We start from the raw sequence: 72,089 nt of genomic DNA, 5'->3' as shown, positions 1-72,089 counted from the left end.
AGCCATGCAGGCCAGAAGGAGACCTTATACACCTACAGTGGAGAAAGCTTCATCATCACCGCAAGAGACATCAACTCTTCTTAAAAACTCTGTTTTGAAGAACAGTCAAACAAGGTCAAATATTACAAAATTTTCCAAAAATCGACAGTTGAAATTTTCAGATGCAGTCATGGATTTCAAAGCCAGAGGCCCAGCCACACAGTCCTCGCAAAGAAATTCTGAAAAATCTCATCAAGAGAGCCACAATTTCAAAGAAAAAATGGAAAAGTAGAGTGTTTTAAAGTCAATAAAAAGTGCATAACTCAAACATTAGAAAGAGGGTTTCAAAGAAGAAAAAATTAAACCCAACTCTCCCAAAGCCTATATATACATGTTTTAGCCCAAAACAAAAATCATTTGTGCTTTGGCAAGCTTGGAAAGAAATTACAGAGGTAAAGGAGCAAATTCATGAGGGTTTGAGTCAGTTGGGAGGCGATTACAGAGAGTGTAGCGCATACACCAGGGAGCGCAGCACACATAGAGCGCGCAGTGCACTGGCAGCCAGCCCGCAGTGGAAAATTTGCAAGGGGACGATGCATATAAGGTGCGTGGTGCACTCGGAATTGCGCGTGGTGCACACAGTTCAGCGGCCCAAAATAGTGTCAAACCATTTCAAATCTTTGCGAAAGATATCAAATCACGAGGTAGGCTTTATAACACCTCTCCTCCAATCAATTTGGTCAATGTTTAGATGTTTCTAAGACATCAAGTGAGATCCAAAACATATTGGCCATCCATGCCAATCATCCTCAAAGCAAAAATGATAATGGGGGTTTGTAAATTTGAAGAATCCACCAAGGTTTTGTTTCCCCTCTCCTTTTCCTCTCACTCCTCATCGTTTTCACCTCCATATCCCCCATATCTCCTAAGAAAACCCCTTAAAAACGTCCACTAAGACCCATCCCCTGTTTTTCCAAGAAAATTGTGTCGTTTGACCGTGCGCGACACACACACAATGTGGCGCGGTGCACTTAGGGTGCACGGCGCACTGGGAGCCTGGCCACAGTGTTAGCTTTACACTGGTCTGTGCATGCCCAGCGCACAACACACTGGGCAAAGCACACGGCGCACATGCCTGTGAGCCAAAAAAGGCACCAAATCTCTCAATTTTTTGTAAATTGGCTCTCAACATTGAAAAATTGCCCATAAACCTTTTCATCATTGATCCTTAACTCAAGGAAAAATATATCTTGGTGGCCATGAAATCAAAGGAAAACTTCTATCAAGCAGACAAAAAATGGAAAAAAGAATGGAAAAATAGCTAGGGTTTTGCTATAGTAACTTAATTATCAATTATGCTCCTACCCTACCTCTATCAGCTAATTCCTCTGGAGCATTTTTGCCTAATGTTTACGCTAGCTACAGTGTAATCCTATCCCTTTGTCCCCTTCACTCATATAGCTCAAAAGTGCCTTAACCCTACCCCATCAAAACCACACCCCAAACACTCCCAAATCCCTGATAAATTTCCCCTTTAAACCCCTATCCCCCTTTTCATCATTCCCCTCCTAACACTCCCCTCTTTTATTGTCCCCTTGGTAACAGATTTCCAGAGCATTCATCAGTGTCATTGGATTTGGAGGGCAACAAAGAAATTCAAGGTATAAACAGCAGTAATGGCGTCAGAAGTTTCATCAGATTATGAGGGGGAAACTCATAGTGATACAACTTCAGGAGAACAGTCTCCCCGGAGACCTAAGAGTGGCAGATATGTCAGGGATGAACCAAACACCCTTACTAAGTTGTAGGCATGCCCCCTCGCTATGTCTTGTTTCCAACACTTAGCATTTTTCGAATTTTGTTAGAGGGTGGCAAATGTCAGGATTCATCATGAGTTGGCCCGTCTTTTTGCACTTCACCTGCATGCAGGATAGTCTATCTTGGCAGGGGTCAATTTCACATTGACACTCGAAACCATATAAGTGGCAACAGGCATACCAAATGTTGGAGAATGGTGGCACAAGAAGATGAAGGCGGAGAGGGAACTTTATGAGCCTTACATTAAGGCCAGTTGTTTGAGTCATCTCAGTAGAGTTTTCCCACTCAGGTTTCTAAGAGATGAGTATGCTCCACTCATGAAATTGATCACGAAATACTTCAGTTGTGAGGGGAGGTTTTCTCACCTTTATGCATATCACATCAGGTTGCTCATGCACTTTACCAGGGTGCAGATGATGAACCTCCCACTTTTCATTTGTGGGAACATAGAGAGGATGAAAAAATTCATGCAACACAAGACCCCTTGGCAGTAGCTCAACAGCGTATATCACTTTGCTCTTATCCAGATTTTGGTGGACCATGAGTTGGGATTACAGGGCATTGCTTAGGAGGACTTCATCTCCCATGACTTCTTCAGCGCCCATAGGTAGTATCAGATGAAAAACATGAGACAGGTGGTCCTTCTCATCAGCATGAGTGCTGTGAGACCACTGTGGTGCCATTTTCCATCACATATTAGAGAGGCTATTCGAAAGGCACCAGGGCTTTGTTTGCAGCAGCAAAGCGAGTGTTATCTCCACCCGGGGTGGAAGGGCCTCACTTCCTACATCGGTAATATAGGTATAGGACAAGGGAAAGAAGCCCAAGCATGAGGAGGGGCCTTCAGGTGTGCCACCAGGTGAACGAAAGACCAGAATCATTCTCATTCGTGATGATGATGATACAGATACACATCCACAAAGTGCACAGCTGAAAGAGATCTTCCAGGAGCAAGAGACAGAGATTCACTCCTTTACACTCAATTTGGAGATGGCCAAATGGAACATCAGGTATTTGGAGCAGAGGAACAAAAAGCTGGAAGACTAGCATGTGATCATGGAGCTGCAGAACATCCATGAGGATCGCCTAATTGCTCAACAGAGGAGGATTGAATTCACTTCATTAGAGCGACAGGTTATTGACGATCGTGAGTCTGTTCTCGAGAGAGTCAACATGCACCTAGACAACATGTCGAACAAGGCCGACAAAGACAACACACTGCTGAGACACATGGCTCGTGATTACAGGGCACGGAACTTGAGTTTGAGAGCCCGAATAAGGAGTTTGAAAGCAAAATTGAGGGAGGCACAAGAATGGAAAAAAGGGAAAAAGAGCAAGATAGGCTCAGAATCTTGGCTGCGGCTTCCTTGGCTTAGCAAGGCACCCCATAGAGAACTTCCAACCAAATCTCAAAAAGTTTGGGCAAATTTTGGTCACAGGGAAATTTTTTGGGCGAAAAACATGGATTTTCTCCCTGTTTGTCACGCACCCTGCGCGGCGCTAAAATTATAGAACTCAGATCAAGGAATGGCTTGCCTTTTTTGATTCAACATCGAAAAATACGTCTACTGGTGTCCAGGAAAGAAATTTTGACAAGTTTTGGGTCTCCTAAAGGTCAAAAAATACCCAAAAATGGCGTGTCTGCCACTTTTTGGACACGCAGAAAGCAGTCTTGGGAGAATGAAGTTTTGGAGGGGCAAGTGAGCTTCAAATTCAGAAATTCTAGTTGGGTTGGAAAGTAGATAGGTCGGATTTTCCAACAAGCCCACTTGGGCACATTTTGGACACCTACAAGTGCCCCAAAACATGCCCAAAGTAGCGTGATGCACAGAGAAAAGCGCGCGGCGCACAGAGGAAATTTTGCCCAGTTGGCTCCCATTTCGCGAAATTTCGTTTCCCGACTTCTCCAAGTGGGCCCGATCATCCACTGTTCATTTTTTTTGGCTTGAAAGGCGACTTTTAAAGAGTTTTCTCTCCAAGTGGGCATCTATCCAAGTGGCAAAGAATGCAAAGGGTCACCACAGCCAAATGTCATGCTTGGGAGCGCTGCACCTGTAGCTGATGGTTGGATCTCCATCTCATTTTCGAAATGATTTGTGTAACTTCCCAACCCCTGGGCATTCCATCTCTTCTCTACACTTTCTGTATATTGTAAGAAAGTTATTTGCAAAGGGTTGTCTGGCTTGTAACTTCTGAGAGACTGTGGGAAATAAACTCTATTTCTGCACTGTGTATTTTTGACAGAGAGTTTAATGAAAGGCAGCGGCTCTATTTCATGAGATTCTTGTGGTTGTGAGTGTAGAAAATGTGTTCTTGTGTCCCATATGTATCTTGTTATGTTTCATAATTCATTCCATGTTTCATTTTAGTGAAATTTTCTAAGTGAGATTAGGTAGAATTCAATTTATATTGATCTACCTGTGGGACAATTTCATGTGCAGTGTTACTCTTCTGTTGAAAAGGATTCATGCGACCATGCCCTTTTCACTATCTTCTCTGATCTTTCCATTCCACATCACCTTAAGTTAAAATTGCTGCACTTCCCACCTACCTTGCCTCACGGAATAATCCGTGCCTTCATTCTCAATTCTCTGTTCTTTGCTAAGCGCCAGTCCCATATACATCTCAGAAGTTCAGTCACTTTCAAAAATATTTTCCAAACCCTTTTTCACTTACTAGCCTAAGGTAAACATCGTATTGTAAGTCATCTCAGACTAATTTTCTTATCCATTCGCTGAGTGTGACTCGGAGAGAGCCCTCTCCTGCTCTCATAGGGCTATCTACGAGACTGAGTGTGGTTTGTGGTTACCATAATTTTTTGCCTTCTTCAGCCTAAGGCAGATTTAGGTGCTAACATAGTGGCGACCATACTGGGGACGTAATTTGAAAACCAAATCCCCTTGTTTCATAAGAATTCTAGGCTCCCGGATGATGGACTTAGGATTGGAAAGGCTGAGTAAGTTTTTGGGTCCCGTAATTCCTCTCAATAGCACGATGGCTTCAAGATGATATACCAGAGCGAATCTGGACCCGAATCCTCCTCAAATTTACGAAAATCCCAATTTGATCCCAAGACTCCTTTGTTAAGAAAGCACCATAAATCCCTTGTTCAAATCCCCTTCATGTCCCAATATTTTTGAGTATCTTGAAGAGCTTGACTTTGACGAATGATTTAAGATATCACTGTTTGAATCTAAATCCAGAAATGTTGTTGATTACACCGTCCCCGATCCAAAATTTCTTGTAGACCTTGAGAGGGAAAGAGCTAATATATTAATTGATAATTACATTGCCACACAACCCCAAACTCCAAGTGCAAGCCCCTTGCAGACTGTGCACACTCCTCCAACACCTCCGAGGCCAAATCCACCTAGAATGATGGCTGCCCGTTTTGCTCCTCTTGTTCTGCCCCAAGTCCTAGATGACATGCCAAATGATTATCAAAGTAAAATTCCGTTTTTTGATGGCACTCCTAATGGTATTATAGCTCAACAACATGTGGATAAAATGGCAGATTTCTATGAAATTCACGAGATCGATGCAGGGAACGTGGCAATGAGGCTCTTTGTACAAACATTTGTAGGTGATGTGAGAAAATGGTTCAAAGGTTTGACGGTTGCAAGTTTCACCACCTTGGCTGAGCTACAAAGACAATTTTTGAACAGGTGGGAAGTGAAAAGGAATCCCCTTCAAATTCTGGCCGAGTATGAGCAAATCAAAAGAAATGCAGGTGTGTCAGTGCAAGATTATTGTGTTAGATTTAATGCAGTCTACAACGACATCCCAGACCATCTAAAGCCACCTGTGGGACTGGTAATGATGAAGTTTCCGGATGGTTTCGATGCTGACATGACGTACCAATTTAGAGAGAGAGAACCGTCTACAATGGAAGATATGCATAAAATTGCAGTCAGCATTGAGGCGAACCTGCTGTCCAAAAGAGCAAGAGCAAAAGCAGAGAAGAAAACCACAGTGAAAGAAGAATCTTCTTCCATGGATTAGCTGCTCAAGAAGGTAGAACAGATGCTTGAAAGAGTGAAAATTGACAAGCCTGAGCCACAAGTTAGGAATCCTAACTTTCGTGGCTAGCAATAGCAGCCACAATATAGGATAAGGCAAAGAGATCAGCGAAACCAAGAGCAGGCAGCGCAGCAACCCATACAGACACCTTTGCAGTAGAATTTTGTGCATGGATCGGAATCAGATGAGGAAGGGAATGTAATAGGCGAGGAAAATCACCTCTTCACTCCAGATGAGCTGCCTACTTACATCACCGAAGAAGAAGAATGTGCAGTAAATTCAGCTACACACCGAGACACTGATTTTATTCTAGCTAATGAAACCGTGTTGGAAGAAGAGTCAGAAGAATACCAAAGAGGCTATATGAATGCTCTATCCACCCAGCAGCAGCAATATTCACTGAGGAATAGAGATGTGCCAGCCAAATCAATTCAGAAAAAGAAGGAGGATGAAACAACAAAGAAAGATCCATCAGCTACACAAAGAAAGGGAAAGGAGGCGGTTGTCCCGGAGAGCAGAAAATCGAAATTAGCAGAACAATCACAGCCATTAGCCACATCAAAAGAGAAGGAAAGAAAAGAGATCTCGGTCAAAGAGGTAGAAAAAACTCCCGCTTCCAGCCTAGAGAATGAGATTTCTAAGCTAAAGGTTTCCATCCCTTTGACTGAAATCATGAAAAACAGTAGTTATAGAGGACAGATTTCCAAAATGTTGAACTTGGACCCAACGTCCGACATGGTAAATGTGGAAGATGATAAGCCTGAAATGATTTTTGGGCCAGCAACGAATGGCGAGTCTCTCGAGAGCGAGGTGCCACCCTTCTACATCAGTTTACGATTACATGACTTTGTGCTACACAACGCCATGTTCGATTCGAGAGCCTCTCACAATCTCATGCCCAAGTCTATCTTGTATAAGCTTGGTCTGGACATCACCCGGCAATATCATGATCTCTATTCATTCGATTCCAGCAGAGTAAGGTGTATAGGGCTCATCAAAGACTTAGTTGTGAGTTTAGATCAGCTTCCTATGAAAAATTTTCTGATGGATGTAGTGGTAGCAGACATTCCTCCAAGGTTTGGCATGCTTCTTTCCAGGTCTTGGGTGGAAAAATTGAAGGGGAAACTATAGCTAGATTTCTCCGATGCAACAATCCTGGTGTTTGGGCAAATGAGGAAACTATATTGGGAACAAAAGATGAAGTATATGATCACAAGCAAGGAGAAACCGATCAATCATCCTGTAAACTATGTACATATAGATTTAGAGTCTTTTGTTTTGTTTTCAGATAGTTTAAATGAAATAGATAGTCAGATAGTAGAAGCAGACGACATTCCAGAGATAACAGAAAATTTTAGAGAGATTTTGAAGAAAGAAAGACAAGAAAAGCAACAAAAGATTGGGCAATCAGTTGAAAACAATGGACAACAAACAGGCAATGGACAGCAAAAAGAGTTTCAGCACTTGCAAGAAGAAGAAGAAGGTTTATGGACCATGGATTTTGATGGAGCGGTAGGGAATGATGGAGCTGGTATTGGTATTTGGATACATAGTCCTTTCTCCACCCCAAACAATGTACCCCGCAGTGTGAGAGTTTTCTCCTACAGGCTGGCCTTCGAATGTTCCAATAATGAAGCTGAATATGAAGCTCTGATTGCTGGCCTGAAAATCCTTAGAAAGCTTAATGCAAAGAGGATTTCAATATATGGTGACTCCGAGTTGGTAATAAAACAGGTCAGAGGTGAATATCAAGCGAAACATCCTAGGATGTGGGCCTATCGAAATGTAGTTTTGGACATCTTGAAGCTATTTTCTGAATACACCTTGACATGTGTGCCACGAATACAAAACAGTATTGCTGATGCTCTTGCCAAGGCAGCAAGCAGCTTGAAGATCGCCATGAACTCCAGCAACAAATTTGAAATCCATGTCAAGCACCTTCCAACCATTCCAGACAATCAACGACATTGGCAAGTGTTCCAAGATGATGAAGAGATTAAGGATTTTCTGCTCAACCAAGACAAGTTCAAAGAAACCTTAATTTACGTAGAAAATGATGAGAACAAAGGGAATGGTACAAAAGAAGTGTAGATCAATCAAATGGACGTATTATAGTTGAAGAATAACATCATTCCTAAAGGCTTGATACCCCTAGAAGAAATTTTTGATCAGGATGATGTAGCCCGCAAGCCAACATTGCAGCCAACAGAAAAGGGTGTGGAAGAAGTCAACATCAGTACAGCTGCAAATCCAAAATTGGTGAAATTTTCCAAAGCATTACCACCAAAAATCAAGGACAAATATATTAGTTTGATGGCTTCATTTACAGATGTATTTTCTTGGGATTACTCTGATTTGAAGACCTATGATACAAATATCATTTAGCACACCATACCTATCAAGCCCAATCAAAAACCATTTAGACAAAAGCTGAGAAGGATCAATACAAAGTTGCTGCCATCCATTGAAAAAGAGGTAAATAGGTTGTACAAGTCAGATATAATTGTGCCCATCAGATTTTCATATTGGATTTCTAATTTGGTACCCGTAAGAAAGAAGACAGGTGAGATCCACCTATGCATCGATTTCAGAAATCTAAAACAGGTCCCATTGAAGGAAAACTATCCGCTGCCCAAGATGGACCATATACTTCAGTGAGTAGTGGGGGCATCTCGTATGTCACTGCTTGATGGTTATTCTAGATATAACCAAATTTCTGTCCATGAAGATGATAGAGATAAGACAGTGTTCACAACTCCATGGGGGACATTTCACTATGCCAAAATGCCATTCGGTTTGAAGAATGCAGGTGCCACATTTCAGCGTGCTATGGACTTGGCATTTGCAAATGAGAAGGATTTGTTTTTGGTGGTGTACTTGGATGACTTGACGGTGTTTTCAAAATCAGATGAAGAGCACATGCATCACCTAAAAATTTTCTTTCAAAAATGTAGGAAATATGGTTTATCATTGAATCCTAAGAAGAGCTTGCTCACCATGGAGGAAGGAAAATTACTTGGGCATATCATTTCAAAAGATGGCATCCGCATAGATCCAGCACGTGTGCAAGCCATTCAGCAAATTGATCTGCCTAGGAACAAAAAGGAGATACAGTCATTCAACGGTAAGATGGATTTTTTGCGTCGCTTTGTACCTAATCTTGCGGAACACTTGAAAGAAATGACCAACATGCTTAAGCAGTACAGCCAGGTGAAATGGACGGATGAGGCTGTAAAATCTTTCAACTTGGTCAAATTGGCCCTTTCTTCAGCTCCAGTTCTAGTCAGCCCGGATTACACTCAAGATTTCATCTTGTTTTCATTTGCTTCTGAACACACTATGGAAACAGTATTATTGCAGAAAAGGGATGATCATGAAAGACCCATTGCATTCTTCAGCAGAGCTATAAGAGGTGCAGCGTTAAAGTACAACATCATTGAGAAGCAACCTCTAGCATTGGTGAAAGCATTGAAGGATTTCCGGGTATACATTCTACACTCTCACATTCTGGCCTATGTTCCTAATACTACTGTAAAAGATGTTTTGGTGCAGACTGATCCGGAAGGGAGAAGAGACAAACGGATAGCAGCCTTGCTAGAATACGATGTGGAGATAAAGCCTACAAAGCTGGTCAAAGGACAGGGATTGGCGAAGCTAATGGCTGAGTCAAATTTGCTTGCATTGGACATAAATCTGATTGCTGCCTTGTTCGATGAGAAGGATGAAAAAACTTCAGTTCAGGTATCCGAAATGTTTGCTTTGTCCCCATGGTATTATAATATAATATATGTGCTGAAAAATCTAACACCACCACCCGGCAGGGCTAGGAACAAAGTGAGAACACTCAAATTGAAAGCTGCCAAGTTTTGTATTTTGAATTCTGCATTGTATTGGAAAGATCCAGGTGGCATTTTGTTAAACTATCTAGTGGAAGAGGAGGCAAAGAAAGCCATGGAAGATTTCCATGGAGGAGAGTGTGGTGGACATCTTTTTTGGAAGTCAACAGCGAACAAAATCTTGAGAGTGGGGTACTACTGGCCTACATTGTTTACTGATGTGCATAAGATGGTAAAGTGTTGTCATAAGTGTCAGATTTTCGAAGGGAAACAGAAATTACAGCCTTTGCCACTTAAGCCTATCGAAGTGAGCACTCCATTTCAGCAGTGGGGGTTGGATTTCATTGGGGAAATTCATCCCGCCTCTTCCAGACAGCATAGGTGGATCCTTATAGCCATGGACTACTTCACAAAATGGATTGAGACAACACCTACCAAACGAGAGACAGACACGGTAATCATCTCATTTCTCGAAAATAACATCTTGTCTTGCTTTGGTTGTCCAAACAAAATAATCACTGATAATGTAGCAGCTTTTAAATCGAAAAGGATGGTAGAATTTTGTCATAGATATCATATAATTTTGGGTCATTCAACTACCTATCATCCGCAAGGCAATGGATTGGCGGAATCTTCGAATAAATCTTTGGTCAACATCATCAAGAAGCTGCTGGAAATTAATAAGAGGAGCTGGAACAAGAGGCATGTCCATGCACTTTGGGCAGATCGAATCAGTCAAAAAAAATCTATTGGTATGTCACCATTTGAGCTGGTTTATGGAGTGGACATGGTATTTCCCGCTTCTCTTGCTACCCCGGTGGTCAAAATTCTTCAAGAGGCCGGCAGCGAAGAAGATCCCATGTAGAGAAGGCTGAATCAAATGATCCACTTGAAGCAAACAAGAGAAGAAGTTTTCCAAAACACATCCAAGTTGCAGGAGAAGATAAAGAAAATTTATGACAGAAAAGCTAAAGCGGACAAATTTCAGTTGGATGATGTGGTGCTGAAGTGGGATGCAAGGAATGAAGAGAAAGGAAAGCACGGAAAGTTCAAAAACTTGTGGAAAGGTCCTTTCAATATCGCAGCATACAGGGGTCAAAACGCCTTTCTTATTAAAGAAATGAATGGGGAAGACTGTCGTGGAGGGCTGATCAATGGTCGGTAGCTCAAGCAGTATCATTTTTGATCTATTAACGCTGCTTCCACTATCATTGTAAATACCATTTTTATTTCAGTTTGGTTTCAGTATGTACAACCAGTTTTTGAGTTATTGCAATTGTCAAGTTTGAGTCAATTTCTTGGTTACTCCAGTTTTGTAAATAAGCTAGAGTCTTGTGCTGTTTATCAAAATGATGACTCCATAGCCCAATGGACCAAGAGGCACTGTCTAGCTCCTCCAGAGATCTGTTGTTCTTGGCACCTCCAAGGAGTTACCATCCCCCATTGGAGCCAATGTTAGAGTCGGTCTGGTCAGCCCTTCGATAGAGATCAAAGCTCTTTGTGCATTTCAATTTCAGGTGTCCCGCTTCATCCACTCAGTTGTATTTCGCTAGGGACATGTCATGATCTGATGGAGAAAGTCATGCTACTCATTTTCCCTCATGTCTAGCCTCTGCTGGTTCAGGTCTTGGTCCAAAATCAATCAAATTCATGATAGTCAAGGTCTGGTCCTGTTACAGGACAGAGTCATGTTTTATGGTTTGGGTCTCTAAATTCATCAGTTTGGTCTCTGAAAACATGTCCAGAACAAGCCATGTAGGTCAGAGGGAGACCTTATACACCTACAGTGCAGAAAGCTTCATCATCACTGCAAGAGACATCGACTCTTCTTCAAAACTCTGTTTTGAAGAACAGTCAAACAAGGTCAACTATGACAAAATTTTCCAAAAATCGACAGTTGACATTTTCAGATGCAGTCATGGATTTCAAAGCCAGAGGCCCAGTCACACAGTCCTCGCAAAGAAATGCCAAAAAATTTCATCAAGAGAGCCACAATTTCGAAGAAAAAATGGAAAAGCAGAGTGTTTTAAAGTCAATAAAAAGTGCACAACTCAAACATTAGAAAGAGGGTTTCAAAGAAGAAAAAATTAAACCCAACTCTCCCAAAGCCTATATATACATGTTTTAGCCCAAAACAAAAATCATTTGTGCTTTGGCAAGCTTGGAAAGAAATTACAGAGGTAAAGGAGAAAATTCATGAGGGTTTGAGTGAGTTGGGAGGCGATTACAGAGAGCGCGGAGCATACACCAGGGAGCATGGTGCACACACAGCGCGCGGCGCACTGGCAGCCAGCCCATAGTGGAAAATTTGCAAGGGTGCGGCACATATAAGGCACGCGATGCATTGGGAATTGTGCACGGCACACATAGTTCAGCAGCCCAAAACAGTGCCAAACCATTTCAAATCTTTGCAAAAGCTATCAAATCACAAGGTAGGCTTTATAACACCTCTCCTCCAATCAATTTGGTCAATGTTTAGCTATTTCTAAGATGTCAAGTGAGATCCAAAACATATTGGCCATCCATGCCAATCATCCTCAAAGAAAAAATGATAATGGGGGTTTGTAAATTTGAAGAATCCACCAAGGTTTTGTTTCCCCTCTCCTTTTCCTCTCACTCCGCATCGTTTTCACCTCCATATCCCCCATATCTCCTAAGAAAACCCCTTAAAAACCTCCATTAAGACCCATACCCTATTTTTCCAAGCAAATTGTGTCGTTTGACCGCGAGCGGCGCACACATAATGTGGCGTGGCGCACTCAGGGCGCGCGGCGCACTGTGAGCCCATCCACAGTGTTATCTTTACACTGGCACGGCGCATACTCGGTGTGCGGCGCACTGGGCAAAGCGTGCCGCGCACAGGCCTATGAGTCAAAAAAGGCACCAAATCTCTCAAATTTTTGTAAATTGGCTCTCAACATTGCAAAATTGCCCATAAACCTTTTCATCATTGATCCTTAACTCAAGGAAAAATATATCTTGGTGGCCATGAAATCAAAGGAAAACTTCTATCAAGCAGACACAAAATGGCACAAAGAATGGCAAAATAGCTAGGGTTTTGCTACAGTAACTTAATTATCAATTATGCTCCTACCCTACCTCTGTCAGCTAATTCCTCTGGAGCATTTTCCCCTAATGGTTACCCTAGCTACAATGCAATCCTATCCCTTTGTCCCCTTTACTCATATAGCTCAAAAGTGCCCTAACCCTACCCCATCAAAACCACACCCGAAACACTCCCAAATCCCTGATAAATTTCCCCTTTAAACCCCTATCCCCCTTTTCATCATTCCCCTCCTAACACTCCCCTCTTTTATTGTCCCCTTGGTAACAGATTTCCAGAGCATTCATCAGTGTCATTGGATTCAGAGGGTAGCAAAGAAATGGGTATAAACAGTAGTAATGGCGTCAGACGTTTCATCAAATTATGAGGGGGAAACTCACAGTGACATAGCTTCAGGAGAACAGGCTCCCCGGAGACCTAGGACTGGCAGACATCTCAGGGATGAACCAAACACCCTCACTGAGTTGTAGGCATGCCCCCTCGCTATGTCTTGTTTCCAACACTTAGCATGTTTCGAATTTTGTCAGAGAGTGGCAAATGTCAGGATTCATCATGAGTTGGCTCATCTTTTTGCACTTCACCTGCATGGAGGACAGTCTATCTTGGCAGGGGTCACTTTCACATTGACACCCGAAACCATATCAGTGGCAACAGGCATACCGAATGTTGGAGAACAGTGGCACAAGAAGATGAAGGTGGAGAGGGAACTTTATGAGCCTTACATTAAGGCCAATTGTTTGAGTCATCTTACTAGAGTTTTCCCATTCAGGTTTCTGAGAGATGAGTATGCTCCGCTCATGAAATTGATCATGAAATACTTCAATTGTGAGGGGAGGTTTTCTCGCCTTTATGCATATCACATCATGTTGCTCATGCACTTTATCAGGGTGGGGATGATGAACCTCCCATTTTTCATTTGCGGGAACATAGAGAGGATGAGAAAATTCGTACAACGCAAGACCCCTCGGCAGCAGCTCAGCAACGTATACAATTTGCTCTTATCCAGATTTTGGTGGACCATCAGTTGGGATTGGAGGACTTCATCTCCCGTGACTTCTTCAGCGCCCCACAGGTAGTGTCAGAGGAAAAACATGAGACAGGTGGTCCTTCTCATCAGCATGAGTGCCATGAGACCACTGTGGTGCCATTTTCCATCACATATTAGAGAGGCTATCCGAAAGGCACCAGGCCTTTGTTTGCAGCAGCAAAGCGAGTGTTATCTCCACCCGGGGTGGAAGGGGTCTCGCTTCCTACATCAGAAATATAGGTACAGGACGAGGGCAAGAAGCCCAAGAATGAGGAGGGGCCTTCAGGTGTGCCACTAGGTGAATGAGAGACCAGACTCATTCTCCTTCGTGATGATGATTATACAGATACACGTCCACAAAGTGCACAGCTGAAAGAGATCTTCCAGGAGCAAGAGACAGAGATTCACTCCTTGACACTCAAGTTGGAGATGGCCAAATGGAACATCAGGTATTTGCAGCAGAGGAACAAACAGCTGGAATACCAGCATGTGATCATGGAGCTGCAGAACATCCGTGAGGATCACCTAACTGCTCAACAGAGGAGGATTGAATTCACTTCATTGGAGCGACAGGTTATTGATGATCATGAGTCTATTCTCGAGAGAGTCAACATGCACCTGGACAACATGTTGAACAAGGCTGACGAAGACAACACACTGCTGAGACACATGGCTCGTCATTACAAGGCACGGAACTTGAGTTTGAGAGCTCGAATAAGGAGTTTGAAAGCAAAATTGAGGAAGGCCACAAGAAGGGAAAAAAGGGAAAAAGAGCAAGATAGGCTCAGAATCTTGGCTGAGGCTTCCTTGGCTCATCAAGGCACCCCATAGAGAATGTCAAGCCCAAATTTCAAAAAGTTTGGGCAAATTTTGGTCACAGGGAATTTTTTTGGGCGAAAAACAGGGATTTTCTCCCTGTGCGTCGCGCACCCCGCGCGACGCTAAAATTCTAGAACTCATATCAAGGAAAAACTTGCATTTTTGGATTCAGCATTGAAAAATATGTCTACTAGTGTCCAAGAAATAAATTTTGACAAGTTTTGGGTCTCCTGAAGGTCAAAAAACACCCAAAAATGGCCTCTCTGCCACTTTTTGCACACACAGAAAGCAGCCTTGGGAGAATGAAGTTTTGGAGGGGCAAATGAGCTTCAAATTCAGAAATTCTAGTTGGGTTGGAAAGTAGACAGGCCAAGATTTCCAACACACCCAATTGGGCACATTTTGGACACCTGAAAGTTCCCTAAAAGAGGCCCCAAATTAGCGCGACGCACAGAGAAAAGCATGCGGTGCATGGAGGAAATGTTTCCCAGTTGGCTCCCGTTTCGCGAAATTTCGGGTCGCGACTTCTCCAGGTGGGCCCAGTCATCCACTCTTCATTTTTTTTGGCTTGAAAGGAGACTTTTAAAGAGTTTTCTCTCCAGGTGGGCATCTATCCAAGTGGCAAACAATGCAAAGGGTCACCACAGCCAAATGTCATGCTTGAGAGCGCTGCACCTGTAGCTGATGGTTGGCTCTCCATCTCCTTTTCGAAATGGTTTGAGTAACTTCACAACCCCTGGGCATTCCATATCTTCCCTACACTTTCTATATATTGTAAGCAAGTTATTTGCAAAGGGTTGGCTGGCTTGTAACTTCTGAGAGACTGTGGGAAAGAAACTCTGTTTCTGCATTGTGTATTTTTGACAGAGAGTTTAATGAAAGGTAGCAGCTCTATTTCATGAGATTCTTGTGGTTGTGAGTGTAGCAAATGTGTTCTTATGTTCCATAAGTATCTTTTTATGTTTCATAATTCATTCCATGTTTCATTTCAGTGAAATTTTCTAAGTGAGATTAGGTAGAATTCAATTTATATTGCTCTGCCTATGGGAAAATTTCATGTGCAGTGTTACTCTTCTGTTGAAAAGGATTCATGCGACCATGCCCTTTTCACTATCTTCGGTGATCTTTCCATTCCACGTCATCTTAAGTTAAAATTGCTGCGCTTCCCACCTACCTTGCCTCACGGAATAATCCGTGCCTTCATTCTCCATTCTTTGTTCTTTGCTAAGCGCCAGTCCCATATACATCTCAAAAGTTCAGTCACTTTCAAAAATCTTTTCCAAACCCTTTTTCACTTACTAGCCTAAGGTAAACAACATATTGTAAGTCATCTCAGACTATTTTGCTTATCCATTCGCTGAGTGTGACTCGGAGAGAGCCCTCTCCTGCTCTCGTAGGGCTAGCTACGAGACTTAGCGTGGTTTGTGGTTAACCTAATTTTTTCCTTCTTCAGCCTAAGGCAGATTTAGGTGCTAACACTACCAATACACAAGTATGTTCCTGTTTTTAGTTAGAAAAATTACCCAAATTACAATCTGTTTACCCCAGCCTATGTTGGAAAGTTATAGAAGGATGACTAGTGCAATCAATCCATTCCTTTTGGCCCTGGATTTGTTTCAGTTTAAAACAGAACTATACAAATATACTTGTCCAATGTCTATGCTTTAACCATTCACCTTAAGATGTTTTTACAATATAATTTCCTAAGTCGATTTAATATCTTCATTACCATAAAAACCAACCTATATCCATCTTAACTCCACATCTACCACTCTTAGGGGGATGAAATCTATTTATCCCTCTAAGCACTTGGTAGACCCAGAATTAATATGGATCTAAGATGATAGAATTTCCCCTTTAAATAGTCTATGCTCACATGAATACCATGGGTCAATACAACCTGGAGCTTAAAAATTACTATTAGTAATTTATAAAAATTAATAAAATTTAGCAGTTGATTTTTATTTTATTTTTTATTTTAACCAAGCTAAAATGTTTAACATACATTAAATTACAACATCCTTTTTTACTCTTGATCCACCAAGCCCTGAGAGGGGTCAAATATTTTTTCACTCTATGCTAGTTTGCATATCAGGATATTTGATACCTCTCGAGGATTAGTAGATCCTGAGTAAAGATGGATATATGCTGGTTTAATTCCCCATTTAAATAGGCTACATTCCAGGTGAATACCATGGGTCAATATCATGTGCCATTTTGGTGAATACCATGGGTCAATACTATGTGCCATTTTTATTTTTATTAATACTAATATTAGGGTTAATAATGTTTTTTTGCATGGTATTAATAACAATCTAGTCCATGGTATTTGTCTCATAGTATTTTGCCCATAGGTTTCACCTAAATATAACGCATTTTTTGAGTGTTGGTAAATATAAGGTAACTTATGGAGTAAATAAAAAAAAATGTTTTATTTGTTTACCATACCTCTCGTTTATTTATATTTTTATTAATTCACCATACCTCTTTTACAAATATGGTATTTGGCCTATAGGATTCACTTAAATAACACCTCTTTCTTGAGCCTTCATAAATAGAATGAGGGTTATGGACTAAATATAAAAAGAGGTTTATTTATTTACCATACGTCTAGTTTATTTATATTTTTATTTATTTACCATACCTTTTGGGTAATTATAAAAAGATTTTTTATTTATTTACCATACCTCCACTTTACTTATACTTTTATTTGTTTACACCCTTGCATGTATATAAGGTGATTATGGAGTAAATATAAAAAATGTTTTATTTATTTACCATACCTCTCATTTATTTTTATTTTTATTAATTTACCATACCTCTTTTATAAATATGGTATTTGGCCCATAGGATTCACTTAAATAAAACCTATTCTTGAAAATGGGCGAATGCAAGGCTGTAACTCCTAATTTCAAGGGCTAAATTTACCTTTTTTACCCTCTCCCTTAAACTAAGGTGGGCTATTTGAGTTGATTTGCAAAAATGTACTATGATACAAAATATTCGCCCACTAAAAATTTAAAACCCCTTAATTTCGCCAAAGGGCAAACATTCGCCCCTAAAATTTTCCATGGTTTTAACGAGTTTAACGACAATGATAACTCAGTCATTTTTCAATTTTAAAGAGTCTGAAAAGGGACGAAAAGGAAACTCCAATAATCCTTTTTTTTCATATAATCCCTTAAGTCTGAAAAAGTATAAAATAATATGAAAGGGATGAATTTTCGATAGTTTTAACGAGCCGAACAAGACAAGCACTCGATATTTTTGTGTAATAGTCCCTTGGGTCTAAAAAGATTAAAATCTAAAGGAGGGATAGCACTTCCGGTAGCTTTAACGAGCTGGAGAGGCCAATCGCTCGGCAATCATTTCATATTTTACGAGTCAGATGAAAAGAGCTTAAAGGAGACTTGTTTTTTGAGGAATGAGTGATGATTTCGGGTAGCAACTGATTCCAAGTAAGGTTTGGAATTTTCCAATCACGACAGTGTCACAAGGATGGCTAACAAGATCACTCATCGCAGATGTTCCTCAAAAAGTGTAGAAAATCAAATGGAGGCATATGATTAGCCAAAAACAGAGTGGAGGCGATGATGAGAACAGGACCAAGGCTCAAAAGCCGATGATACTGCATTCACAATGGTTATTTACCAGAGACTAGTTCATTTTATAATGATCATAAACTCTAGGGGAAACATTTGCTCATTCCTTAGGTTTAATTTTTAATGAGCTTGAACTTCAAAAAAAACTGCTCGTGCTAGTCGTATAATAAGGATGTCTAATCGATAGGTTCATTTTTTAGGGAGCTCGAACCATTCAAAATTTTTCTCCGACTCCTTTTATTATGTAAGCTAGGAATGACCAATCCTACGAGTTTAAAGGGTTAATAATCTATAAACTAGGAAATAAATGGTCACTTTTCACTTTCATGCAAAAAGGATGGCATGCCCCCAGGTATAGTGAAGTAGAGTTTCCTAGGTTACCCCTCAATTTGCAGACAAAACATTTGTTTTATCAGGAAAGGCCTACCTTTTCCAGGTTACCCCTCAATTTGCAGACAAAACATTTGGTCTATCGAGAAAGGCATACCTTCTAATAGAGGTATCTTATTCCGGTCTAATCCCATTTTCCTAAACGGACGGTGTGTCAGACCAGTCATATATCCGCTGCAGAAACCTACCCTATACCTGAAGTTTTTCTGCTGAAGTAGACTAGGGTTCATGCCCCCTGGGTTTCAATCACAACCATTGAATCACTCGCGTTCATCAGGTGGATGGACTGGAGATTGATGAGACATTCCTTGTGCAAAAAGACCTATTAGGGATGGCATTTGACTATTAGCTATGTGTGAAAGGGAAATGAAAGCTGGTCTATGAGTTGGACCACTCTGCCTTCATGCGGAAAACACATTACTGGAAAGAGTGAGGAAAAATGGCTCCCATGCAATAAATATAGTCACATCCGAGGAGTAGATTATAATCTAGAGGTCCTTAGACTACCATTACATTCATATAAATGGTTTTCCTTCTCAATGTTATAGGTACATTGGGAAGGATCCCTAACGGTCGACTGGTTCCTTTGTTGAAGCCTGTCAGATTTCTCATTTCAGGCAGAAGCGATGGCAAACCAAGCACTTTCCAAGCAGCCGAGGAAAGGATACTCACAGAAGCCCCTTCATCTATGATGGTACTGGCCATGACCATTCTGTAAGCTTGTACAACTATTCGGAATGGTACACTAGCTGGTAAACGGGGTTTGCCTAGTAGATTCCAATCGAAGGAAACGACTAGGTTGCTTGGAGGTGGGACCAAATAGACGGCCAGATATGACTCTAACGAACTTCCTTCATGTGGTAAAGGAATGGGTAGATTGCCCCCATGTTCATCGGAGTCTGTGTTTACGAAAAGAATTTGAACATTGTTGTTCTCGTTCTCTTCAGTGACTGTATCATCTAAAGATGGACCTTCTAAAGGCAAGACCGAGTTGACCGCCGCCTCAGCCTTTCAACTTTTTTTTTGGTGTGGATTCAAAGGGTTTATCTTCAATGATAGATGCTTTGACCGACCACAATGGCGTGTCAGTCGGATTTTCAACTAGTGATGGACTCGGCAAGAGTTTCTTGTATCCAGGAGGGAGTCGTTGCGGTGATGTAGGACGATTATCCAAGACTCTTTTAGCTTCGTCTAGGAAGGGACAACAGTGGATGGCATGATTGCCTTCACACGGTCTGCAGGGAAATTTCAATTTTCCTTTTTGTCTAGTGACTTCGTTTTCACTAGTTGATGGTGTACTCTCAACATGATCGTTAGAGGTTCACGACACCATATTGTGCAAGTGGGGAGACCAATCCCTTAGGATCCGAGGGATGCAAGAACAATCTCGATGATAGTGGTATCCTTTGCAAATGACACATAGAGATTTAGGCTTGGAGGGTGCAGTGTGTGGATTTTCATTAGACGATGCCCGGTTGCCCCTTTTGCCTTTGGCTCCTTCTTCTTCTTTTCTTCTTCTCTTTCCCCTTCTTCTCCTTTTTAGTTACCTGATTTTTAGCTTTACCAGCTTCATCAAGTGAAGAAGAAGGAGGAGAGGGAGAAACGGATGAAGTAGAAGGTTGGGGGGTAACTCTAGTATCATCTAGTTGCTGACTTGATTGTTCAGGAATCACGGCATTCTGAACGACGGAGGTCGAGAAGAGCCATATTGGCAAGCCAATCGTCAATCCTGGAAGTGACAATGTGGCCATATGGGGTGCACCAACATCTCCCCAAGAGGAGAAAGGACTAGGATTTCCTCCAAGGGGGAATCCTTGGTTGGTGGACTCCATTTTCCTCAACCTAAGACCAACACGGGAATAGTAATATTATTCCGATTAAAATAAATTTTAGACGCTTTGACACAACTTGTTTTTTCAATTTTTAAGAGTCGAGAAAAAACAAAAGATGACTCTAGTTTCCTTCGATTTTTAATGAGCTTGAAGTGACAAGTGCTCAGATGGACCTTTTCCTTTAAGGAGTCTGAAAAGGAACGAAAGATACTACTTTGGAAATCTACACAGAGGGATTACCAAACCATTCACAAAACTGCAGAATAATTTTTACGGTACGGCAGTCAGTCTTCCCGAATGCTATGTTCAGTGCATTGTGATCGATAGGGAAGCAGACATGGCTTCCTAAGGATAAAGGATATAGCCTATTATGGTCTCCCAATATATACTTGACGGTATGTGGGAGCACAAGTCCGTACTGGCACTTGTCGTGTCAAAGTGGAGGAATCACCCCACCAGCAATGAAAGCAACAGTTACCAGGCTTTTCGTCGCCAGAATAAGTCTCTAACATAGACTTCTAAATGTTGTGTGTTAGGTTCCAAAGAATTTTTATGTTCATTGAATTTATTTTATAGTTGATATTGCTTAAGAAATTTTCCTTTCAAGTTCACCGCGAGATCTAGATATACAATTCCTAAAATGCAATCTAAGATGATAAACAATCGTTTAATCTTCTTTTTGCAATGAAAATCCTAGCTACTAGGGAAAGAGAAATGAGATTCTTTCAACATAGAGCAGAGAGCACACACTATATGCACTGTCTTAAATCAAACCAACAAGCAGTCTAAATGCAAATGCACATGCATGTATTTGTTTTTTGCTTTCTTAATGTCTGAATGACAAAAAGAATGCTGAGCACAAATTTGAATTATCTTTTCAAAGCGATAGTACTAACAAAATTCTCTGCAAAACGAAAGGAAGATAATGACGACACTTTGCTTTTTTGAATTGAAAATTGTTTTCGACACTTCAAAACTACTAATCCAAATCAAATACAAGAGTAATAGTATAATTGACTCTCAAGAACAATAGGATTCTCTTCTTGGATGGAAAATGATACTTGCAACACTTTCAAATCAAGAAACGACAGTTCGATTACGCTACTTCTTTGTAAAAGAGAAATGAAAATGGTGCACAATACATAAAAACATTCACAGTTCTTTGCACGATGGAGGTAGAATAATGAAAAGAAAGGGGGTTTCCACAATGGTATACTGATCACGAATAGCAAAACTCCTGAATAGAGCTGAAGAGAATGAAGAAAAAACAAAGTCTGATGGCAAAATTAACCTTTTCTGATCATCGCACCTGTTACACAGGGAATCCAATATGCATCCCACCTACTGCACACGGGAGGTGCGATGCATACTGATTTCCTTGAAGAGAGGGTGCGATGGTACCAGGACGAGACTTCACTTGGCTTTTGATCACAGTTTGCAGCTCAGTTCAGGGATTTAGGCTGAGCAAGTGATAATCAGTAAATACAAATCACAGGGGTTGATCTAATGAGGTTACTAGAGCCACCACCAGGGCAATTAGGATGTTTGCAAATCGATTGTTTAGTTTATAAACAAGACCTAGAGATAGACTGAAGCAGCATTGATCTGCTTTGCACTTGCATAGAAAATGCAGTTCAAAGGCTACCTGGCTTGACTTCAGGCTTCGTCTGTAAGTTTATAAAACAAACAAATATAGACAAGAAAACAAGCTATTCGCTCCCCAGTGGAGTCACCATTTTGTTATCGGGAAATCTAGTGTCCACTCGGAGCTGCTAGTCCCACTAAGACGGGTAGCTATCTTAGAAACAAACACACTAAAACTACTTTCGTTTTCCTTTATGAGAAGTAGATAAGAGGGGAACAAAGGTACCAACCTCAGTCTTGCACTTGGTTCCTCTCCCTTCTGAAAGATCTTTGTTGATTGCTTCCTTGCTTTAGAGAGCACCAGTAAAGTCAAAGCAGCATAACAATATCAAAGAACAGAGATCTACAATCATAAACAATATAGGACCAAATATATATTGACCACACAAATGCATATATTATCAAACATACAAGAATGTGGAGGAAAACTTGAATAGCTTCATTAATAGAAAGAATAGCAAAGAGGATTACAACCAATTGCTCTGACCCAACGTCATCCTCCCAGCATGAAAGCCCTTATTCACCTCATGAAAAGCTTAGATCACCCAACACTATGATGTTTCACCAAGAAACCAATAGCACTTCCTTACAAAATACAAGATTCTAGCCTCTGGAACTCTATGATGATGGATCCATATATAGACGTTTGCAGGGGGGTGAGTCAACATCTGGGTTTTTTATTAGTGTCCTCTCTCTAATAGTTCTTGGTTCCACTTGGAGATTCATGACCTCTTTCTCATCCCTGGGCGAATTCAGAGAGGCAAGTCTCATAGGAGAAGTTTCTGAAGATTCCATGATCATCCACCTTCCAAATTGTCTCTAACATTTGTCTACTCTCGCTCATCACACCCTACAGAAGGGCTATCCAATATGCATCACACCTTTTACACTGGGCAGGAGGGATGCATTGCATCCTTAGCAATGGGCAGTCTGTATGGTCCAGTTTTGACTAGTTCTGAGCAACTTTCCATGGAGAACTTCTGGGAGATGATGTAATCAGCTGACCTTGCTCCTTTAGGGTGTGAAGCAACACTTTTAGGGACTTAAAAGCCCTTGGTTTATGGACATGTATGATTGGGGTTGCAGTGCCCAAAAATGTCTATAACATGATGGTGTTGCTATAGGTAGAGGATGTTGTTATAGATATCCATGTGATGGAGATGGTTCATGGAAAAACAGTTGATTTTTCAACTAGGTCCTCATTAGGTCTTCATGTATATGCCTATGAGGAGACTTGTTTTAGTGATGTGATGGATTAATGATGGTTCTACAGAGGTTGCAGAGGTGCTTCATATGTGTTGAAACTTGTTTAGAGGTCAAATGGAGAGTGGAGGACTTGTTGGCATACTTTCCAACCTTATTTGTTAGCCTTTCTAGGTTAACTTGGAAGTGACAATTGGGAGGAATTTTTCATCTACTTGCAGAGGTGTCAGAGGCCATGTGAAAGATGAGGAGGCATGTACATGAGATGAGGAAGATGATGGAATAGATGGTAGTGGTCTTGAGTTTAAGGACTGATGGTTTTCCTCAGTTTGTGTACCTGTGACATGTGTCCCATCCTCAGCTCAAGACCTTTCCCATCCGTTATTTGGAATTTCATGAGTGGATCATCAAGGAAATGCTACATAAGGGAACTTGAGAAGAAGGGGTAGAATAAAGAACGATTAGAAAGGACATGAAGAAATCATGGGCCATGACAAAATGGTGGCATCTCATGTTGACTTGGAAGGTTCTAACACTGATCCAAGCCCTTTGGAGGGTGAATATGAGAAAGAAAAGATCCATCATGAAAAATTCAAAGTCATAGTAGTAAGGAGGAAGGCTTGGCTTGAACACATCACAATGAAGTTCCATGTCATCAATGCCAAGTCATGGCTTGTTCAAGTGTCATTGCAAAGTCATTTGTGTAAGTGTATCTTGCAACACCATTTGTGGAAAGTAATTATTATATTTTCAAAATTATAAAATGTAAAATGTGTGGAAGACCAAGGGTCCCACATGGAATGTGAAAGGTCACTAGAAAGATCTAGAGTCATTAGAAGTTCAATGGTCATATAGGAATTTGAAAATTTATAGTAGAAGCTCAAGAGTCATGAGGGAGGCCAAGAGTCATGTGTGAGGTGACGAGTCACCTAATTTGTTATAAATACACCATCATAGTTGAAGATAAGGGACTTTGGACTTTGGACTTTTCACCTTGGCTTCTTTGGTTTCACATATGAGAGAAGATATTTCTTTGGAGTAGCAAGTGGTCACTTAATGTTCCACTATTGGGGCTAGTGTGGCAACATTTTAATTTCATATCTTGGGACTTTCACTTAATATATGAAGCTCTCAAAGCTGGTGCACTTTCATGCATATGTCATGAAAGATTGTGAGAATATTTCATTATTTATGGTGTATGTTTATGTTAACACATACTAATGAAAATGAACTATTTAATTCGCTTTAGTATGAATATTGTTGAATGTGTAGTTTTACCTTTTTTATGATCATTTTTATTATGTGAACTACTTTGCAGGTTAACTAATGATTCCTCTGATGCTCTTGTGTGTCTCTTTTAGGATAGTACTATTACTTTTCTTTTAGAGGCTCACTTTCTATTTTCCCTGCCATGAAAGAAACTTATATGCATTGAAATTTCATTCCTTATAGTGTCAATTTACTTTCTTGTTTCTCATATTGTTTTCATAAACTCTTATGTTAATAATTGTAGCTAATGAAAATTCCTAAGAATAATGGAAAGCAACCTTATTTATTAGATGGGGCTCCTACTCCAAGTGGTGCGAGGCCTAGTTGGGACTTCATACTAGGGATATCACCTTGCTTGACATATTTCCAACACCATCAATAGGTTTTTGACTTTGTGGGGCCCATAAATCCTCCCGCACGAGATTATCATGCGCGCTAGATTATCACTGTGACTAATTATTTAACATGTTGGGTTGATGTAGATCCAATTAAATATTGTAGTGATGATACTACTTTCAAGTTTATATTTGAAAATATTACTACCAGATTCATATGTCCAAAGGGTCTCACAAGTGATTAGTGATCACACTTTATTAATGAAACTGTTGCCACACTATTGTACCAGTTTATGATACATCATCAAAAGAGTAGCTCATATCATATGCAAGTGAATGTGATAGTTGAATATTTTAACAAGACTCTAAAAAAGGGGCTTGCTAGAGTTTATAATGTAAATAGAGATGACTACAGTGAAAGGGTTCCTGCCATAGTATGGGATTATCACACCACTATAAAATGGTTGCATATATATAACTCCATTCCAACATGTACATGGACAGGATGTAGTAGAACTAACCAAATTCGTTATTCCAAATCGATTCATTGCTCAAGCCACCAGAATGTCAAATGATGAGTATATTAGAGAGAGGCTATAGGAGTTATGGGAATTGGATGAGTAGTGGTTTCTCATGAATTTTCATCAAACTATTGATAAATAAAGGAAAGAGACCTAGCATGAGAGACATATCAAAACATAGTCCTTCGTTGTGAGAGATCAAGTATTTCCTTATGATAGTAAGTATATGAAGAATCTAGGAAAGTTGCAAATGCATTACTTAGGTCCCTTCATTGTTGCAGAGATAAAGAAATTTGGAGTCAATAAGCTCGCTCAACTTGATAAAATGTTTTTTCCTAGTTGTGTCAACGATGCATGCTTGAAACCCTATGATGGCCAATAAAGTCTCTTTAGTGCTTTTTTCTTGTCGTAAAGGGGGAATCGGTTAGATTAGTGTTATCACAAAAAAATTTATCATCTAGTCTAATTTACTAGGTGCATCGAAGTACACCATGTAAAGCCAATTTTACCATAGTAAAATTTCTTTCACTATGAGAAATTACTTAATAAACCACCTTTTTAAAGTAATTTATAGTCAAGCCCATGAATAATAATTAAATAAATCATTATTTATTTGATTTTCTTCTAGGAATAATTAATTTAACCATTTTATTATTATTATTTCTTGTCATATTTGACCCAATCATGAAAAATAAATAGATAAATCATTATTTATCTTATTTTTCTGTAAGAATAATTAATTAATCACTAATTAATTATTATTCTTTGTTAAATTTTGCTAAATCCCTTAGGAATAATTAAATAAATCATTATTTGTTTCTTATTCCTTAACTAATTCCTTGAGATAATAAATAAATCATTTATTTATTTATTATTTCTAAATAAAATTTTAAATATTTTTTCCCTTCTAACCAAATATAATAAAATATTCCAAGTGGTTATTTCAAGAATGGGATCAATAATATTTTATTATTGCATATTATTCGAGGATAACTTAATATTTTGTTATAAAAGAAGGGTTTTCCATTCATTATTCACTTTTGATTATTTTCATTGTTGCACTCACTATTGTAACTCTGATTATTTTCACTATCACACACCATATGTTTGTTGGGTTTATGCATTATAGAGGAGAGAGACTCTACACAAGCTAAAGATGTTTGACGCTAGCCAAGAACCCATCACATAGAGGGGGACTGGTAACATCTATTTGTTCCCTTCAAAGGTGTTATAATAAAATTATTCTTTACATATCTGGTTTCCATTAGATGATTGGAGTTATTACTCTTTCTTTTTGTTGTTTAACTATGATTGTAGCATCGATCTGAATTTTGGCAAGTTTTGTTTCTATCAGTTGCTGCAAGTCTACAATTCTTAGCAGCCATTTATATTACTGAGATTATTTGTCATCCATAATATTAAGTGGGTTCTTTTCGTACATCGTTGAGAAGAAAACACTAAAGCAAATTTGCCGACTCCACTGGGGAATAATTTTGATTCAAAAACATGGGTGGCCTTTGGTTTTCAGCTTAGGGTTTCCTCTTTTTTCAATTCTATTAATGTTTCCTAGTTTTTTAACCCTAGATCTGATAAATTTCTAACTTCCACAAGCTTTCTGGTCGTTTATGTAGGTCACAGGAACCAACTGCGACAAAAACGACACTTTTTTCTGAGATTTGCCAACTGAGATCCACAGAGTAGAAATCACAATTTTTGGCCAAAAAAGTGCGATATAGAGGCCATAACGCACTAAACAACCCAAAACATGCGATCCCTATAGAGAAATAGGTCAGTACCTACGTTTCTAGGTTTTGTAGAGAGTTGTCTACAGGGTTACCTGACCTCTGTCTCACCCTGCTTAGGCCTTGATCCACTCTGATTTACTTATCAAATTCAAAGTTAGCCTCCCTTAGGGCTTCTAGTATGCTTCCACCTTTCTAGGAGGAGTTGAGTTGAGTGAGTAGTCTGAGTTTTTGCAATGCTTTCAACCACATTTTCCTGATCTGTGCCCTTCTGTTTCAGATCTATTAAGATAGGTTTCTACCATCGATAATTTCACATTTAAACTTGTTTGGTCATTCAGCTTAGGGTCCCATCAGGTTTCCTAGGTGTTTCACCCATCTCCCTATCTTTTTGTAACGATCTTCCCCTCTGGCTTTTTGGTGTTTGGTGCAATACTTTCTAGCATCTTAGTGTCACTTGATCCGAGTCACACCGACATTCAGATCTCTTGACCATTTCAATGTATTTTCCATCGATTTAGCCACCAAGTAGTACAGTGTTTGCAAACCCATTTTGGGTGGGGTTTAGTTAATTGTTTTGCTATTCATTTTTCTGTTCTTAATTAGTTTATTTTTAGCAAGATTTTTTCATTTTTACAAGCATGATCTGGGCTTAATCAATAAATACACTTTCACACACAAGCATAGCTTAAGAAGAGGGCACGTGGTTTACACCACCAAGCCAAGACTTAACATAATAAATTTATCTCGCTCATCGACAGAAAGGCATATTGTTGATCTCCGTTCACATTTCCATGTCACGTGTGTCTTACCGTTGTAGAGCTATAAAAAGGGTCTCTTCACCTCTAATTACCTCACATTAATATGTCAATCCGAGAGCATTTTTTTATTTCAAAGAGTGTCTTAGTCTGAGGCTATCATTTGCCAAAGTAATGCTAGTAGTACAGTGTTCAGAAATACAACAGTAAATGGATTCTTGTCTACAGCTTAACTTCTTCAAAAGAGTAAATCACACATTCAAAAGACTAACCAACTTATCAGTCAAGGGTTCAGTAGCAATAACCCATCCCTTTGGAAACTGATGGAAAAGGAAATCAGAGAATAGATCGTCGATCTGGGAGCCAGACAGTAAATGCCAATGCTCACTACAGCCTTAGATCATTCCTCACACCAAAATAACAAATGACAGGAAATGGAACAGAAGATAAGAAATGGAACAACAAATAAGAAACCGAATAGCAAGTCTGTAATGGAACAACAATTCTGAAATAGGACAGCAACTAAGAAATAGAACAACAACTAAGTCTCACAAGCAGTAACAATCTTAATCTATTAGATCAAATGCATTAATCGTAATCAAACGAAAATCTTTCACTCTTAAGGGCAAATCGAACAGCACACACCAATGGAACAACACTGATGGTGGGCTCCAGTATTGTAGCGATAATGCTACAACTCCTGGAGCTTCCTATCTCTAATTTTATCAACCCGGTCGTTCGTAACAAACTTGGAAGCGACGGTGTTGTATGCACAAGTACTAGCTCTTGTCGCAGTTGTCACTTGGTCAGCTGGCACAAGTCCGCTAGGGCTCAAGCCAACTTCTATATGTTCTCATAAGAAGCTTTCTAAATGATGAACGAAGACTATCTGAAAGGAAATTAACCTACTTTGCAAGAATGAACTGAAAGCCAACAAAACATGGAAACCCTAGTAAACCCTAATCTGACTAGTCTAATCTCTATGATGCAATGGTGGGAGTGCAAACTTCTAGAAATGATGCCATTACTTCTAGTGATATGAGATGCATGAATTTAAACTAATTCTACTGAAAAGAACATTGTTTTTATATTTTTGCTTAAGTGGTTGGAGTTATTATGACTTGTTTCTTATTAGGTTTTGACTGTGCAGGGGTGGTTCGAAGGGAAAGAAAGCTTGGGAAAGGTCAGGAGGGCTAGGAGAGGTTCCAGGGGATCCAAAACATCATTCCACAGAAGTCCACAATGTTCAGGTGCTCAGCAACCGAGTTTGCAGGCTTCTATAGGATGTCTGCAGGGGATCCTACAGGAAGCTCGGGATTTCTACAGGAAGTCTGCTAACTTCTACAGGATGTTCTGTGGTTGGAGTTTTGGGTGATGGAGGAGTGGAGAAGTTGTATGGGTGGATAGGTAGGATGGAAAGGGAGCTTATGATGGCTCAGGGAGAGAGATATGAGCTGAGGAAAGAGTGGGTACAGTTGGTTGGTGGATAGAACGGTGGAAGCAATGAAAAGTCCAAAAAGATGGAGCTACGTGAACAGTAGAAGTGTTGGAAGGCAAACGAGATGAACAAAGGTTGGGTAGGTGACTTGGGCGCGTTGAGAAGAAGAAGAAGATAACAGAGTGATGCAACGCAGTGTAAAGGAAACAAATCTGCACAAAACCGAGAATTCATCAACCTATCCTAACTGTGTTATTAAATCAACGAACAACAATCTAAACTTCAGAGAAAAATTGTGCATGGAGTTGGAATGAAGAAGTACTGCTCAAGATCAGAATGCATGGATGGATCTACAATTGAAATGACTGTGTTGCAGCTTGAATGAAAGTATAAGACTGCGTTTTTTTGGTGGTTGGTACGGTCTACACCCCCAATCTCTAAACAGAGATGGCAGTGAGGGCACTGTCAACCTTTTCTTGGAGCTCTAATGAATGCTAATCCTCCTACTCTAATCTAAGCTATTGAAAGCACTTTAACCATAAACTAATCCTACTCAATCACATTAAAGAAATTAAATCAGCAAACTGTGTTTTTCAAATGCATGTCAAAGCAAAGAAATGAAGTGTTGAAAGGAAAGACAAATAACAATACAAGGAAAAGGAGGTCTATTGCTCTCAGGTTGGGCCCTAACCTGAGAGCTATAGCTCCCTTAAAAACTCAGAATTGAATCCAAAGCTACCTGCCTTTATTGAATAATCATGAGTCTAACATCATGCCAAAACTGGCTTACAAAAAGCAAAAACCGAGCTGTAGCTCGTGCTTAGAAATTTCAACAGTAGTTCAAAAGTTCAAAAATCTCCTATCAAAGGCCACGACCTTAATATTTATACATGATGAGGATCAATCTGGCTTCCTCAATTAGTGGAGCTCGACTGTCCAACTAAAAGTAAACTGCTGTAAACTGCTGTTCCGGTAGAATCCGTTGGCTGCCTTTAAGCTCGGTGGGGAAAGCTGTTGGAGCTTGGAGTTAGGGTGGAGATCATGAGGGAGGTCATTTAAGGCTGTAGACAACCTCCCTATAAACCTGCAATGCCACCTTTGTTGTCTCCTTGTCTCCTTCTACGTGGTCTTTGCTCCCTTTAATGCCAAAAAACTTGAAATCATCATGTATTAGCCACATAGATATAATGTCTACCCTTCTTCCTACAAATAACACGAATATACTAAGAAATGAATGCATAAGTGATAAAAGATGAAGGGTTGAGCAAGGTAAGTAGGCCAAATGAGCCCAAATTGTTACCAAAAATTGGGGCTCATCATCACCCCCCAGCTAAAATATTTTCTCATCCTTGAGCAACTTAGTCCAACTCTTCATCCTTCATTGCTTTTACTACTACCCTTACATCCCAAGCCTCTGTGGTAGTGTCCTCCTTGTTGATATGAAACCCAGCTTTCCTGTTCACCTCTTCCCATTGTTCACTGTCATCCTTCTCTGTGCTGCCTTCAGTCAATCCTAGTAGCAGTGGTGCGCTGAGTTTAAGGCCAATCCAGTTGGCCTGGAGGCTTTGCATGGATTTCTTGTAAAGGTCTACCCTTACCAAAGCTTCCCTCATCCGAGTTGGGGTATGGTACTCTCGGATTTTCAAACTGTGTGCCAATGTATTCCACCTGCGTGTGCATGCTTGGGCAGCATTTTCTCCTAACAGTCTTTCCATGTCCTCAAAATGAGCTATGGCTTGGGCCTATTGATTCATAGATCTTAATGAAGCTGTAGGATCAGTAGACAATTGTTGGTGTGCTGAGATGAGTGCAACTGGATCCTTTGGTTCTGCTCGAATGAACAATGGCTCGTTCAATTCTCGGTTCATGACCGATTTTGCTTCTGCAGCTCTTTGATCCTCATGGTTCAACCATGAAGCGAACGCCATCAATTGCATATCACCCAAGGCAGTATTGGGATCCCAGGAAACTACATTAGGCAAGGCCAAATTGTGGAGGTAGAACTCCGCTAATTTAGCCTTATCCTCGGACGAACTAGTATTGCACAATTCAGAAAATTGTTGTGGGTCTTGGATCTGAGAAATACCTCTTTGTGCCAAGGTATTTATTTGGAACTGCAGCCATTGGTCTTTCAAGTACAAACCATAGGATTTTGCAGGTTGTCTGCACTATATTGCCTCCATGGCCCAACTGGCCATGCAGGCCAATTGTGCTTCTTTTTGCTGCAGCTATTCTTTTAGAGCTTGCACTTCAATTTGTGCTTGCTGTTCTGCTTCCTGTAGAAGTGTCATTGGCTCCTCAAGACCGGTGGTCAGCTCCTTTTTTCCTTGTTGTTCTTCTGTGGTGTCTTTTGAGGATGGACCTGCCCTTGCCCTCAGCTCCTGTAGCTGCAATCTTAGCTTCTGGTTTTCTTCCTGTAGGTACACTCTTTGGCAATTAGCCACATGTTTAGCCATGGCTAATTCACTCCTGACCTCCTTGAGTTGCTCTTGTAAGGGACCTATGTCCACCACACCCTTTGACTTGGCGATCTTCATCCACGTGTGTGTACGGACTCTTTCTTCCTCTAATGCAAAAAACAGGGGTACAGTAAATTTCTGCGGTATGATTTTGCCCGCCTCTAAAAAGGTGTAGTATGAACTCAGACTAGGCTAAGGGCTGGGCTCTGGTATATGTTCTTTTTCTGCCTCTTTAGGTGGCTCTACCTCACCCTCCCTTGGTGGTGATGAGGGTCCTTCTCCTTCCCTCTTCTCTGTTTCCTGTAGCCGGGCTAGAGTTTCCTGTAGAACATTTTCAGCCTCCTGTAGCCGAGCTTTTTCAATCAACAGGTCTAACTTTTCTTGCCACGTAGTTTTCTTTGGGCTCACCCTCTCATAGGTGACTGATATCCTCGAGGGGGACGTTTCCTTGGGCGATGTAGGCGCATCTTCAATAATAATCGGGCTGCTGGACGGAGGCTGTGGCTTGCCCGTCTTTATCCTAACACTTCTTCGAGCTTTAAAGTATAGAGGGGTCTCCCTCTTTCTCTTCTCTTTTGGCTTAGGTGGCGTTCTGAGGGCAGCCAGCACAGCTGCTGCCTCCCTTTCACGAATATCAGCTTTCTTCTCCTTGGGTTTTACTTTTTCAGGGCTTCCTGTAGAAGACCCTGTTTTAGCCAATTTCGGGCTTCCTGTAGAAGACCCTTTTTCTGTTTTCGGGCTTCCTGTAGAAGCCTGTTTCTGCTTTCCTGTAGACACAGGTGTCACCACCTTGGCTTGCTTTGCTGCATGGGTTTTGCTTTTTGGTTTGGTTGCGGGTGCTGACGAGGTACTTGTGCTGATGTGGACCTTCTCAGCTTTGTCTGTTCTGCTCTGCAACCTTTTCTCTCTTGCTGACAAGATGGGTGTGTCACCTTTTTCCTCAGCATCCTTTTTCTCGTGCTTCCTCCTTTGTTCTTTCTTCTGCACTGTGGTCAGGGTCTTCTGGCCTGTTTCTTTCTTTCCCGCGGCCACTGATTCTTTTTCCTCACTGCTGGAGGAACCACTTTCTTCAGTCAACATCCTTATGTCTCCATCTCTTGTCAAATTTCTGAATGCTTCCCATGAGAGGGGAACCTTATATGAATGAAGCGCATCCTCCACAAGAAGTTTGATCAATCCATGGTGGGCTACCTGATGTGGTATGCCTTCTTTTAACTTTGTGGCACACTCAATTAGAGACTGTAGCAGGAAATAAGGGATGCTCAGTTTATTTTCTACAGGAAGATCAATCTGGTGTCTCAATTCAGTGAGCAACCGAAAGTGATACCCATACACAATGCTAAAACGGCCTTCACAGGTTATATACTTCATGATCTGTAGGCTAACTTCATTCAATGGTGGCAGCAAACTAGTTCTACGCACCCCATTTTTGTCCTCCGAGAATTCCTCCTCACGTGGAAAGAATTCTTTCTTCGCCTGTTGGCTCAACTTCCTTTCTTCTTTTTCCCATGGCAAACCCATTGGAAGTTCAGTAATTCGACTGATATATTGCGGGGTGAGCTTGAGGCTTAGGCCCCTCAAGTTCATGGTGGCCAATGTTTTGGATTTCAGCCTCAAAGCTTGTAAAAATTCTTCTGCCATTTCATCATCATAACCCTGCAACTTGTCACAAAAGGATATCCATTGCACCCGTGTGAAGAGCTCCACCACCTCCTGGTTTTCTCTTAACTTTGATGAATCAGTGGGTTCCCGTCTAATAAACCCACCCGGCATGATAAAAACTATTGCTAGAGGTGGAGAATGCGGAAGAAATTTGGCCTACTGAGACAGAGCGTAGAATTACGCTTCTGTCATGCACATAATCCACGAAACTTATCCCTGAGGACCTTAACAAAGTTTAATTACACTAACATCCTGTAGAACGACAGTTTATGCATGGAAGACAACAATTGCAACCATTTCTTACGACCAGACTGTAGACGATGATTCTGCCACCTTTAAAAACCAATTGCATGGAGAGTTCAGGGTTACCTTTTTATCTGCCACCTTTTTACGTGAGGAACCCGCCTTCCTGTAGAAACAACTTTCCTGTAGGAGCAGCGAGTGACTCCTGGGGAAGACTGCAGTTGGTCTGCGCTCTCGGTGTTTCTTCACAGCCGTTCTGATAGCCAAAGGCTCGGAGTTTCGAACTGCAGAGGGATCCGAATGTTCACTCGAGTTTCAAACGGTGAATGATAAATGCATGCGGGGAATCTAGCCGATTAGATTTGAATCGACGGAATCTGTGGCGCGGGGGTGAGCTGTCCCTGCCGGACCGTTGGATGAGGTCGTTCCATCATTTGTCTCCGAGTTCACTTACTACCGCATCATCCCTCCAGCAGATCCGCCGCCGTTTCTTCTGCTAAATCCGTTTTTCCCGACGGGATTGCTCTTACGTGCGTGCTGCCCATTCCTTTTGTCACGGCCACCACCCAAACATCCGACTGGACCATTAAATGGTCGACGTGGCCAGTCAATTGGCCATACAGCCGCTCAACCCATTCATTTCACACTTTGCAAACAATTCAAAGTAAAATTCATGCAATCTGACGGAAGAAAGGGTCGAGACACTTACCTGCGTGGCTGCAACACGATTTTTCGGGTTTTGGACGATGATGAATGGATCTATCTGCTGCTGGTGAATTTGCACAGGCTCGGAGGTTCACGTTTACAGGCTGCCGACGATGGATTTGATGCTTGGCTGCGTGCATCCGCGTTTTCATTGCATATGGCCAGCGCTGTGAATAGTATACACTCTAGCGGGCTTAACTGTTACAGGACTCCCGCGGGATGTCTTGTAACAGTTCTTCCTCCTTGGGTGCATGCTGCACAACGAAGGATCTGGCCTCCCGATCACGCTCCCAAGGGCTTCTGGATGACTGGGATGGATATGGTATGAGATATCAGCGTTTTTTTTTATTTAAAAATTGCTTTTTCTTGATAACTTCATCGATTTGCTTTGCTGGTGTAGGTAACTTCGTTGCATGTCGACAAGGATGGCAGGACGAGGTGACAACAATGTGCAAGGGAGATAACAATAGCTTGCATGCGTCCAAACCGATCCTTAGTCGTTAGATCTCCTCATAAAATGGATTCTGGGTCGTCCTGAACTTCTACAGGAAGTTTCCTGTAGAGATACAGAGCTTCCTGTAGAAAGTTTGCGTTTCTTGTAGAAAGTCTGCACCTTCCTGTAGAAAATATGCATCTTCCTGTAGAAGACTCAAGCCGTGATGAAATTGTGCACATACCTTGGAGAAAATGAGTATTCTTGGAGGAGGTGCTGGTGGGGTCTCCTGACAGCATGATAAGGATCCTTAGCTTTGAGTTGAGAGGCTTCCTCTCCTCCATAGTACACGTGCAACCTGCATGCAACTTTCAAATTATGAACTTGATGTCCTTGTCTTCTTTGCTTATTGCTTTTTTCTTTTTTTTTTCTTTTTTTTTTCTCTTTTTTTTTTTGAAATATAACAGGGGCGCCTCAATGAGGTTTTCACCCTTGCCATCTGCCTTAAGTGCCTCAGGGAGGTTTTCACTCAAGGATATTTTTTCAAATCTTTTTTATTTTTTATTTTTTAAAAGACAATAGGGGCGCCTCAATGAGGTTTTCACCCCTACCACCTGCCTTGGGCACCTCAGAGAGGTTTTCACCCAAGGATCTTTATTATTTATTTATTTATTTTTTATTTTTATTTTTTTTTAGTTTTATTTTTAGATCTTTCAGGGTATGCCTAAAGGAGAGGCAGAACCCTTCTCTATGACCAACACTGATTTCTCCATAGTTTTGATGAACTCTTGTCTTGAGAGAGGCTTCCTATAGATCTTCAATCGATGCCCATTGACAAGCATGGGGATGGCTTCCTCATCAATGGTCTGAATAAGGACAGATCCATTTTCATGACATTTCTCCACTGCATATGGACCCAGCCATCTGGTTCTCAGCTTTCCCTTGAAATCTTTGTATCTGGAGTCATACAACAGTGCCCAATCTCCTGGCTGGAATTGCTTGTCATGGAGGTGTTGGTCATGCCACACCTTTCTCTGAAGTTGAACCACTTCCGAGTGAAGGAGGGCCTGCATTCGGTGCTCGTCCAGTCCATTCAGTTGCAATAACCTTTCTTGTTGTGCATGGCTGAGATCTAGATCTAGCTGAGCTGCCATCCTCAAAGTGTTGTACTCGAACTCAATGGACAGCAAAGCTTTCTTCCCATAGACCAGCTCATAAGGTGTGAAGCCGGTGGTGGTCTTCCAGGTTGTGTTGTAAGCCCATGTGGCCTCAACCAGGCGATCTGCCCAGTCTTTTCTGCTGCTGCTCACTACCTTAGTCAAGATCCCTTCTAATGCTCTATTGGTGACTTCCACCTACCCATTTTCTTGAGGGTGATAGGGGGTGGAAGTCCAATGCTTGATCTTGTGATGAGCTAGTAAGTAGTCAACTAGGTTGGATGTGAACTGGCTCCCTTGATCGGTGACTAGCTCTCTTGGGTATCCAAACTTGTAGAAGATGTTTTCTCTTAAGAACTCGGCCACCTTTTCTTCTGTTGCTGCTTTGATTGCTTTAGTCTCTGCCCACTTTGTCAGGTAGTCAGTACACACAATGATGTAAGACCTTTGCCTCGAAGGAGGGTTGATTGGACCCACAAAGTCCATACCCCACTTCTCAAATGGCTCAAGAGTCACTTGAGGTTGGAGAGGCATCTCATCCCTTTGAGTCGGTTTCCCCATTCTTGGGCATTGGTCACATTGGCTGATATATCTTCTGACATCTTGATGAAGTGTGGGCCAATAGTAGCCTGCCTGCAGTATTTTGAAGGCAGTCCTCTTTGCTGCAAAATTTCCTCCACAAGGCCCATCATGACAGGTGAGGAGGATATCAAAGACTTCCTCCTCCCTTACACAATGCCTTAAGATCTGATCGGGGCCAAGCTTGAACAGATTGCCCCCAATCCAAGTAAATGAGGCACTTTTTCTGATGATTCTCCTCTTCTCTCTTGAAGATAGGTGTGGAGGGAACTGTGCTGAAACAAGGTAGTTTGCTATATCATCAAACCATGGAGAGAGTGCTGAGATAGCAAACAGATGTTGATCGGGCATCTGGTCATCCACTGTTCCATCCTCATCTTCAGACATATCCAATCTAGATAAAAAGTTAGCAACAACATTTTCTTTACCTGGTTTGTCAACAATGGTCAAATCAAACTGCTGCAACAAAAGTAACCATCTAATAATACGAGCATTCACATCTGGTTTATTCATTAAATATCTAATTGCAGCATGGTCTGTATGTACAAATGTTTGATAGCCAGTGATATAGTGTCGGAACTTGTTTAGTGCATGGACCACAGCCAAAAACTCTTTCTCAGTTACAGTGTAATTCAGCTCAGCTTTGGACAAGTTTTTACTAATAAAGTAAATGGCATATGGAAGTTTTTGTTCAACTTGTCCTAAAGCTGCACCTATGGCTTTGTTCGAGGCATCAGTGTGGATGTGGAAAGGTAGGGCCCAGTTTGGACCTCTCAAGATTGGGGCTGACACCAGCTTGTCCTTCAATTCATTCAAAGCCCTCTGACAATCGTCAGTCCATTTAAACTCCACATCTTTTGCGAATAGGCCAAACAATGGCGAGGCTAGCTTGCTGAAGTCTTTAATGAATCTCCTGTAATACCCTGCTAATCCTAAGAAACTCCGAACATCCCTTACCTTTTGAGGAGGTGGAACCTTCTTGATGAGAGCAATTTTGTTAGGATCCACCAGTAACCCTTGGCAAGAAATGGTATGGCCTAGCACGGTCCCTTCAGTCATCAGGAATTCACATTTTTCAGGACTAAGGGATAGTTTCATCTCAATGCATTTGGTTAGGACTTTTCCTAGATTGGATAATGCTTCCTGGAAGTTGGCCCCATAAGGAGTGAAGTCATCCATATAGATTTCCACTGCATCATGGACCAGCTCCGAGAAGATGCTCAAGATAGCTCTCTGGAAGGTAGCAGGAGCATTGCATAGCCCAAAGGGAAGAACTCGGTAGGCAAAGGTACCCCAAGGACAAGTGAAGGTGGTCTTATCTTGGTCTTCCGGGCTGATTTGGATCTGGTTGTACCTGCTAAACCCATCCAGGAAAGAGAAGAACTTCTTTCCTGCCAGTCCATCCAACACTTGATCTATGAAAGGTAGAGGGAAATGGTCTTTCTTGGTGGCTTTATTCAGTTCTCGGTAGTCCACACAGATTCTCCATTTCCCATTTTTCTTGGGAACCAACACTAGAGGGGACACCCATTCACTATCTGAGATGGGGTAAATGAATCCGACATCCAACAATTTTTGCAATTCTTCCTTGACAATGTCTTTAAGGGCTGGATTCATTCTCCTCTGAGGTTGCCTAACCAGTTTACAACCCTCTTTGATGTATATGTGATGGTTACAGACCGAGGGATGGACTCCTTTCATCTCCTTATAGCTCCAAGCAAAAGCATCGAGGTGACTGGCCAACAGGCTACACAGCTCCTTTTCCTGGGAAGGAGATAGGGAGGAGCTGATCTTTAATGTTCTCTCAGGGCCAAACTCCACATTCTTGACTCTGGGAGTGACAGGGTTGGTTGTACAAAGATCCACTAAGGTGCTGGCTTGGGCATCCTCCACCAATTCCTCTAAGGATAGTGCACTGGAAGGTGGATTCTCGATCAAGGTCTCAATCAAGTCATCCTCCGTTGGGGGGTCTCTTCTAGTGGTATCTAGGGCGCACAGAGGTGCTGAGTACACTTCATCCTCTTCTCCTTCCTCCAACCGAAGTGGTAAGTCATGCTCTAAGGAAGGTTGGGAAGGAGGATATAGGACTAGCTAATTGGACATAGGACCATTTTTGATGGTCATGTTTCCTGCACGACAACTTATGTAAGCATCTGCAGTGGCTAACCAAGGCCTTCCCAAAATAAGAGGATATCCAGTAAGCTTTGCCTTGGGTTGCAGAACCAAGAAATCTACAGGGTATTCCCAAGAGTCGACAGGGACCAAGACATCCTCCACAATCTCTTCGGGAGTCACAGTGGAGCGATCTGCAAGTTGCAGAACTGTCGAGGTCTTCCTCAAGGAACCCTGAAGATTGAGTTTGAGCATGGTATCCCTGGTCATCACATTAATGGCAGCCCCCAAATCAATCAAAGTGTGAGGTATGATGATGCCATTGATGTGGACATCTACTACAGGACTCCCAGGATCTAGATACTTTGGGCAGATGACTTGTCCTAACATAAGGTCAGACAGTTGTCCTAAGACATTGATGGTTGAAGCATCTCTCTTTCGCCTGCCTGGGTGTTTGAAACACTTTTCCTTAACCAGTTTGTTGTATATTGGCACATCCTTGATGGCTTGGAGAAGTGGTATTTTCACACACAACTGCTTGAGATCACCGAGAAGCTCATCCTCCTCTGGGTTGGGTTGTGTGGTGGCTGTTAGTCTCTCAGGAAAGGGTGGAATAGCTTTTGGTTCACTTTCCTGTTTATCTTCCTCATCCTCTGGGGGAGGAGGTTGGCGATCCGGAAGAGTCTTTCCAGATCGAAGATTGATCTCCTGGATCTCCACAGCATAGGTAGGGCATGATGTTTCCCCAGTGTATACCTATTGGGCCTATCTATTGTTGGGGTTCGGGTTCGGTTGAGTAGGTATTTGAGGTTGCCTTGGAGGAGCAGGAGGTAATGGTTGAGGTTGAACTGGTGGTGGAGGCAAAATGGCAAGAGGAGTATTGTACTGGGGCCTCCACCCCGACTGAGGTGCATTCCACTGAGGCTGTGGCTAGGCATGTGAGTGATAGGAATGAGTAGTGGGTTGAGTAGGGTATTGAGGTGGGTAAGACCATGGAGGAGGCATAGACCAAGAAGGATGAGCAGGGGGACCCAGGAAGGCATAGGAGTTGATTGGTTGGGGCTGTAATAAGATTGAGGTGCCCCTTGCATCCCCTGCTGGTAAGGTCTAGGTCCTTGTGGCCTCCTTTGGTTGAGGTAATAGAGAGGTTCAGTGGGAGCTTCCATCCCTTGGTACATGGCTTTAAATCCAGGTAAGGTTGGACATTGGTTTGTGGGATGGTCCTCCTCACAAACGAAACACACTTCAACCGAATGCAATGGACATTCGTTCTTAGGGTGTCTCCCGGTACATCTATGGTAGAAGATAGCCAAGGCTCTCTCAGCTTCTTCCTTCTTCTGTTGGATCCTGAATGTGTCCAGTTGCATGTCAATGGTCTGTCTCACCTCACTCTTAAGATCTTCTAATTGATTTGCAAACTCATGTTTGGAGAAAGGGACACCAGTTGAGAGGAGGTTTCCTCTACCTCATTTCCGAGCTGCCCTGGAGTGGTTTCTAAACACAGTCTTGATGTCCTCATAAGGAAGTTGGTAAATGTCCCCCCCAGCTAAAATGTGAAGGGTGTCTAAGAGGTCTTCAGGGACTCCTCGGAGCAGGACCAACTTGAGGGATTCAGGGTCAAGTGTGCACCTGGCCCGCTTATAGCTAAGCTGGAACCTCTCCTCATAATCCTCTAAGGACTCATCATTTCCCATGGTCATCCGAAATATTTCTCCCTTGGTTTCCTTGGACCTACAGTAGTCCCAGTATTTGGTATTGAAAGCTTGCTGCATCTGAGCCCAAGTAGTGATACTATTCCCAGGTAAGCCCATGAACCAGCGTAATGCTGCATCCTTAAGAGTTGAAGGGAAGAGTTTCAGCTTCTGCTCATCTTCAGTATAGTCATAGCATAGAAAATTTTAGGGGCGAATGTTCGCCCTTTGGCGAAATTAAGGGGTTTTAAATTTTTAATGGGCGAATATTTTGTATCATAGTAAATTTTTACAAATCACCTCAAATAGCCCACCTTATTTTAAGGGAGAGGGTAAAAAAGGTAAATTTAGCCCTTGAAATTAGGAGTTACAACCTTCCATTCACCCATTTTCAAAAATAGATTTAATTTAAGTGAATCCATTCGCTCATTTTCAAGAATAGGTTTTATTTAAGTGAATCCTATGGGCCAAGTACCATATTTATAAAAGAGATATCGTAAATTAATAAAAATATAAATAAATGAGAGGTATGGTAAATAAATAAAACATTTTTTATATTTACTCCATAAGTCACCTTATATACATGCAAGGGCATAAACAAATAAAAATATAAGTAAAGTGGAGGTATGGTAAATAAATAAAACGTCTTTTTATACTTACTCAAAACGTATGGTAAATAAATATAAATATAAATAAACTAGACTTATGGTAAATAAATAAAACCTCTTTTTATATTTAGTCCATAACCCTCATTCTATTTATGAAGGCTCAAGAAAGAGGTTTTATTTAAGTGAATCCTATGGGCCAAATACCATATTTGTAAAAGAGGTATGGTAAATTAATAAAAATATAAATAAACGAGAGGTATGGTAAACAAATAAAACATTTTTTTATATTTACTCCATAAGTCACCTTATGTTTAGGAACACTAAAAAAATGCATTATATTTAGGTGAAACCTATGGGTAAAATACTATGGGACAAATACCATGGACTAGATTGTTGTTAATACCATGCAAAAAAACATTATTAACCCTAATATTAGTATTAATAAAAATAAAAATGGCACATGGTATTGACTGATGGTATTCACCAAAATGGCACATGGTATTGACCCATGGTATTCACTTGGAATGTAGCCTATTTAAATGGGGGAATTAAACCAGCAGAGATCCATCTTTACTCTGGATCTACTAACCCCCGAGAGGTATCAAATATCGTGATATGAAAACTAGCATAGAGTGAAAAAATGCTTGGTTAAAATAAAAAATAAAATAAAAATCAACTATTAATTTTATTAATTTTTATAAATTACTAATAGTAATTTTTAAACTCCAGGTTTATGATAACCCATGGTATTGACCCATGGTAATACCAAGATCTTACAAGATTTTATAATTGAGTAAAATATTCGCCATTCCTGGTGAGAGATTCGCCAAAAAATTATATATACATATTATATTATTGATAAAATCGCCTTCCATTTTTCCTATATACCATGGAGATTCGCCCATTTATTATATATATAAATTTAGGGGGGGTTCTTAAAATTTTCCTTGAGTCATAGGTTCTACAAAGGACAGCAAACTCAAACAGGAAGGTATCAGGATCTTCAGTAGTCAGTCCATGGAAGTGAGGTAAAGCGGAGGGGCTAATGTTCTTCATTTTCATCTCTCGATTGGTCTCTCGGATGGGGAAGGCACCTTCTATTCTCTCATCTTCTCCTCTATTGTCAGCCATAGCTTCAGATGGGATGGTTTCTAATTCTTCTTCTGCTATAGGATCTTTGTATATCTCAGGAGGTTCACCTATAGGTTATTCTGGATCACTGTCACCGAAGAAGAGAAAAGGGTGACTCAGTGATGTGGTGGGGGTGTTGGGTAAGAATTTGCCTGTTTTATCTCGATTCCTACGAGGCATGAAATGGAAAGACTTTTTTGATTGCTTTTTTTTTTTTTCTTCTTTGGTACCTGCAAAACTGAAACAGATTGATCTACAACTAACTATCTTACTGAAATAAAGATGCAGAATTAAATTGAAAGCAGGAAAGAACTAATCTACTTTGCTCAAATGAAATTGCAGGAATGGAAATGCTAGTCTACGCTTGCAGAATTGAAAGGCTAATCTACACTTGCAGAAATGAAATTGCAGAATTGAAATGCTAATCTATGAAAGCAGGAAATGTCTATGCTACTTTTGTAGAATGGAAATGAAATAAACTACTTAGCAGAAGGCAAGAGTAAGAAAATAGAAGAAAAGCAACAATTACTAATACTCAGACGCTTCCCTGGCAATGGCGCCAAAAAGATGGTGGGCTCCAGTATTGTAGCAATAATGCTACAAATCCTGGAGCTTCCTATCTCTAATTTTATCAACCCGGTCGTTCGTAACAAACTTGGAAGCGACGGTGCTTTATGCACAAGTACTAGCTCTTGTCGCAGTTGTCACTTGGTCAGCTGGCACAAGTCCGCTAGGGCTCAAGCCAACTTCTATATGTTCTCAGAAGAAGCTTTCTAAATGATGAACGAAGACTATCTGAAAGGAAATTAACCTACTTTGCAAGAATGAACTGAAAGCCAACAAAACATGGAAACCCTAGTAAATCCTAATCTGACTAGTCTAATCTCTATGATGCAATGGTGGGAGTGCAAACTTCTAGAAATGATGCCATTACTTCTAGTGATATGAGATGCATGAATTTAAACTACTTCTACTGAAAAGAACATTGTTTTTATATTTTTGCTTAAGTGGTTGGAGTTATTATGACTTGTTTCTTATTAGGTTTTGACTGTGCAGGGGTGGTTCGAAGGGAAAGAAAGCTTGGGAAAGGTCAGGAGGGCTAGGAGAGGTTCCAAGGGATCCAAAACATCATTCCATAGAAGTCCACAATGTTCAGGTGCTCAGCAACCAAGTTTGTAGGCTTCTATAGGATGTCTACAGGGGATCCTACAGGAAGCTCGGGATTTCTACAGGAAGTCTGCTAACTTCTACAGGATGTTCTGTGGTTGGAGTTTTGGGTGATGGAGGAGTGGAGAAGTTGTATGGGTGGATAGGCAGGATGGAAAGGGAGCTTATGATGGCTCAGGGACAGAGATATGAGCTGAGGAAAGAGTGGGTACAGTTGGTTGGTGGATAGAAGGGTGGAAGCAATGAAAAGTCCAAAAAGATGGAGCTACGTGAACAGTAGAAGTGTTGGAAGGAAAAAGAGCTGAACAGAGGTTGGGTAGGTGACTTGGGCGCATTGAGAAGAAGAAGAATATAACAGAGTGATGCAACGCAGTGTAAAGGAAACAAATCTGCAGAAAACCGAGAATTCATCAACCTATCCTAACTGTGTTATTAAATCAACGAACAGCAATGTAAACTTCAGAGAAAAATCATGCATGGAGTTGGAATGAAGAAGTACTGCTCAAGATCAGAATGCATGGATGGATCTACAATTGAAATGACTGTGTTGCAGCTTGAATGAAAGTATAAGACTGCGTTTTTTTGGTTGTTGGTACGGTCTACACCCGCAATCTCTAAACAGAGATGGCAGTGAGGGTACTGTCAACCTTTTCTTGGAGCTCTAATGAATGCTAATCCTCCTACTCTAATCTAAGCTATTGAAAGCACTTTAACCATAAACTAATCCTACTCAATCACATTAAAGAAATTAAATCAGCAAACTGTGTTTTTCAAATGCATGTCAAAGCAAAGAAATGAAGTGCTGAAAGGAAAGACAAATAACAATACAAGGAAAAGGAGGTATATTGCTCTCAGGTTGGGCCCTAACCTGAGAGCTATAGCTCCCTTAAAAACTCATAATTGAATCCAAAGATGCCTGCCTTTATTGAATAATCATGAGTCTAACATCATGCCAAAACTGGCTTACAAAAAGCAAAAACCGAGCTGTAACTCGTGCTTAGAAATTTCAACAGTAGTTCAAAAGTTCAAAAAGCTCCTATCAAAGGCCACGACCTTAATATTTATACATGATGAGGATCAAGCTAGCTTCCTCAATTAGTGGAGCTCGGCTGTCCAACTAAAAGTAAACTGCTGTAAACTGTTGTTCCTGTAGAATCCGTTGGCTGCCTTTAAGCTCGGTGGGGAAAGCTGTTGGAGCTCGGAGTTAGGGTGGAGATCACGAGGGAGGTCATTTAAGGCTGTCGACAACCTCCCTATAAACCTGCAATGCCACCTTTGTTGTCTCCTTGTCTCCTTCTGCGTGGTCTTTGCTCCCTTTAATGCCAAAAAACCTGAAATCATCATGTATTAGCCACATAGATATAATGCCTGCCCTTCTTCCTACAAATAACATGAATATACTAAGAAATGAATGCATAAGTGATAAAAGATGAAGGGTTGAGCAAGGTAAGTAGGCCAAATGAGCCCAAATTGTTACCAAAAATTGGGGCTCATCAACTGATTACTGATAAACTATGGAACATCACTTGAAAGCCATATATGCACACAGCACACTTAAATAGTAATCTGATCCAAGTATCAATCTCAGTTAGAAGGAATACGACTCTGTTTCAAAATAGAACAACATTGTTCATAAATCCAACAATCTTAAAGAATGTAACTCCCAAGATGAATTCTGTAACGTGAATGAACAAGTGCACAACACAAAAGCTTTGTAATGGAATAGTAACAAAATTTTGTTAAGACTAGTAATATTAGATCAACTCTTAAAAGAACAGTAATATGATGCAGAGTCAATACAATGGTTCTATTTGTGGAAACATTAATGAATTAAACATAACAGAGCATGTGATGTAAACTTATAAAACACATCAGATTACCAAATAACGATGATAAGCAAACCACGCATAAACCAACGTAATAATACAGGAGCAAGTGTCCTCCAGGGCTGGGCCCTTAGCCTCCAAGGGTACACCGCTTGAAGTTAATCCAGACTCAGTGATGAAGTAATAACCAAGTTTGTATTAATGCATAAAGCAAAATTACAATAAACCAGTTCTTAGCGAGACTTGATGATCAAAGTTTTGATCTTAAAAGAAATTACATAAAAGCATAACCATGTCTAACTCTCTCCCGAGCTAATAGTGTTGTCCCTTTTATAAGGGTGATGGCGAAGATGTCTAAGTGGAAAAATAGATAAAACAATGATCCCTCAGGATCAAGGATTCTGAGGGATGCGCCGAACCGTTAGTCTTCAGTCATTTTTTTTCTCTCCTGTGCCGAGCTGATATCTCCACCTCCTTTTCCGAGCTGATTCTCTTTGATTTGCTTTGACTTGTTTGCACTTGGTCTCTTGTCAAAGGGACAGTGGTTAACCCGTCCTTGTCCTTTCATTTGGAACGAAAACTTCTCGTTTTCACTCCTCCCTTCATAAGGAAATGACAATTTTCAGCGTTTTAGTCTTGCATATTAATCTCACATGTTTTATTATAATTCTTTATCATTTTCCGAGTTCATGATGAAAAAAGGTTTGCAATTTCTAATGAAAATATACTGAAATAATCATAAAAAACATACCTTATTTAGTAGTTCACACACCCCCCTGCTTACACTATTTCATGCCCTCATGAAAACATTGTAGTTGACATGCAAGGCAGTGAGAGAATAGGCTGGAGATGGGATCTCATGTGGAGGCCTACAACCATGATGAGTAACTAGGTAGTCAAAGAAATTGCTTGTCTGACCCTCGGGCATCTAATACAGGGCTTGGTATTCGGATGCAGGGTGCCAAATAATTGGACTCCGGAACCTATATCGTAACCAGGATGGCCCTACCCTCAAAACAATTTCACCATAGAGGTGCAAGAGGTTGGCAGCTAATTTAAAATTCTCATACTTAAGCAGTTCCCTGAGCTGGATATTTGGATTAGAGATTTGATACCGAAATTTAGCTGCATCAATGGCAAGGTCTTTGATAGAAAGAAAGTATTCTAATCCTTGTCGAATGAGTGCCTCATGCATGGGTCCTAATGTTTCAATTACACCAAGAGTATTCATGAGGTTTCTATGTGCTTTCTACAACTGTACTGGGTTCCTAGGCTCAGCCCTTACCCACAAATCTAAGCGGTTTTCTTGCCTCTGGAAAGTATTATAGGCTTTAAGCCATTTAATTTTATTAACCCCAAATGAGATGAATGCCTGTACTTGGATGTCTCCAAAAAAAGGGCCAAGGTTCAGCTCGGTCTCCTGGTCTAATACAAGGTTATGTAAATAGAACTCACACAGTAGTCTCTGGACTTTTACCCCGCAGTGCTTACAGCAGTCTATAAAATCATGACAGTGTTAATTTGTATGGGAGCACGTGCTTTAACAACCTTTATTTCTAGTTGCAAATACTGTTCCAGTAGAAAAAAGGCATAATTCTTGCAAGGGGCTCTACATGCTAAGACATCATTGTATAAAGAACACAAGGTATCCATCTGCTTGATAATGATATCTAGCATACGAGTTACCTTTGCGACTTTCTCTTGTTCCTTTTGCCAACCTTCAAAAGCCTGGCTTTTAGATTGATTGATGTTCCTAAGCTACTGCTGTAGCTCTTCATACTTTTCGTGAGGGACCATTTTCTCTCTAAGATTTTCTGCTTCTTGCTGAGCTTGCTTCAACCCCTTTCGAAGGGTTACTGTTTTTGGATCTCTTCTCCATGCAGCAGTGGAGGCCAGGAGTTTGACCTAAACCTTTCTATTGCGTTGCTTTGAGTTCATAACCCTTATCACTCCTGAAAGTGGTGCCTCCGTCTAAATTTCCTTATCACAGGTCATCATCTCATCCATTTCTATTTTAACATGAATATTAGTCTGTTGTTGTTCCTTTTCAATTGGAACAGCAGTCTATTTCTCAGCATCATTTGGAACAACAGCCTGGTTCTCGACAGGGTTTTGAACAGTAGGATGAATTTTGGACCTCCACCCCTTTGCCTTGCGGGGTTTTGCTGGAGTGGACACCTTTTTCCTTCCTGAAGTCCTTTTTACCCTTTTCCTTGCTTTCAGGATCCTAATCTGCTGGTGGAGCTAGACTATTATATTCAATAATCTTTCTTGTTCCTTTCGCAATTCTTTAATTTCCAAAATTTTCTTAGAAGGAACAGCAGGCTATTCACTGCGGCCTGGACTATGACTAGTTCTCGGATTTTCCTTCTGGGGTGTTTCTTCACTATTCTGCTCTGGCTGTTCTAGGGCAGGAACCCTAACTGGTTCTGTCATTTCATGGGAGACTTCTCTTTCTGCCCCTGCTTCCTCCGGAATTTCTTCCGGTGTCTTCTGGTTAGGAACGAATTGTTCCTGTTTAGAATCTCCTATAATATCTTCATCATGAACAGGTACATTATCTTCTTCTGCCTCCTTTGCATGTGATTCTTCAGGTGCATTTTCCTCCCATGGTTTCACTATAAACTCTCAATGGAACAGTAGTTGTTCGTGCTAATAGACGCAAGACTTGTTCAAAAAACAAAGTATACAATAGAAATGGCTTATGAACAGCAATTCGTGCAGAAAAAATAAAAATAGTATGCCATTGAGTCATGCCATACCCTAGTACACAACTTTCCCAAATAGTGAGCTGACACATAATCCAGGGAATAATGAGGTTAACCTTCCCCCCCGCAATGTGATAGGCTATCCCAGCCATCAAATAAAGGAGCAGCTCCTGCTCTGAAACAGAGTCATAAAGGAACAACGTATGGCAATATTTCATGTTTACAAAAATAGCGAATTACTGAAATCGAGGCGTAGAGTTAGATCGCTTATTACGTAAGAGGCTGTTGTGATATGATGCGAGGCTGGGAGGATAGGACATCTATTATACATTCCAAATTGCATGCGGTCATTGTCAATTACTCTGCGGTCATTGTCAATTACTCTGCCATGATTGGTGATAATAAATTTACATGCGTTATATAATTCGGGAAATGATATATGATTAATTACTAAGGTATAAAAAACAGAAGGGTGTTAATAACTCACCTATTGGTGTAAATAATGTGACTTCAATACCATTAACAGTGCTCTACTACCGACAGGTGTCCATAACCTTGGCAGAGTTGTTTATTTCACCCATGGAACCATGATCCTTTATTTATACTTAGGGAATGTTGTGTGATGTCAAAATGTATGCCATTATGCTGGCTTGGTGACTAGTTAACCATAATTCCATTCACGAGGAAGGAGCGAAAAGTGGGCAGGCCGGCTCGTGATGAGACCTCTTGTTCCAAGGGTTGTTTATTTGATATACCTTTTGGACCATATCCTTGGTGTGGTGGCCATAGTGGGAATGCCACTTCGCTTTCGTCCTCATGATCATGGTAGGCTAGCTCTTGATGAAACCCCCTATCCTGTATTTGACAACTTATAAGTCATGTTTACTTTTTTCTTTCTTTTTCATAAAGTAGTTTCCATTATTTATACACAAGGGGTAGTTCAACAATCCTTAAGAGTAGGAATGGTGGAAGAAGTCTTAACATCTCAATAGGAAGATATAAACCCTTTTCTCTTATTCCTAAATAATAATCAAAGAGGATTAAAAAGGGGTCGTCATGATAAAGATGAACAATCGTAGCAAAAGTATTTGGATTTTGGCTGGGTCTACCTGAATGCCAGCTGCTGAAATATACTGTCCTAGGATAAGTCCTTCAGTCATCATCATATAACATTTTTCGTGGCTTAAACAAATCCTGGTAGCAATGCAGCATTGTAGGACGTTTTCTAGGGTATCCAATGCTAGATCGAAATCATATCCATATGGTGTAAAATCATCCATGTATACTTCAAGTCCGTCATTTATTAAATCTACAAAAATGCTAAGGATAGTCCTTTGGAATGTGGCAGGAGCATTGCATAAGCCAAAAGCTAGAACTCGATAGGCAAATGTTCCCAAGGATAGGTAAAAGTAGTTTTGTCTTGGTCTTCAGGGGCAATCTGAATCTGATTGTATCCGCTAAAGCCATCCAGGAAAGAAAATAATTTCTTTCCTGCTAAAGTATCTAATACTTGGTCGATGAATGGGAGAGGAAGGTGGTCTTTTTGTGTTGCTTTATTTAGCTCCCTGTAGTCCACACATATTCTCCATTTCCCATTCTTTTTTGGTACCACCACAAGCAGAGAGACCCATTTCCTATCAAAGATAGGATAGATAAAATTGACATCTAAAAGTTTTTGAAGTTCATCTTTTACCACATCTTTTAGATGAGGATTAAGTCTCCTTTAAGGTTGATGAACAGGTCTAACATCCTTTTCTATATAAATGTGGTGTGTACATAATTGGGGGTAAATTCCTTTCATATCAGGGTAATCCCATGCAAATGCTTCTTTATATATCCTTAACAAATGGATGAGCTTCATTTCTTGTTCGGGTGTGAGGTTGGCATTAATATCTAAGGTTTTTCCTGGTTCAATTTCCACAATTTTACTATTTGCAACAGAAGTAACAGGTATTGTTTGATCATGTGTATCTTTCAGAGAATCTTCTTCTAATTCATTATCAAATGTTGCTTCTATCATGTGACACTGTGTGCAGGATCTAGATTCCGTTTGACTAATGAAATTATTAATGGCATCATCTTCTGTTTGGTCTTTGAAATCAAGTGCCTCTTGTATAGTTAATGGAAATCTAATGTTATCAGTAAGGTATGATACTGGGTGCTTATTAGTTTTTATTATTGTGACACTTGGCTGCGCTGGAGGATATAGAACTAAATTCTTGATATTTGGTCCTTTGGTTATGGTCATATTTCCTTGCCGACAGCCAATATAAGCATCGGCAGTGGCGAGCTAAGGTCTACCTAAAATCAATGGATGTCCGTCAAGTCAGGTTTTGGGATTTATTATCAAAAAATTGGTTGGGTATTCCCAGGAATCAATAGAGACCATGACATCATGTAGAGTGTAGAGCTATAAAAAGGGTCTCTTTCACCTCTAATTACCTCACATTAATATGTCAATCCGGGAGCATTTTTTTATTTCAAAGAGTGTCTCAGTCTGAGGCTATCATTTGTTAGAGTAATGCTAGTAGTACAGCGTTCAAAAATACAAGAGTAAATGGATGCTTGTCTATGTCTAAGTTACTTAAAAGGAATAAATCACACACTCAGAAAACTAGGCAACTTATCAGTGAAGGGTTCAACAGTGATAACCCATCCCTTTGGAAACTGATGGAAAGGAAATTAGAGCATGGACCACGAGTCTGGGAGCTAGACAGTAAATGTCGAGGTTTACTACAACCACAGATCATCTCTCACACCAAAACAACAAATGCGAGTAAATGAAACGACAGGTAGAAAAATGGAACAGCAAATAAGAAATCGAACAACAAATCTGGGATGGAACAATAATGCTAAAATGGAACAACAATTCTGAAATGGAACAACAATCGAACAACTAAGTCTCGTGAGTAGTAACCAAACTTAATCTACTAACTCAAATGCACTCATTGGAATCACACAACAATCTTTCATTCTCAAGGAAAATCAAGCAGCACACACTAATGGAACAACATTAATTACTAATAAGTTATGTAACAACATTTGGAAATTAGACACACGCACAACACGCTTAAAGAGTAACCTGATCTAGCATCAATCTTCATTAACAGGAATACAACTGCGGTTTAAAGTGGAACAACATTACTCCTGAATAGTAAAGAACACAACTTTCAGATAAATTCTATAACATGAATGTACAGCATAAGAGCTCTGTAACAAAATAGTAACAATATTTGGTCAAGACTAATAATATTCAATCAACTTTGAACATATCAGTAATATAATGCAGAGTCAATACAACAGTTCTGTCTGTAAAAGCCTTAATGAATGAATCTTAATAAAGCATGTGATGTAAACTTATAAAGCATATCAGATTACCAAATAACGATGATAAGCAAACCACGCAGAAACCAAATCGTAGTGATATAGAAGCAAGTGTCCTCCGGGGCCAGGCCCTTAGCCTCCAAGGGTACACCGCTTTAAGTTAATCCAGACGAAGAGATAAGATAATCACCAAGTTTATATTAATGCATAAAACAAAGTACAATGAACCAGTTTCAAAGAGACTCGATGATCCAAGTTCGATCTTTAACAGAAAGTTACATAAAAGCATAATCCCCCAAAGCTAACAGTGCCGTCCCTTTATATAAGGGTGATGACGGAGATGTCTAAGTAACAAGATAAATAAAGAAGCGATCCCTCAGGATCGGATTCGCCAAACTGTTAATCATTAATCACTTCTTTTCTCCTCCGCTGAGCTGGTGTCTTCTCCTCATTTTCCAGACCGGGTTGCTTCAATCTGCTTAGCCTTGTTTGCACTCGGTCCTCCGTTAGAGGGAGAACAGTTACCCTATTCTTGTCTTTTTCTTCAGAACAACAGCTCCTCATTTTCACCCCTTCCTGCACAGGAGAATAACAACTATTAGCGGTTAAGTCTTGCATGCTAATCCCACATGTTTTGTTACAATTCCTTATTGTTTTCCATGTTCATAATGCGAAAAGGTTCACAAGTTCCACTAAAAAGCCACTGAAATGACCATCAAAAACATACCTTTTTAGTACTCTGCATACCCCCCTGCTTACCCTGTTTCATGCCCTCATGAAAACGTTGTAGTTGACTTGCAAGGCAGTGAGAGAATAGGCTGGAGAAGGAATCTCATGCGGAGGCCTACAACCGTGGTGAGTGACTAGGTAGTCAAAGAACTGGCCTGTTTGACCCTCAGGCATCTCATATAGGGCTTGATATCCGGGTGCAGGGTGCCAGATAATTGGACTGCAGAATCTATATCCTAACCAGGATGGCCCTGCCCTCAAAATACTTTCGCCATAGAGGTTCAAACGGTTGGCAGCTAATTCAAAATTCTCATACTTAAATGGCTCCTTGAGTTGGATGTTTGGATTAGAGATTCGGTACTGAAATTTGGCTGCATCAATGGTGAGGTCTTTGATAGAAATAAAATATTCTAAACTTTGTAAAATGAGTGCCTCGTGAATGGGTCCTAACGTTTCAATGACACCTGGAGTTCTCATGAGGTTTCTATGTGCTTTCCACAACTGCACTGGGTCCTGTGGTGGGCTACCTTCCTGCTGTCCCATTTTGTCCTCCTGCTTGGATTGTTCAGCTTCTGCCTCAGAATGCTCAGCTTCTGTTCTAGAATGCTCAGCTTCTGTTTCAGAATGCTCAGCTTCTTCCTCATTTTCCTCTTTAGATTGCTCGGCCTCCTCGGCCTCTCCTTTCTTTTCTCCTTCAGCTTGCTCTACTTCTACTTCTGGCCGTGAGGATTGCTCATCCTCAATTTCCACTGGCTGGCCGGTGCTTTCCTGGAGCTTTTCCAGCCTTCCTCGTATTCGAGCTAACCAGACTGATTTTCTGCATTTCTCTGGCTGTTCGGGTGTACCAGTGGCATGCTTATGCTTTGCCGATTCTTGGTGTGTTTCTGGACGTTCAAATGTACTAGCAACATGTTTTTATTTTACGAATTCTCTGCGTTTTTATGGATGTTCTGGTGTGCTGGTAGTATGTTTACGTTTTGGGGATGGTGCTGTCGCCTTTCCCTCAATTATTGAAATTAGCTCTTCCCAGCTACTTTGCTGCTGGGTGAGGCTATGACTAACAATTAATTGAATTAACCCATGGTGACTGACAACTGACTCTACGTGTTGTGCCTTTTTTAAGCTTCGTGCGACGTCATGAAGTAATGAATTCAAAAGTGCAGGCAGGTTTACAGAGCATTTCTGCTTTAGAACAGCTAAGAGTTTAAGATGTCGTGGTCTTCCCACATATTTTCTCCCCTTGCAGGTGATGTAGCTTTGCACGATTCTTGCTAATTCTACCTAGGGCTCTCCTAGCATTGCTAGCAGAACTCCCTTCCCTTTAATCGTCAAGCTCTGGCCTTCGTCCTGGAAGATTTCCATGATCTTCTGTAATCTTTCCTTCTTTAGTGTCCATACAGGTCCGGTGGCTTGTAGTCCGAAGACTTCTGCGATTATATCGTCAGTGACCGCTATCTGCTTCCCCCTTACTATGGAGTGATCCTCCTGCAGATTCTACAGGAATTCAATCGCCATTGTTTCATTAGACTCCTGCAAGCGGTTGAGATAAGTCAGCCACCCTGCTCTTTCCAGGATCTCCCGGGCAGTAGCGGAGACTGTCAACTCCTGAGGTTCCATTCGAATTGCCCTTCCTCCCATGGTTTCACTGTGGATTCTCAATGTAACAGCAACTGCTTGTGCTATTTGAAACACAGAGAGGGTAATAATCACAAGATTTCGAAAAAACACAGAGTATGCAACAGAAATGGCTTATGAACAGCAACTTGTGTGAAAAATAGAAATATCATGCCGTTAAGCCGTGCCATACCCTAGTACACTATCTTTCCTAAATAGTGAGCTGACAAATAATCTAGGGAATAATGATGTTAACCTCCCCCCCACAGTGTGATAGGTTGTCCCAGCCGTCAAAGAAAGGAGCAGCATCCGATCTGCAACAGATTCATAAAGGAATAGCGTATGAAAATATGCCATGTTTAGAAAAACAACGAATTACCGAAATCGAGGCATAAATTTGGATCGCGTATTACGTAAGAGGCTACTGTGATATGATGCGAGGCTGGGGGATAGGACGTCTATCGTACTTTCCAAATCTCAAGTGGTCATTGTCACCTCCTTTGCCATGATTGGTGGTAATAAATGTTCATGTTATATATGAGTCAGGAGATAATGTATGATTAGTTCCTAGGATATAAGAAACAAAAGAGTATTAGTATCTTACCTATTGGTGTAACCAATGTGACTTCAATACCATTAACAGTGCTCTGCTGCCGACAGGTGTCCATAACCTTGGCAGAGTTGTTTATTTCACCCTTGGAACCATGATCCTTTATGTGCATATTAAGGAATGTAATTTCAAAGTGTAGGCCATTATGCTGGCTTGGTAACCAGTTAGCCATAATGCCATTCACGAGGAAGGAGCAAAAAGTGGGTAGGCTGGCTCGTGATGAGACCTCCTGTTCCAAGGTTTGTTTATTTGATATACCTTTTGGACCATATCCCTGGTGTGGTGGCCATAGTGGGAATGCCACTTCACTTCCATCCTCATGATCATGGTAGGCTGGCTCTTGATGAGACCCCATATCCTGCATTTGACAATTTATAATTGATCTTTTTACTTTTTTTTTTTCATAAAGAACTTTTCCTTATTTATACACAAAGGGGTGGTTCAACACTCCTTAAGAGTGGAAATGGTGGAAGAAGTCTTATCATCTCAATAGGAAGATATAAACCCTTTGCTCTTATTCCTAAGTAATAATCAAAGAGGATTAAAGGGAATGTCATGATAAAGATAACCAATCAAAGCAAAATTAGTAAGACAATGACAACAAAAGATGATGAATAAGTGTGTCCTTCCTTTTGTCCTCTTACCAATACAGAGCTTTATAAAGATAGCGATTTATAATTTGTGGATTTCAGTATGTTGTGATTTTGTGTTCATTGCATAAGTGCATATCTGTCTTTTAAAGACTTTGAAAGAACAGGAGCAAGGAGCATCCTCAATTTAGATTAGCAAAAGGGATAAGTTGTTTCACAAGGAGAGAAAAAGTATGCTAGAAGTGTTCCTTTTGGAAAGAGGAACAACAAAGGAGCAAATGCCGTTCAAAAGTGCAAATGCCGTTCCTTTTGAAAAAGGAACAGTAGCCATGAAAAAAAATTTGTTCCTTTGAAAAAGGAATAGCAAAAGACGCAAAAATGTCGTTCCTTTGAAAAAGGAACAACGGAAATAAAAAATATGCTGCGCCTTTGAAAAAGGGACAGCAAACACACCGCAGTGTCGTTCCTTTTGAAAAAGGAACAACAAAAATAAAAATGATGTTCCTTTTAGAAAAGGAACAACAGAATAAGAAAATGTCGTTCCTTTGAAAAAGGAACAGCAGAAAAATCAAGAATGCTGTTCCATTTGAAAAGGAACAGCAGAAAATCAAGAACGTTGTTCCTTTTGAAAAGGAACAACAAAAAATCAAGAATGTCGTTCCTTTTGAAAAGGAACAACAGAAAATCAAGAATGTTGTTCCTTTTGAAAAGGAACAGTAGAAAATCAAGAATGTTGTTCCTTTTGAAAAGGAACAATGGAAACACGCAAATGCCATTCTTTTAGAAACGAAATAGCAAAAATTGAAATTTTGAGAAAGAAAAGGAACAACAAAAATATGACAGGAAAACATTAGTTCAAGCATAAGTACAAGAACGACTTAAAGAAAATAACTTATGTACAAATTGTAAAAATAAATGAATTCCTTAATGAATTACAGGTGAGGAAGACTTCTCTTCCTCTCCTAAAATCTCCATATCAGTGTCTCAGCGTAGTTGCTGGCAGAAGGATTCTCGAGTGAGTGGTTTACGATAGAGACGAACTCGGTGGCCATTTACTTTGAACACATATCCAGAACCATCAATGGTGATTAAAGTAAGGGTCCCATTGTCATGTACCTTCTGGATTTCGTATGGTCCCAACCAACGAGTCTGGAGTTTCCTAGGGAAGTCCTGAAACCGAGAGGCATATACAGATCCCAGTCTCCCTCGTGGAAGACTTTGTTTTTGATGAGCGCATCATGCCATTTGGCTCGCTGTTGTTGAATCAGTGCTGTATTTTGTAATTCAGATAGCGTAATTTCATCCAATTCATTGATCTTCTATAGTCGATTAATATGTGCCTCGCTTAGATCTAATCCAACTTCTTGTGTTGTTCGTAATGTTTGGGTTTCAAATTCTATAGGAAAAATGGGTTGTTTTCCAAACACTAATTGATAAGGTGAGTAACCAGTGGTGCTCCTCCATGTTGTTCTATAGGCCCAGAGTGCTTCAGGTAGTCTGGCAGCCCAATCACGCCTATGTGATGCAATGATTTTCGTTAGGATTGATTCTGTTACCTTATTGTTGCTTTCTACTTGTCCATTCGCCTGTGGGTGATATGGAGTAGTGATTTTATGTTGGACATGATAATTATTAAGTGTTGCAGCGAATCTATTACCAGCAAATTGTGGTCCTCCATCTGTAATTATATCCCTTGGAAGGCCATAACGTACAAATAGATGGAACAGGAACTGTATGATAGAGTCCTCTGTGGCTCTTGGAAATGCTTCTGCTTCAACCCATTTGGTGACATATTCTGTTGCCACCAAGATATATGTTTTCTGATTTGATGAGGGGTTGATGGGTCCAACGAAATCAAGAGCCCATCACTCAAATGGTTCAATGACTAACTGTGGTTTCAGAGGCATCTCGTCAGCTTGACCAGGACGTCCTGCTCGTTGGCAGCTGTCACAGGCTTGGACAAATTTCTTTGCATCTCTCAAAATCGTGGGCCAATAATATCCTGTCTGCAATACTTTATGTCTAGTTCTACGCTCAGCGAAGTGTCCACCACATGGTCCATCATTACAGGCTTTTAGGATGTCAAATATTTCATCTTCTCAAACACATCTCTTGATATGCATGTCTACCCTTGTGTGAACCAAATAGCCCCCAATCCACGAGAACCGAGTACTCTTCTGAACAATCTGTTTTCGTTCATTAGGGGTTAGGTGTTTTGGTAGTTTACCTACTGCGAGGTAATTGGCAACATCTGCATACCAGGGTGTTTTAACGGCAACAGCAAACCGATGTTCATCCAGAAACTGATCTTCAACTGCTGCTGCATCAATTGGCTTTGGCATTCTTGAGAGAAAATCGGCTACAGGGTTTTCTTTGCCAGGTCGATCCTTGATTGTGATATCGAATTCCTACAATAAAATCAACCATCTAGTTATTGTTGAGATTGCAACAAGATGATGGAGCTTAGTGAAAAGAGTCGCCTTCACTAAGTGGGCCCGCAGGCTATTTTTGGCGCAAGTCTATTTTTAGACTATGTCTATTTTTAGACATATGGATCATGTATATTGATTGCAGGTTGCTGTTTATGGATGATTGATCAAGTTAGGAAAAATAGATGGACTTCTATTTTTTATGAAAGTGTGAATGATCACAGTGTGAGTGATCAAAGTCTATCTTTAGACTGGCTATCAAAAATAGAAAAGTCAAATATTATTATCTCACAATAATATTTGGACTATAAACTTAATCTTATTCTCTTGGAGCACTTCAGTTTGAGCTACAGAGGTGGCACATGCAGCTGTCAGAAGGAAATACGCTTTTCTTATGAGTCAGTTGAGTTGTTGCATGCATGACTTCAGTTAGAACTCAATCAGTTGAGTTTGGTGGAGTTGATTGTGGAGTTGATGGAGTTGTGTTCAGTTTAGCTTTGTTAAACTGGTTGTATTTAGTCTAACTGGCAAATAGACTAGAGATGAGTTGGGTGAATTGGTTATTAATTAATTCACAAGTTATTAACTCATAATACAACTAATGAATACATCAGTTAACTCAGTTGCATGTCAGTGCATGTTCAGTTCAACAGGGACAGGTGGTAGAGAATCAGATTGCTATCAGTTATGACTATAGTTGTTCACCAGATCTTGCACAATCAAGGGATTGAGTATGCCAATAAGTTTGCTCACGTATTTTCCCACATTATAGCTTGTGCTCACGTCCAAAAAAGTGTGAGTGACTATTTTGCAGGTGAAAAAACGAGTTTGGTGAGCCATTCTCATCAGTTCTTGAGCAGGTATTGAGCAGTGGAGGCAGGCAAGCAGTGGAAGAGATTTGGAGATCATATCTGAGTTGTATTGTGTGTAACAGAGGTGGAGATACTTGTGAGAAGTATTATGCTGTGTAATGTTACATGACTCAATCATTAATATATAGATAGTTGGGGTTTTTAGCGAGATGCTTTCCCCGGGATACATACTGTGTTAATGTGTGAATGCTCTTGATGTTTTCTTGTTATTGATGCTGCTATATTGATGATCAACGTAGAGGAGCTTATGTATTGTGTATGTATTCCGCAATAGTACATGATCAGGATAATCTCTGTTGAATATGTGTTAAATTATTCAAGATTTCTACATGGTATCAGAGCTGTTGGTCATCAGATCTACTATTCAGGAAGTGTTTACATTCTATTTCTCTAGGCAGAGCCTGTAATCGGGCCAGGTAGCCTCTGGATTCATCCTTCCTTTGGAAGGTGAAATATCCGGTGAATGCCCATACAGTCAATCTCTGTATGAGAAATATTGTGTTCTCACGAATCTTAGATCCGAAGCGGTTGAGTTGGTTGCTAGTGGAATTCGAATTTGCAGCAGTGTTTTCTTGGTGACAACGCAGCAATGTCTTTCAACGGATTGCGATTGGAGTATGCTCTTGAGGGAAGCTCAAACTATATTGCATGGAAGGACAGGATGGAGGCAGTATTGGATGATAACGGGCTGAAGGAGTTCATAGATACGGATATCCCAAAGCCTACTGATGCTGCTGAGGCGGAATTTTGGCAAAAGAAGATCGCAAAATGTCGAAGGATTCTGTTGGAGGGCGTGAAGGATCACATTTTGTCTAGCCTCCATGGAAAGGCTACTCGATATTTGATGTGGAAATCATTAACAGAATTATTCCAAAGCAAGAGCAATCAGAGGAAGCTGGCGCTCAAAGATAAACTCAGAAACATCAAATGCGAGAAGGGTGACAGTATTCCCAAGTATCTCACGAAGTTCACTCAGTGTCGAGATGAGCTGGGAAGTGTGGGGGTTACTGTCGATGATAAGGACTTGGTGAGCTTGGCTCTCCTTGGTCTTCCGAAGAGTTGGCATTCCTATCAGGACTCTGTCAATGGTCAGGAGAAGTTGCCAGGATGGGAAAGACTATGGTCAGATATTGTGCAGGAGGAGATCAGGTGGAGTACCAGGGATGGATATTCGTCAAAGGGAGCTGAAGAAGAGAATTGTGCTTTGGCTGCCAAAGAAAAGAAAGGGAAGAGAAAGAAAGCTTCTCAGTCTGGTGTGAAAGGAAAGAAGCAAGATATGTCCAAGGTGAAGTGTTTTCACTGTCACCAGCACGGACACTATGCCACAAATTGTTCATAGAAGAAGAAAAACAAGAAAGCTACTGGATCTGTAGGGGGAGAGGCCTTAGCTTCTCAGTTTGAGCTTTATTTTTCATTGATCGCATGCTTTTTTCAAGTGTGATGGGATCAGTGTGGTTCTTGGATAGTGGTGCGTCTTTTCACATGATGGGAGATAGAGATTTGTTCTCTGATCTGGAGGACAAAGATCTTGGAGTGCACATCGAGATGGGCGATGATGGTAGATACAGTGCGACCGGTATCGGTACCATTTCCTTTGAGAGGGAGTCTGGTAAACCCTTTGTATTGAAGGAAGTCATGCATGTTCCAGGATTGAAGAAGAATCTCATCTCAGTGGCGATGTTAGAAGACAAGGGGTATGATGTTGTTTTCAGCGAGGGAAAGGCTTTCCTGCGCAGCAAGACAACTGGTGAGACCCGGAAGATAGGGGTTCGAGTGAGGAACCTTTATCAGTTGCATGTAGATGGATGCGCAGCAATGGCAGGCAAGGCAGAAGGATTGGTGAGCCGGGATGATGGCGAGTTGTGGCACAGGAGATTGGGTCACCTTCACCATGGAGCCTTGAAGATACTACAGCAGATCACTACAGGGCTTCCTAAAGGCACACTTGCGCAGTCAGATCAATGCAAGGGGTGTACTTTGGGGAAGTTTATGAAAGCCACCTTTCACGAGAAGGATAGTCACGCCACGACGATCCTTGAGAGAATTCACACAGAGGTGTGTGGACCTTTCTCAGTTGCTTCGACAGCAAAACACAGGTATTATGTGATTTTTGTTGATGATTTCTCTCGTAAGTGCTGGATCTTCTTCATGCAGAAGAAGATCGAGACATATTCAAAGTTCTGTGAATTCAAAGCACTGGTTGAGAAGGAGTCGGGGAAGAAGGTGAAGGCTCTTAGGAGTGATAATGGTGGTGAATACATCTCAGACGAGTTCAAGGATTTCTGCTAAGCAGAAGGGATTCGTAGAGAGCTCATAGCTCCCCATAACCCACAGCAGAACGGGGTAGCTGAGCGGAAGAATAGAACGATTGTGGGTGTTGCATGGGCAATGTTGCATGATCAGGGCCTACCCCTTCACTTGTGGGTGGAAGCATGCAATACAACAGTTTATGTGCATAACCATTGTCCTCATAAGATACTTGGCATCAGTACACCTGAGGAGACTTATTCTGGTAAGAAGCCTGATCTTTCTCATTTGAGGATTTTTGGTCCTAACGTTTACATGCATGTGACGAAGGATGCCAGGAAGAAGTTGGAGCCGACCACAGAGGTTGGGATATTTGTGGGGTACACTGATACGCCCCACAACTATCGTGTGTATTTTCCAGACAGTGGTAAAACTGTTGTGAGACGGGATATAAAATTTCAGGAGGAGAAAGCCATGAAGTGTTCGCTTGAGAGGGAGCTACACTTGCATGCAGATGAGGAGCTATTAGTTCCTAAGGATGAGCTTTAGGACGTGGATCAGCCACAGGATGAGGTTCATGGAGTGGAAGAGACCACTCATGCAGTGCCAACCATCAGAGGGCGAAAGCGCTTGACAGAAGCTGAGCGACTAGCTCAAGATGCAGAGAAAGTTGTAGGACCACCTACAGCCCAACGTAGGCAGAGACAGTCCACTGATCGGTACACTGGATACATGGCTCTTATGAGCAAGTGTGTTGTGACTGAGCCATCCTCTTTCGAGGAAGCTGTGGAGGATCCCGCATGGGTAGACGCCATGGTGGAAGAGTATGATTCTATTGTCAGAAATAGTGCATGGGAGATTGTTCCTAGACCAGAAGGGAAATCAGTGGTGGGTTCGAGATGGATCTACAAAGTTAAGCAGGCAGCTGACGGGAGTGTGGAGAAGTACAAGGCAAGATTTGTTGCCCGAGGCTTTTCACAGATTGAGGGGATCGATTATGAGGAGACCTTTGCACCTGTCGCAAGGTATTCTTCCATACAAACGATTCTTGCTCTCTCAGCGCAGATGGGATAGCACATTCATCAGATGGATGTGAAGACCGCGTTCCTCAACGGAGTCATTGAGGAGGAGGTGTACATTGCGCAACCCGAAGGCTTTGAAGTCTTCAGCAGTGAGTCGCATGTGTGCAGGCTCAAGAGAGCGCTGTATGGGTGGAAGCAAGCACCACCTGCTTGGTACACACAGATAGACAGCTATTTCACAAGACCTGGATTCTCCAAGAGCGAGGCGGATCCGAACCTATACCAGATTGTGGTGGAGGGTAAGTTTCTTATCATTGTACTGTATGTTGATGATTTGATTCTAACGGGTGATGAGCTGTTGATACTGTCATGCAAGAAGGATCTTGCTACAAAGTTTGAGATGAAGGACTTGGGCCTCCTTCACTATTTCCTAGGATTGGAAATATGGCAATGCAGTGGTGGACTGTTTGTTTCTTAGGGAAAGTATGCTCGGCAGATACTGGAGAAGTTCAACATGCATGGCTGCAAGCATGTTGATACTCCTCTTCCTGGAGGTTGGAGGAAGGAGGATGCCACTTCGGGAGAAGAAGTGGGTGCCACTGTTTATTGACAGTTGGTGGGGTCGCTGATGTATTTGGTCAATACACGACCTGATATATGCTATGCAGTTAACCAGCTTTCACAAGCTATGGTTAAGCCTACCAAGCTCTTCTGGAAGGCGGGCAAGCATGTATTGCGCTACTTGAGAGGCACATCGGGATATGGTTTGTGGTACAAATAGGAGGATGAGGTGAAGCTATGTGGCTTCACGGATGCAAATTGGGCAAGGAGCCCAACAGACAGAAAGAGCACATCAGGAGGGGTCTTCAGTATTGGATCGACAATAGTTTCTTGGTACAGTAGGAAACAAAGATCCGTGGCACTCAGTTCAACGGAGGCCGAGTATATGGCAGCAAGTTTGGCTGCATGCGAGGCTATATGGATGAGGAAGATCCTAGTTGGTTTGTTCGATTCTCATTTGGATCCTACTGTGATTTACTGTGATAACCAGAGTTGCATTAAACTCTTGGCTAATCCTGTATTTCATGATAGATCTAAACATATTGACATCAGGTACCATCATATTAGAGATTATGTGTAGCGGAGGATCATGTTACTTTCGTACATTCCAACGGAGGATCAGGATGCTGATATTCTGACGAAGGCTCTCACCAGGAGCAAATTCGAGTACCACCGAGGCAGGATAGGGGTTGCTGATAATCCATATCTTGTCGAGAGGGAGTGTTGAGATTGCAACAAGATGATGGAGCTTAGTGAAAAGAGTCGCCTTCACTAAGTGGACCCGCAGGCTATTTTTGGCGCAAGTCTATTTTTAGACTATGTCTATTTTTAGACATATGGATCATGTCTATTGATTGCAGGTTGTTGTTTATGGATGATTGATCAACTTGGGAAAAATAGATGGACTTATATTTTTGATGAAAGTGTGAATGATCATAGTGTGAGTGATCAAAGTCTATTTTTAGACTGGGTGTCAAAAATAGAAAAGTCAAATATTATTATCTCACAATAATATTTGGACTATAAACTTAATCTTATTCTCTTGGAGCACTTCAGTTTGAGCTACAGAGGTGGCACATGCAACTGTCAGAAGGAAATACGATTTTCTTATGAGTCAGTTGAGTTGTTGCATGCATGACTTCAGTTAGAACTCAATCAGTTGAGTTTGGTGGAGTTGATTGTGGAGTTGATGGAGTTGTGTTCAGTTTAGCTTTGTTAAACTGGTTGTATTTAGTCTAACTGGAAAATAGACTAGAGATGAGCTGGGTGAATTAGTTATTAATTAATTCACAAGTTATTAACTCATAATACAACTAATGAATACATCAGTTAACTCAGTTGCATGTCAGTGCATGTTCAGTTCAACAGGGACAGGTGGTAGAGAATCAGATTGCTATCAGTTGTGACTATAGTTGTGCACCAGATCTTGCACAATCAAGGGATTGAGTATGCCAGTGAGTTTGCTCACGTATTTTCCCACACTATAGCTTGTGCTCACGTCCAAAAAAGTGTTAGTGACTATTTTGCAGGTGAAAAACGAGTTTGGTGAGCCATTCTCATCAGTTCTTGAGCAGGTATTGAGCAGTGGAGGCAGGCAAGCAGTGGAAGAGATTTGGAGATCAGATCTGAGCTTGTATTGTGTGTAACAGAGGTGGAGATACTTGTGAGAAGTATTATGTTGTGTAATGTTACATGACTCAATCATTAATATACAGATAGTTGGGGTTTTTAGCGAGATGCTTTCCCCGGGATACATACTGTGTTAATGTGTGAATGCTCTTGATGTTTTATTGTTATTGATGCTGCTATATTGATGATCAACGTAGAGGATTTTATGTATTGTGTATGTATTCCACAACAGTACATGATCAGGATAATCTCTGTTGAATATGTGTTAAATTATTCAAAATTTCTACAGTTATTCTGGCATTTGTGACAGGTTTATTTGCTAAATATTTTATAACAAAATGATCTGTATATAAGATAACATGATAGCCTGTAATATAATGTCTAAACTTATTGACAGCATGTATTACAGCTAGGAATTCTTTTTCAGTAACAGTGTAATTTAATTCAACAGGAGATAAATTTTTGCTGATGTAATAGATAACATATGGTTTTTTATCTTCTTCCTGCCCAAGGACTGCGCCAATGGCTGTATCTGAGGCATCAGATGATATCTGAAATGACAAATCCTAGTTTGGTCCTCGAAGGACTAGAGCTGTGGATACGAGCTTCTTTAAATCCTTGAAAGCACGCTCATATTTTTCTATCCAAAGAAAATCAAAGTTACCAGTTAGTGCATATAAAGGTGCAGCAATGTGCGAATAATGTTCTATAAATCGTCTATAATAACCAGAAAATTGAAGAAAGCTATGTACCTATGTTTGAGTAGTAGTAGTGGGAATAAGCAAAAGTATTTGGATTTTGGCCGGGTCTACCTGAATTCTGGCTGCTGAAACATAGTGTCCTAGGATAAGTCCTTTAGTCATCATCATGTAACATTTTTCGTGACTTAAGCAAAGCCTGGTAGCTATGCAGCGTTGTAGGACTTTCTCTAGGGTGTCTAGTGATGGATCAAAATCATCTCCATATGGTGTAAAGTCGTCCATATATACTTCAAGTCCATCATTTATTAAATCTACAGAAATGCTAAGGATAGCCCTTTGGAATGTGGCAGGAGCATTACATAGGCCAAAAGGTAGAACTCGATAGGGAAATTTTTATAGACATTTTTGTGCCTTACAGCTATAAGCATGAAATGTCCATAATCTAAGGGATCCAAAGTCCCTAAACATGTTGTTCCTACCCCTAGAGGAACAAGGCTAACAAACCACAGCAATTCACAGAAGTTCTCTACCAGAAACTGCTAAAAAACAAGTCAATTCAGGATCAATTCAGTGGCTCCACTAGCTGTCTACGCTGAAATGCAAAGTCAACACTGGCTACCTACACTGCAACGCAGGTAAAAGCACTACCAGGGTGCGCTGAGCGAGAGTTGACAAATGGCAAGTTCATTCAGCAAGGTGTCAAGACCCAGGAAGCTTCCAGAATCTTCCTCAATGACACTTGCCTCAGTGAATTCGACTATGATGAGTAAAAGGTTCCCAATCTCCAAGTGGAAGCAAGAACCTCCAAGTGGAATCAAGAAATGACAGAGGGAGAGGACACTAGTTAGATCTCAAGCTGACTCATCCTCTCTCCAAACATCTATATATGGATCTCTCCTCCATCTATATATGGATCTCTCCTCCATGAGATCTGGAGGCTGGAATTTTGTTATTGCAAAGAATTGCTGTTGGTTTGAGATTGGAATCATTGGGTGCTTAATGCTTTGAAGGGGGTGAAGATAGGAATTCCATTTGCTGGGAAGGAGATGCTGGATTGGAGCCCTCTGGGTTGTATCTCTTCCTGAACCTTGTTATTCATCAATAAAGCTATCTTGGTTTCTCCTATATACTGATGTATCTTTGATGTATGATTGCATTAGTATGTTTAGTTTATTTCTAATCCTAAACTAGTTATGAATATGAATCCATGTCTTGTGTAGTGTTCTCTTCTTGTGATCTTGCAGAGACCTGTTGAAGATGGGTGAGCGAGAAGGCAAGTAGCTGGGAACTCTCAAAGAGAAGAGAAACCAGATCGAAGGACAAACGGAAGACACCGGTTAGTCCATCCATCTCTCTTCATTCTTAATTCATAAAGGAAGAATACTAAAATAGATGTCTCTGTTTGTTGCTAAGGCACTGTCACACCTTAGGTGGATAGGATCGTCCTGCATAGGCATTTTTCCCCACAACAAATTGGCGACTCCGCTGGGGAGATCTGTTTAGTCATTTTATTTTTGTTTCCATCATTGTTTGTTTCATAGACTCAACAGCAACAATCGAACTGCATCTGCTATTCTCAGATGAAAAGTAGACAGCTGCTGCTTTGATCCAATCACTGGATTTGTCTATGATCTGAACAATGGACTCACAAATGATTTGATGATCCTTTGTGATAGATCTTAGTACTCCCTCAAAGCATCCCTTTGATTGTACCTTGCTTGTTGCTTTTATTTGGCCTGAAACCGTAGATTAATCAGCAAACTATGACCCAGAACCCAGTGAGAAACTCTCGTTTCTCCTTCAACGCAGACCCTGTGAAGAGGTTCTGCATTTCAACGCAGGTCCCGTGAAGGCTACCTGCGCTGAATGTCAAAACCCCTGTGTTGAGGGTGCGCTGATCTAGTTAGGCCTTATGCAGCTGGGGTTCTCTGCTCTGTTTTGCCTTGTTTTGATCTCTGATTTTTGCAGCCTGTAACCAGCATAGGTACCTGTCTGATAACTCCTTTTCTCTGCTTAAATTCCGCCTCCTTTTGTACGAAAAGACTTTGAGTGTTTTTATGTGTTTGTGGCGTCATTTGCAGTTTTCCTTTGCAAGAGTGAAATAGTCATCCTGTAGCCCTTGATTCAGATCTGTTGATTGTGATCTTAGGAGAGAGTTCATTGGCTGTTTGCAGTTGATTATACATTTACTTTTGCTTTTGGTTTGAGTTTGTCTCTTTTAAGTGTCGAAACAAGTATTCATTTCGGAAATCGTTAAGTGTTGTAATCTCTTCAACCCTCTCTGATTTCGAAAAAGTAAACTTGTTTGTATTTGTCATTTAAAAGCAAATTCAAAGTTGTACAAAAAGCTTTCTTTGTAGGCATCAATACTGAGAAAGCGGAAAACAAACACCTGCATTGTGCATTTGCATCTTGATAGTTTGCATGATTGATTTAGGAAAAGTGCATTAGATTTTGCTGAATGCTCTTTGAGAAAAGATGGTGTCTTTCTTTTCCCTTTGTAGCTAGGATTTTCATAAGTTGAAAGGATATAAAGCTTGCTTATCATCTTTAGATTGCATTTAGGAATTGTATCATACATCTCGTGGTGAACCTCAAAAGGCAAACTTCTAAAAAGATCAACCTAAAATAAATTGAATGAACTTAACAACGCTTTGCAACATAACGCACAACATAGAGCTCTAGGCTAGAGACGTGTTCTGGCGTCGTAAAGCCTGGTGACTGTCGATCTCGTTGATGGTGGGTGATTCCTCCTGAGGGACGATAACGCCAGTACGGATTGTGCTCCCACGTACCATCGCGTATATATTGGGAGACCCCTATAGGCATAAAACCTTTATCCTTAGGAAGCCGTGTCGGCCGCCCTACTGATCGCAATGCACTGAACACAGCATTCAGGAAGATCGACCGCCCGTACCTTAAAAAGTATTCTGCGGTTTTACGAAAAGTTTGGCACACCCTCTACCTAGAACTCCAGAGCAGTTCCTTTTGGCCTTTTTCAGACTCTATAACGGAAAAAGTCCATCCGAGCATTTGTCACTTCGGGCTCCTTAAAACATCGAAGGAGACTAGAGTCATCTTTAGCTTTTTCTCGACTCTTTAAAATTGAAAAAGCAAGTTGTGTCTAAAGCGTCGTTAAAATTTATTTTAAACGGAATAATCATCACCATTCCCTCGTTGATCTTTGAAGTTAGTCTCTTTTCATCGTAAGTTCTTGTAGAATCACTAGAAAATCTTTTGGATAGACTAGATATGTCTGAACAACCGTCGACATCCAGGACTGTGTCATCCGACACGGCAGCGGCAGAGCGTCCTGCTGCTACCCCAATGATGTTCGATGGTATACCATCTGTCCCGGCAAGTTATCAACAACAAGCCAGAGTCCCATCAGGGATTGCTTCGATGACATGGTTAGTTCCTATTTCTTCATCCGGATTATCATCTGGTATTTCTTATGTTGAAACTCAACAAATTGATCCAATGTGTCTTCAAAGGCCAATCTACCCTTTAAGTACTGGATTGCCACCATATGGAGGGCAGTATGCCTTTTCATTGTTCCCTCCCGGAGAACAACCATATGGGAGTTTACAACAAAGTTCAGGTCAAACTAGAATTACATCCAGTGGTTGGGTACCAATACTGCCTCAGCAACCAAGGGTTGTATATTCAATGCAACCAGTCCACCCTGTGTCGAATATTCCCACTATACCTGCTATGGTTACTGCGTCACAAGTACAAGCGCTACCTGTTGTATGTCAACCCCAACAGCCTCAGGTTGCAATACAACAGCCTCTTGTCTCAACGACTCAATCACAACCTCAGGTTAGTGCCTCCTTATCTGGAGTGACTCAGGATCAAACAAGTACTGTGACTCCTCATCTTGGTCAATCATCCAGTATTGGTCAACAACAAATGGTTCAACAACGAGAGCTGGTTCAAACTCAACAACCCCCATTCCAGCAATCATATCAAGGACCTGAGCAACAATTCTTTGTAAGTAATGGGCAATCGCATTTCCGAAGCGGTAATCAACAACCATATTATAATGGTTATGCCCATCAACCTTGTCAAAGTTTCCAGCATCAAATACATTATGCTGGTATGCAAAGACCCACTGCTCAGGCGATTCCATCTTATCCTGGGTATGCTTCGCCTAACCTGAATCAACAGTTGCCGTTTGTAGCAACTCTAGAATTACCAGATCTAAACCGGCTGACGAATGATCCAATTGCTTATGCCCCTTGGTGGCCAGCAATTCTGCATAAACTTCCGTCAGATATTCCTAAATTTAATGGAAATCCGGGTGAAGATCCGTCGATCATGTGATGACATTTCATCTGTGGTGTTCATCAAACACCCTAAACGATGATTCGATTAGGCTTCGCCTTTTTCAGAGGACGCTAACTGGTCCAGCGGCAAAATGGTATATTGAATTGCCTAGAGCTTCGTTCAACAACTTCAGTACCTTAGCCATGACTTTCTTAACCCATTTTCAATTACCGATAAGGTATGAAACATGAACAGAACTCCTAACCAACTTCAAACAGACAACGGCCACTCACATATCTGATCATATACATGAGTGGCGACATCGTCGTAGGATGGTAAAAATGTACATTCCCGATCAGCTATTAGCTAAATGGTTTATCAAATCCTTACTTCCTACAATCACAGAAGATGTGGAAAAGGGGGGAGTCGTAACGGAAGAGCAAGTCATCGCTCGTGCGTAATATCTGGACTTGGTCTATACTCAGTCTGGCACGCTCTACGACAAAATACCTGACGCCCCTAGACCGGAATTCTCAATTCCTCCTCCTCCTAAATCAAACAATGACTCTCATGCCATCGATGGCGTGATTGGCACGACAGACATGAAATCGACAAAGGCTACATCTATAAGGGCCCATAAGATTTCCAGTCAAAATGCAAATGAGGAACTTCTTGCCTCGGAAGTAAATGTCACGTCGACCGACAAGGGCAAACAACTGAAGCAACCAGGGGGCAAGAAGAAAAAGAAAGGGAGAAAAAGGAAACCCCCTGCGGGGTGTCATATATGCGATGAGGATCATTGGACGAGAGATTGTCCACATATAGCTGAAGTTAAGAAACTCTTTAAGAGTTCAAAAACCTCAGCAGTATTGACTGATCCATTTCCAAGCTCGGGTACCAAACTGGTTGCTAGTCAAAATGCTTCCCGATCCCAAGTGCTTATGTTGTCTATCTCAAAGCAGCAAAATGATGCTTTGGCAAGGAATAAAGATTACGGGAATCCACAGGTGTCGAATAACAAGGCTAATGAACAACCTAGTAGTTCAACAACAACTTTGACCAAAGTTGTGCCACCCACCATTCCTGAAAAAATGATAAAGTTGCCAAAGGAAGTAGTGTACAAGTCGACATTTAATCCTCGTGCAAAAATAGCACAGAATTATAATATAATAGAGGACCTGGCCCAATCGCTGTCCGGTATGTCGATGCTTGAGGTACCACAAAATTGCCTCTCCCAAGAGCAAGCTTTATTATCAGCAATAGGTGAAATTGACCCAATGGACTCCAATCTTGTGGCCTTTGATCATAAAGGATATGACCCTCACTTACCAGCTCAACTAGCTTTCCTTTTTCAAGTGAAATCCCTCAACAAAACTGTTCATCGAACAATTATTGATAAGGGGGCATCTATGTGTATTATGTCGATGAGTTGCTGGAAGAATTTAGGCTCACCACCCTTGTCGAGATTGTCAACGACGTTAAAAGCATTTGATGGACGATCATACACTCCATACGGGATTTTAAGTAACTTGCAAGTTGAACTAGGGGGAAAAACAGTAGGAATTGATGTTGAAGTAATTGATGGAAACCTCGATTACAACATCCTACTGGGAAGGCCCTGGATATATGCCATGGCCACAGTTGTGTCGACCTACTTCAGGAAGATTGCATTTCCCTTTCAAGGAGGAATTACAGTCGTCGACCAACAAACTTTCCTCCCCGACAGTTCACAAGTTACGGGAAGCATTCCGATGATCCATGGAAGCAATCATTCGCTTCAAAATATTGGAGTAGGTCTCCTAAAAGACTCTGCCTTAATGGGTACTTTTTCCCTACCGCCTGCAAGTAATCTGGCGGAAGTGGCCACAGTGGAAACCTACAATATGAAATCTTCTATATCTAATGGATTCGGAAGATTCCTAAACATTTTGTTAGCGTGGATCATCGCCCTAATAGAAATACTGTAAATACAGTGGGCTCCGAGGATGGTTCTAATCTCGTGTCAACCTCGTTAAAAAATGAAACAAGGAGTCATGAGGATAGTTCTTTTACTGTGTCAACCTCATTAAAAAATGAAACAATCTCCTTTCCAAATCTCAAAGGTAAACCTTCATTCCAACCACCAAGTTGAATGCAATGAAGCTTGGGGGGCATGCACCTCGATTTGCGTTGTTATGCTGGGGGCATGCAAACTTATCATCGAGCAGTTTTAGCACACAGTTCATGCTCGTTAAAAAATAAATGCAAGATTCGAGTAGTTTTAGCACACAGTTCATGCTCGTTAAAAAATAAACGCAAGATCCGAGCAATTTTAGCACATAGTTCATGCTCGTTAAAAAATAAACATAAGGCTGAGCAGTGTTTTTCCGCGTTTAAGCTTGTTAAAAAATGAACTACCTGGTAAATAACCACTGCGAACGTAAATTATCAGCCATTAAAGCCTTGGTCGTGTTTGCACCGTCACCTCCACTTTTCCATTGGCTGATCATTCACCTCCATTTGATTGTTTACCCATTTTGAGGAACAGCTGCGAAGAGTGATTTCACTTAGCCATCCTTGTGACACTGCCGTGATTGGAAAATTCCAAGCCTTACCTGGAATCAGCTGCTAACTCGTTTCATCACTCGTTCCTCAAAAGACGAGTCTTCTTTAAGCTCTTTTCATCTGACTCGTAAAATATGAAAAGATTGCCGAGTTTTGGCCTTCCAGCTCGTTAAAGCGACCGGAGGAGCTATCCCTCCTCTAGATTTTAATCTTTTTGGACCTGAGGGATTATTGCACAAAAAGATCGAGCGCTTGTTTTGTTCGGCTCATTAAAACTATCGAAAACTCATCCCTTCTGTATTGTTTTATACTTTTTCGGACTTAAGGGATTAGATGACGAAAAAGGACTTTCGGAGTTGACTTTACGTACCTTTTTAGACTCTCTAAAAATGAAAAGGACCGAGTTATCTTTGTCGCTAGACTCGTTAAAATCATTAAATAGCGACAAACTTGTCTTTAGACGAGAACGAGTTTCACTATCGCTAGGCTCGTTAAAACATAGCGATGGGCTTGCCCGAAGGGTAGTTATAGAACAAGCATATGTTATCCTCCTCAAGCTTGACAAACATAAAGAGGCACTGGTCAGCAATGACTGGGGAAAATTGGGAGAAACTCAAGAAAACTTTGACAGTAGCAAGTCGCTCTTGAACATGACACTTTTCCTCCGTACCACAATTGGGTTGGGTTGTTTCATTCACCGGTCACATCACCATGGTCTCGCCATACCATCCATATTTGGGGTAATGCTACCGATCCATCGCATCAGTGTCGCCATATGTTCAAGAGAAGTCGTTCAGAAAAGTCAACCGTGTCCCATCCACTGCCGTACATTATCCTTCATCCTTTCATGACCGCCACCTTGAATCATATGTCACAGATCGTTTTCACCTCCATCAAAATCATTAGCTCCGTTCCGTGTCATTGATGTGGGATTCATTAAGGCCCTCCTTTGACAAATCGCTTCTTGTCGACATCAGCTCATTATCCAAGAAGTTGATCTAGGAACAACCCCTTCAGTACTTTGAAGCTTGCATGCCTCAATGGCAAGTTTCTCACTTCCGGTGACAGGTATACATCAATGACCTGCGACAGGTATACATCAATGACCTTTGACCGAAAGATTTTGCGTGGTGTTCGACGCCAAGTCCTTTATTCACACCACGTGAATTG

This window comes from Pinus tabuliformis, chromosome 9 (genome assembly GCF_031772625.1).
Source record: "Pinus tabuliformis cultivar Carrire ecotype Pingquan chromosome 9, CPIR1, whole genome shotgun sequence".
Classification (NCBI taxonomy): domain Eukaryota; kingdom Viridiplantae; phylum Streptophyta; class Pinopsida; order Pinales; family Pinaceae; genus Pinus; species Pinus tabuliformis.
Note: the sequence above shows the minus strand (reverse complement) of the source record.